This window comes from Danio rerio, chromosome 18 (genome assembly GCF_052040795.2).
Source record: "Danio rerio strain M-AB ecotype USA chromosome 18, GRCz13ab, whole genome shotgun sequence".
Classification (NCBI taxonomy): Eukaryota; Metazoa; Chordata; class Actinopteri; order Cypriniformes; family Danionidae; genus Danio; species Danio rerio.
Window position 1 is genome coordinate 25730672 of NC_141038.1, and position 72089 is coordinate 25802760.

Genomic DNA, 72089 nt, shown 5'->3' on the forward strand with positions numbered 1-72089 from the left:
CGCAGAAGTGTAAATGCACAGCTACGGGCGTTGCATGCGCCGTGGGTTACGCCGGTCACTTGACGCAGAAGTATAAACCAGGCTTTAGTGTGCTAAGCTCAGTGATATTCAAAGGGTACTTACTCCTGATGTAGTTTATTGCTGATTTATCATCTGGGTTTACTGACCTTTCACACTCTAACTCAAGCTGCTTCACTTGGATCCAGGTTTCTATCTCTTGTAACTACAAAAAAGTTTATTCCAATCTCATCATCGTATTGTTGGTCTTTGGGAGTGCTCTACGAAATCTGCTATTCTCTAGACTGTTGTTCCATAGACCTCCTCATCCTTTTTTTATCCTCATTATTACTTTTGCTCCATTTGAGTCCTGCAGACATGTGCCAGATGTATTTTAGCCACCTCCTTGCTTCTCTATTTCTTCATGTATTTACCTCGTTTTAATTAGCATCTAGGTGTGTATCTGGGTTCCATTGACACTTCCACATTGGCATTGGATTGTGTAGGTTTCTCTTTTCTTCATCCCTCAATGTTTCAGTAGCATAGTAGTAGGAATACATACTGTAATATCCTTGCACTAATCAACAATCCAAACTAATTCTATTTTTGTAGTTTTGATCAATGTGGCCATGTCTGGTGTCTGTAATAGACATGCCAAGTACTTACATATTAGTATTAGACTCTGATGTACTGAGCCTATTAGTTTCACACAATGACTGACCTGATGATTGACCCTTCTCACCCTGCAGGATGCAGCATGCCATGTACATTGTTCAAATTGTTGGAAAGCAGTCAGTATCTGCTGTGACCACTATTCCTCACACAGTGCAACACATCTCCTCCACATAGAGTTAATCAGGTTGTTGATTGCAGCCTGTGGAATGTTGATCTAATGGCTGTGTGAAGTTGCTAGATAATGTCAGGAACTTGAACATGCTGTTGTATACTCTGATCCAGAGCATCCCAAATATGCTCAATGAGTCACTTGTCCAATGAGTATGCTGGTCATGCAAGAATTAGGAGGTTTTCAGCGTCAGGTTTACAGAACCTTACAACATGGGGTGATGACTGTGGATGAATGCCACAACAATGGGCCTCGGGATCTCATCATGAGTGCACACAAACTGCCATTAATAGCATACAGTTGTGCATGTTGTCAATAACATACACCTGCCCATACCTTAATCTAAGCCACCTGAACCACTCAAATCACAATGTTGACTTCAGCAAACCATTACTCACATGACACCATACACTCTGTCAACTGCACTGTACAGTGAAACCAAGGATTCATCCATGAAGAGAACACCTCTCCAAAATGCCAAACACCATCAAATGTGAACATTTACCCACTCAATTCAGTTATGAAGACAAACTGCAGTCAGGTCGAGACCCTGGGTGAGGACAACAATCATCTTCCTTGAGGCAGTTTCTGACAGTTTGTTTAGAAATGTTTTAGTTATGCAAACGGATCATTGAGCAGCTGTCTGGGTGGCTGGTCTCAGATGATCTTGGAAGTGAAGATGCTGGATGGTCCTGGGTTGATGTGGTTACACGTGGTCTGCCGTTGTGAGGCTGGTTGGATGCACTACCACATTCTCACACTTGCAGACAGTTTATTGTAGAGAAATGAACATTCAATTCACGAGCAACAGCTCTGGTGGACATTTCTGCAGTCAGCATGCCAATTGCAATTGTACTTACAACATTTATGGCATTGTTTTGTTTGATAGAATGCACATTTTAAAGTGGGCTTTAATAGACCCTTTTCACACTTTTGCGTTCCTGAAGTCATCAAATTCATTAATGGCTGCTGCAGAGGTGCATGTGTTTTCGCACTACCTCAAAGACCTTTAAGTTTGGAAATGTCGACAGATTTTTAGAAATTAATTCATTGTCCTTTACATCAAAGCTTGAGAAAGATCTTTTTTTTTTTGAGGGTTATCTGTACGAACACAAAGAGAAGATGCTACAATTTTTTATTATTGCAATGGCTATCCGTAAGCTAACTCCTTTGGTTTTCATGGTCCAGTGTATTTCATGGTATACCAGTTAACATTGGGATGTAAACATACAGGCTCAGACTCAAAGTGTCCACTTTCGCTCCTCTTCAGTTAACATGTACAGAAGCTGGTTGGGAAACAATACAGCAGCACCCATGTAAACATCTTGTTCATCCAACTTTGACAACTTCCGCTTTGCAAAAAGGTCCATTGTGGCCAACCTAAGGCACACCTATGCAATAACCATGCTCTTCAGCATCTTGATCAGCATCTTGATTTGTGAGGTGGATGGGTTATCTTAGCAAAGGAAAAGTTTAAGAGATTATTTAAGAGAAATAGAACTTTTGTGTATGTAGAAATTTTTTTTTTACATCTTTAAATTCAGCTCATGAATAATGTGAGGGAAAACAAGTGTTTTTTGTTGAGTGTATTATCATTTGTTGTTGTTGTTTACTACTAGCACTACTACTCTGTAGGTTTAAAAAGCTTTTTAGAATTTAAACAGTAAACATTTGACCTGAAATCTTCATTACTAAATAGAACATAATTGCAACAATATTTTGTTCTTAGGAAAACTAGCAGTTTGGGACAATGACTGAATATCTACAGTCTGTCTCCTCTTCACAACACACTGACTGTGTTTAAAGCCATATTCCCCTCTGTCAATGAAAAAGGGAAGTTTTGCAAACATTAGCAACTTGGATGTTCAACACATGTCTGACCTTTCCAAATGCCATAAAAAAGTATAGATTCCAGTAGAAACGGGAAAGGGAAAAGAATAAAAGCTCACAAAAAAATACAGAAAAAAGAGAAGGAAAACGTGATAATATGATATCTCTGACTTCTGGGGGTGTCTGCCGTTTCAGAGGGATTTCTAAAGGTCACCATGAGGGGGAAAAGTATATTCCTCTGATGAAAGTGGCCTGGAATTTATAAGATCCCCAGGATCCAGTCACAAAAAAAATGAAGAAGAAAGAAAAACTTCACATCTAAATGATCCCTTCCATGTACGATCAATACCATGAAAGGTAAAATGTGCAGTGGTAATTTAAAGGGAATCTGAACATCATCTGATGTCCTCTATTCCGTACTCTCTAAACCACCTGCATTCCTCCTCACAAACACTTTTAGCAACACAGATGAAATTGTAGAATGAATATCTTTCATTTAAAGCTATATTTTCAAGACATTTAGTCGAAATGAATAATTTCTGGGGTGATGTGCACCCTGGGGATGAATAGAAAAGGAATGAATGGGCTATTAAGGGAATATAGAAATCCCTTAATTCATACTTAAGGAAAAGGTGGATTTTCTGTAAACAAAGAGCAGGTTAAGAGGAGACCAGGAGCTGTTAGGATTAATTTATTGACTGTAACTCCATGCTATTCTCTATTCATAACCCACAGTCCTAATTAAAGTTGTGAATAATAATCCATAATCGTCGGTCCTTCATCTTAGTTTAAACAAAGGTGCAATAACGATTTTTAAATTAGGATGTAAAACAATTTGCAAATGTCCCCAATGTGCCTTAAATTCAATGAATGGTTGAGAACAATACGGCTAGCATTACCAGAGGAAATGTTTCCTTGTCTCATTTTCTCTTTGCAAATAAGGTTATAATTTATATAAAAAAAAGTTTAATGTGGGAGTATAATAATAATATTTTTATTATTGTTATTATTACTATTAATAAAATGTCCAAAATTGTATGTAATTATCGTAAATATTGGAGATTTTATCAATAATAATAATAATAATAATAGTAATAATAATAATAATAATATTTCCCAGAGATGGGTTGTGGCTGTAAGGGCATCCGCTGCATAAAACGTGCTGGATAAGTTGGCGGTACATTCTGCTGTGGCGACGCCAGATTAATAAAGGGACTAAGCCGAAAAGAAAATGAAAGAATGAATAATAATAATAATAATAACTGTAATACTAATTTTTGTTATTATTATTTTTGCGCAAATATTGAAGGCTTTAAACTCATGTTTTGTTTGTGTTTGCCTGATGCTATAGTGTCATTATGGGACTACAATGCAGCAATGGCGCTGTAAGCTGTGGATTTTCCATTTCTCAGACCGCTTCAGTGCGCACGACAAGGGTTGCCTGATATTTAATGTGTTTTTTATTTGGGAAGATGAAAGGGCTGTGGGATTTCTCACACGCCTGTGGGTTGTCAGTGCTAATAGAAAAGATTGGTGAATTGGTCGCAATCCGGGAGCAGAGTCGTTTTGTTAATCCTGCTCCTCGGTGCTGTGCTGAGACTGCTTGTATTTACATATGCAGAGGATCCCGCTGTTTCGAGAGCTCCATTCAGCAGACAGCGCAATTAATCATCCCCAAATCCTCCTGCCGTGCAACAGACGACCCCGGCCCGACGTGCTGCCACAGAGAGAGAGTGCAGGTGTGAATCAAGTTGCTCGAAAAACTCCTCCCAAGTCAGTGCTTGCTTTCTTTTTTTCATGATTTCTTATCTCTCCTTTTACTCGTCTTCCAACAAAAGTTCAATCTGCGAATGACCTCTGCTAGCATTCACCTTGAAATGTAGTCATGCTCGGCTCTGGCAGACAGCACCGCTGATGCACTTTTAGGGTCTTTATTGCATGCTATTTTCATGCCAGCAACAGAATTACCAAGCTAGTGTACTGTACATGGCTGCATTATTGTTTTTTTATTAATGCATGGACTATTAAGCATACTAAAAGACTTCTTACAGTAATTCAGCACACAAGAAGTGATAAAAGTATACCAATTGAGGGGTAGATATTTGTGGAAACTGAGAAATTTTGTTCCTAAGGACTTCAGTGTAAAATAAAATAAAATAAAATAAAATAAAATCAGGCGACCTGATGGCGCAGTGGGTAGCTCTGTCGTCTCACAGCAAGAAGGTCGCTGGTTCAGGCCTCGGCTAGGTCAGTTGCCATTTCTGTGTGGAGTTTGCATGTTCTACCCTTGTTTGCGTGGGTCTTCTTCAGGTGCTCTGGTTTCCCCCACAGTCTAAAGACACGCGGTACAGGTGAATTGGGTAAGCTATTGTTGTTCATGTGTGAATGAGTGTGTAAGGTTGTTTCCCAATGATGGGTGGCATTTGGAAGGGCATCTGCTGCGTAAAACATATGCTGGATAAGTTGGCGGTTCATTCCTCTGTGGCAACCCCAGATTAATAAAGGGACTAATCCAAAGAAAATGAATAAAATAAAATAAAATAATAATAAAAATAAAATAAATAAATAAAATAAATGAAAACAAAATACAATTTAATTAAATTTAATAAAATAATAGATAAATAAATCTAAATAAATGAAATAAAATTAAAAATAGCTAAATAAAATAAAATAAAATTATAAATAAAATAAAATTATAAAATAAAAATATGGCCATTTTAACCCTACATATGAGACAATTTAGGATAAATCATTCATTAGAGTGAATCACTCTTTGCGAAAGAGAAACGTTTAGGAAGAACTGATTTAATAAAACAAATCATCCTTTCTAATGCTGTATTTGTAATGGAGAACTGTTTAGGATGAACCAGTTTATTACAATGAATAACACTATATGATTCGACATGAATGACTAGAGCAAGGTGGACATTGAATGTTGCATAAAGAGAGAATGAGAATCATTTATGATGACATGATTCCCTAAAATGATTCGCACATTCTAATGCTACTGAACTGATTCACTGGAATAAACAACATTGCTACAAATTAATTTTAATTTGTCCTTTAAGATTAGGACAAATTAATTCACTAGAATAAAACACAATTATACACTTCTACATGAAAAAACAAAACAAACAATAAAATAAGTCCATAAATGGAAGGTCCATATTACCTGCACTAAATTACAAGATACAAAATTAATAATTTTATATTAATAAAAAAAACATTTGAAGTCAAATATATGACTGAATCAAACATATATACAGGCCTATAGCCAGCTTGGTGAAACGAGTGGTTATTTTTTCTCAAAAACTGGACCTTTTTGCAGCTATTTGCCTCATTTTCCATTTAAGTATGAGACTTAAATACTGCATTTTAGTGACATTTTAAGCAAACTTTTTAGCTGAATTAGCTTGTAGGATGCTTATAAAAACACAATTTTTGATGTACCAAAAATATTTTCTTTATAAAGATTTATAATACAACATTTAAATAAATACAATTTTTTAACATACACATTTAAAAAAAAAAAAAGAAAAAGAAATCTAAGCTCATTCAACTTTCCTCACAAGGGTCACAATTTGGCTATTTAAATAAAATAATTATGAAAACACAATAATAATAATAATAATAATAATAATAATAATAACCACAATAATAATACTAATAATATAGAGCTTAATGATTTTATAGCTTTTCTTGTAAAAAAAGAAAGTATTTGAAAATTCCAGAATAACAACAATAGCCAAAATAGTACTTAAATTAATTTTATTATGGTCCGCTTTTGGTGCTTCATGGTCATTTTTTTTTCAAGAAAAAGGTCCAATATCTGGAATAAAAGTGACTTGTAAAATGTTTTCTCAATTAAAAAACAATACAGTAGCGAAAGTCAGATTGTAAAATGAAAATGTTTGTTAGCATTGGCCAAAACCGATTAGCTGAAGTCCCACCGAAGGAAAAATAAGTTTATGTATAGGACACATTCTGGACCTTTGTCAGTGAGGGGTGGGTCTTCTGAACCACCCGAACGCCTCTGGCTATGGGCCAGATATATATTTATTAAAGTATTACGTAGATATGTGTTCGTCCAGCTTTGCATGAACTCGTAACCTTTAAACTTAAACATTAGCCTTCTAGTGGTCTGCTAAATCTATATCCTTTGTTACTTTAGCTTCAACATAATGAGGCCGGGGCCAAACCATTAAAAGTAGTCAGCTCTAAAATTTCATTCACACCAATAAATCATCAAACGATTATTATCCTTCCATACATAAATATAGAATTTTTCTTCGAAATCTCTCAGAACAATTTGATAACTAGTTAATAACTCTGCACGAGATTAAAAAGAAGCAAGACAATATTCATTTACTGCAGCACTTTTCCACGATTGTCTCCAATCCAAACAGAGGTTTAGAATTCTTCTGACAAGTCGACCGCGGCCAGCGCTCAAATCTTTATGTTTATTCAGGTCCTCTCGTGTTATTGAACCCTCTAATTCACCTCTTAACTAAAAAGCTGATCCTCATCAACAATAGAAACAAACCCGCTTTCTCCAGCATCCAGACAAGAACCCTGAGGCTTGTTCAGCATGAGGAACGTCTGAAGAAAACAACCAGAGGAAGGAGAACAGAGCTGGGAGAAGAAACCCCCGATGGACTCTACAGCGTCTGATGTTTTTGCCGCTAAACTTCCTCCTGGTTCTTTCCCCCGCTGAGCCCTTGTGTCCAAACACACTTTAGGGCCAGCATGGGTAATTAATACACCTAATCACGTCCCTGCGCTGCTGCTATTGTGATGGCCTGACCACAGAACCAGCATCGTATTTATTTTTCCACACTTTCCTGCTCTCTCCCACACTCAGCTATTTCGGATTCCAGCTGTTATGTTTTTCCTCTCCTTCGGCAATCAATAATTACTTTGATATTTGTGTAGAAGCCGTTGCGTAATCGATACGGGGGTCAAGGAAAGTAAATTGCAGTCCCTTGCCTAATGATTTTGTTTTGCTTGGCTTGATGAGAAAGATGTTTATTATCTGATTATAGGGCAGCTTTATGTGTGTCAACTTTTAGCCTCGGCATATATCAGGGGAGGCATTTCACTGCCCACTTCATATCATTACACACACCCGATTGTGACATGTAGGAAGGTAGGATGTGAAATTCACACCTCAACGCTTGGTGAATTGTCTTCCAGCTGTCGTTGAGTGAAATTGTCCACCTACATTTATAAAAATAGAACTTTCAATGCGATAAAATAACAATTTTTGGTGTTTAACAAAGAAAGTGTCAGTGAATCATTTTTAATAGAACAATTTTTTCACACTATATTGTAAAAAAGGTGGGTGGTGTATCACGCCAAATGCATATGGTCACGAGACGCAACAAAATCAATCAGTATCCACAACCAATCAGAAGAGTGTAGACGGGATCTATCAACAAATGCACTGCAAATGCTTAAAAATACATACTGAGTTACTAAAATTATTTTCTTACTATTTATTATTAGATATGGGATATGTTTATTTTTCATAATTTAATTGTTCTGGTTTACTCTATTTTTGTGGTAAATTGATCATTGTAACTATAACATATATATTACAATTGTGTCCAAACATACATTCAGCTCGGTCACACTTTATTCTGATGGTCCATTTGTTTAATTAAAGTTACATTGCATCTGCATGCCAACTAATTCTCGTTAGATTATAAGTAGACGGTTAGGTTGGGGTTAGGGTTAAGGTTAGTGTGAGTTGACATGTCCTTGCAAAGTTTCTTATAGTCAGTTAAATGTCTGTTGAAGGACTGTTAAGTGTCAGTATCAAAAGATATTAAGCAGACAGTCTACTAATACTCACATGGACCATCAAAATAAAGTGTTACCTTCAGCTCTTTTAATATCCATTACAGCACATAACTGTTTTTAAAATAATTATGTCAAGGAAGAAATGTGGATGTTTGTTGCTAAACATAAAATACAATGTTTTAAAAGAACAAATAAACTAAAATAAATAGCTTTGTATTTTACTGTTGCTTTTAATTTTTAATCATATAATTTATAATGCCTCATAGATAGGTCCACATAGAATCTGTACGTGCAGAAATCTGCAGATTATTAGTCTATCATTGAGTCTGATTTATTTACTTGTGTAAATGTGTCAATTTATATTTGTTCAGTTTTTAAATCAATTTTAGTAATATTATTGACAAATATGAAAATGTTCATATGATTTATTTACAAAACAGTTTGTGAAGTAATATTTTCTGTCTTTTAATAGATATATTATATAAGAGACCTGCTTTGTTTACTAATTAAGTGAATCTAATTGGATTTTTATTAAAAATATAAAAAGTAAAAAAATAAATATTTTTTGTTTCAATATATAATGCTTTTAGTTACGATACTCTCACAATCATTCCACATAGATGTCACATAAATTCCACATCTTCAAAATTTTGCGCAGACCTTGCAAAAAATGTCTGCAGGTTCAGTCTGGCTCTACTCATGGGATTGGATATCTTTCCCTCACTAAAATCCTTAATATATAGTTTTGAACCATTTTGTATCATATTGTATTGTCTTGGTTTGGTTTGGTTTGTATTCATTCATTCATTCATGCTCTAAATTAAAGTATGTGAGGTTGAGTTTCAAATCATAGGTGTAAAAATGGGTTCACAAATTATACCAAATAAAATAATAGCCTTTGCAACCCTATACAGCTATTTAAGATAAATCAATTTCCTAGAATGAATCATACTTTGTGAAAGATAAACATTTACTGCACTGTTTAGGATAGACCAATTTACTACAATGAATGGCTCAGTAAGGCGCAAGACGTGTTTCGTGCAATTTGTTGCTATTTTTCGACCAGCGTAACAGTAATTTTCATGTTTTGTGCCAGGTTGTTTACATGAGGCCAAATGGTTGTGCTGGTCTAAAAAGCAGGTGTGTTAAGGCACATTATTGGTGTGTTGCTAATTTGAAGAACTATTGTAAAATAGATCATGCCATTGACCAACTAAAAGCTGATCTAAAGTCCAGTGTCAGGAAAGAGAATGAGAGGATTCAAGTGCAGGTCAAAAAAACAATTTTATTAATCTTGCTGACTGGGCAATAACAAAAAACCTCCAGCAGGTGGAGCTGGGGAACCCACAGAGGGATGAAAAATCCAGGCAAAAAATAAAGAAAAAATTAAGAAAACCAAGGATGGCCTCTAGAGGGCAGACGGCAGTCTCAAGCACCAGTAAAAAGGGGTAAAGCAAAAGAAAACTAAATGCAATACCAATCGTCCCAATAGGAGGCGCACGGCAAACCAAGCCGTCACTGGATAGTCAATGCAAAAGAAAAATGAAAGCAAAATAAAACTGCTTCAGCGAGAGGCGCACGGCAATCCAAGCCGTCAGTCAGCAAGGGGTTTATTCTGCGATGCTGGCAACCAGGACGAGAGGGAGCAGGAGGAGAGAAAGTCGGCTGGAGAGGAGATCGCTGGTGGGCGTTAATGCGGAACTGGAGCAGGAAGTGCCGAGAGGTGAGGAGAAACACAGCTGATCTACAGCAGGAACGGTCTGACTGGGGAGAAAGAAAAAGTAAAATCCAAAATCCAAAACAACAGTTAAAGACTGGCACTGGAGCCTAAACAGTAACGAGACGAGACGAGACGAGATCATGAAACAGGATCGTAAGGTAAGACACGCGAACGATAAGGTACAGGAAAGTGAGAACAAGAGGAATAAATAGGGAGACTAATGAAGGAAAACTACAGACAGGTGTGAATGAACTAATGATCTAATGCGTAGAATGACAAGTGGGTGGGGTGAGACAGCAGAGCGCATGGCGATCTGTCAAAATAACGCCATGTGCGCTGAGAAAACAAAACAAATGAATGTGACGACAACATGCAGGTGACAGACCATGACAGTACCCCCACCCCTAAGAGCGCCACCAGGCGCCTCAGGGGAGGGGCTTACCCCGTCGCCGGTGAAAGTCCATAATCAATGCCCGATCCAGGACATGCCGAGCCGGAATCCAACTCCTCTCCTCAGGACCATAACCCTCCCAGTCCACTAGATACTGAAAACCCCGGCCCCGGCGTCTGACATCCAGCAGTCTCCTGACACTGTATGCAGGAGAGCCATCCACTAGGCGAGGGGGGGGAGGGGCAGGGGAAGAGACAACAGGGTTAAGAATGGATCTAAACACAGGTTTGACCCTGGATACATGAAAAACAGGGTGTACCCGACCAAGAGTGGGAGGTAACTTGAGCCGAACTGCCACCGGACTCAAGACCTTGGTGATGAGGTATGGGCCAATGAACCTGGGAGCCAACTTGCGTGAGGCTACCCTAAGAGGCAGGTCCTTGGTGGATAACCATACCTTCTGACCACACACATATTCAGGTGGGAGGGTCCGATGACGGTCGGCTGCTGCTTTAGTCCGTCTAGAAGTCCGAGCCAAGACCTCCTTAGCCCTCATCCAGGTGCGACGGCACCGTTGGACAAAGGCCAAGGCAGACGGGACTGCAGCGTCAGGTTCCTGTGAGGGAAACAAAGGAGGTTGATAACCCATGGAACAGAGAAATGGGGACATACCAGTAGACGCAACCGGCAGGGAATTATGGGCGTACTCAACCCATGAGAGCTGTTGGCTCCAAGAACAAGGATTCTGGGAGGTCAGGCAGCGGAGAGTTCTTTCGAGATCCTGGTTGGCTCGCTCACATTGCCCGTTGGTCTGGGGGTGAAAACCTGAAGACAGACTCGTAGAGGCTCCGATCTGTCGACAGAACTCTCTCCAAAACCGGGAAACAAACTGTGGTCCCCTATCAGAGACTATATCAACCGGAAGGCCATGAATCCGGAAGACATGGTCAACCATAGCTTGAGCTGTTTCCTTGGCTGAGGGAAGTTTGGGCAAAGGAATAAAATGAGCTGCTTTAGAAAAACGGTCAACTACAGTCATGATGACAGTGTTTCCTCTTGAGGGGGGAAGGCCAGAAACAAAGTCAAGGGCCAGGTGTGACCATGGACGAGAGGGAATGGGCAAGGGCTTGAGCAGACCAACAGGCGCTTGGTTAGAGGTCTTATTCTGGGCACAAACCGAGCAAGCCAACACAAACTGCCTGACATCCTGCCTCAGAGAGGGCCACCAAAATCGCTGGCGGATGGCAGCCAGTGACCTCCAAATTCCTGGATGACAAACCAGCCTGGATGCATGCCCCCACCGGAGGACCTCGGAACGCAGCGCAACCGGCACAAACAGCCGACCATCCGGACACCCTTCTGGCACCTCAATCCCTCGACCGGCCTTAATTACCTGCTGCTCGATGCCCCAGGAGAGAGACCCAACCACTACTCCCTCAGGGAGGATGGGTCCAATTGAGGACTCCCCACTGGGGACCTCGAACAGCCGAGAGAGGGCATCAGGTTTAGTATTCTTGGACCCTGGCCGGTACGAGAGACTGAAGTTGAATCGACCAAAGAAGAGTGCCCAGCGGGCCTGGCGTGCGCTTAACCTCTTGGCCGAACGGACATATTCAAGGTTCTTATGGTCCGTCCAGACCAAGAAGGGATGCACTGCTCCCTCCAGCCAGTGACGCCACTCACCCAAAGCCAGCTTGACTGCCAACAGCTCTTTATTACCTATGTCGTAATTACGTTCTGCTGGGCTCAGGCGATGAGAGAAGAAGGCACAAGGATGCACCTTCCCATCCTTGGGGGACCGCTGAGATAGGACCGCGCCTACCCCAACATCAGAAGCATCAACCTCGACAATAAATTGTTGTTCAGGATCTGGAATAGAAAGGACAGGAGCAGAGATGAAACGGGACTTAAGAACATCAAAGGCCTCCTGAGCCTGTGTATTCCACCTGAACATAACTTTAGTGGAGGTGAGAGCCGTTAAGGGTGCAGCAATCTGACTAAAGTTCCTGATGAAGCGCCTATAGAAATTGGCGAAACCCAGGAAACGCTGCAGAGCCTTGCGGGTGTTGGGGACTGGCCACTTGGCAACGGCCCTTACCTTAGCAATATCAGGTTTTATTCCCTCAGCCGAGATGACATACCCCAGGAATGTAACCGACTTCGTGTGGAACTCGCACTTCTCCGCCTTAACAAAGAGTTGGTTTTCTAATAGTCGTTGGAGGACCTGACGTACATGATGAGTGTGTGCCTGTAAAGAGGATGAAAAAATGAGAATATCATCCAGGTACACAAAGACAAACTTGTTTACCATGTCTCTCAGCACGTCGTTGACCAGGGCCTGGAAGACAGCTGGGGCGTTGGTCAGACCAAAAGGTAAGACAAGATATTCGAAGTGTCCCGTAGGGGTATTAAAGGCTGTCTTCCACTCATCTCCCTCACGGATGCGCACCAAGTGGTAAGCGTTACGGAGGTCTAACTTGGTAAAGACCTGGGCTCCCTGCAACAACTCAAAGGCAGAAGACATAAGAGGTAAGGGGTACCTGTTTTTAATTGTGATGTCATTCAGCCCTCTGTAGTCGATACATGGACGCAGGGAGCCATCCTTCTTCTTAACAAAGAAGAACCCTGCACCCGCAGGTGATGATGAGGGACGGATGAGACCAGTACTAAGTGATTCCTGAATATACCTGTCCATAGCCTCTCTTTCTGGACCAGAAAGGGAATATAAGCGACCCTTGGGCGGAAAAGTGCCTGGGAGGAGGTCAATGGCACAGTCATATGGTCGATGAGGAGGAAGAGATCCGGCCCGAGCTCTGCTAAAGACCTGGCGAAGACCATGGTACTCAACCGGGACCCTTGTTACATCAACAGTCTCCTCCTGCAACACAGAACACAAAGAACCAGGAGACAAGGCAGAACCCAAACAAGAAGCAAGACAAGACTGACTCCTGGCCAACACAGAATTTCCGGACCAATCAACGTGAGGATTGTGCCGTACCAGCCAGGGATGCCCCAAGACAATAGGGGAACCTGGTGAATCAAGAAGGTACAGTTCAATGTCCTCACGGTGATTGCCGGAAACAACAAGACTTACACGAGGGGTGATGTGGGTAATGGTAGAGATGAGCTGACCCGCTAACGACCAGACAGAAATAGGAGAAGGGAGGGGGATGGCGGGGATACCCCACTGCTTGGCAGTGAGACCGTCCAGGAAATTGCCTTCGGCCCCGGAGTCGAGCAAGGCAGAGCAGGAGTTGAGGGATCCTTCATGTTGTATGGTGACAGGCAATAGGGTGCGAGACAGAGGGGAATTCAGACAGGGGGAGGCGCCCACCAGGATTCCCCGGTTTACTGATGGGCCCTGGCTTTTAAAGGACACTTGATGGCAAAGTGCCCTGGTTTGCCACAGTAGAGACACACGCCACGGGCTAGGCTGTCCCTCTTCTCCTGAGGCGTGAGGTGCATACGTCCCATCTGCATGGGCTCAGGATCGGAAGAGGAAGGAGTAGAGGAGGCTTGTTGGGGGAAGATGTCATCAGCCCTCCAGGAAGAATGGACAGACCGCCACTGGCGGCGGCGGCGAAGGCGCCCCTCAACACGTAGAGCTAAGTCAATAAGAGTCTCCAGGTGGCGAGGAAGCTCATGAGAGGCGATCTCATCCTGGATCTCCTCATTCAGACCCTCAAAAAATCTGGATCGGAGAGCCCCTTCATTCCAGTCACAGGTGGCCGCTAAAGTATTAAACATGATAGAATAGTCGGTGACAGAACGGCCCTCCTGGGTCAGTCGTGCCAACCTGGCAGCCGCCTCATCTCCCTGTGCGGACCGGTCAAAGAGCTTAATCATTTCGTCCTTAAAATCATCAAAAAAACGGCAGAAGGGTGCTCTAGCATCCCAGACTGCAGTGCCCCACTCACGTGCTCTCCCAGTGAGCAGGGTCAGGACATATGCCACTCTGGAGGCCTCAGTGGCATAACGGCGGGGTTGCAGGGCAAAAACAAGGCCACACTGCGATAAAAAGGCCCGACAGGAACTGGGATCTCCATCATACGGAGGTGGATTGTTGGCATGGGGCTCTGGATTGTGGTGGTGGGTGGCGATAGGTGGAGCAACCTGCCTGGGTCCTGCAGCTTCATGCTGGAGTGATTCAATTCGTGCGTTGAGCTCGACCACTTGGGCAGAGAGCATCTCCAACTCTCTGGAGGTGGTGGTGAGCTGGGTGGCATGTTGACCCAGGAGTGCACCCTGCTGGGCAAGGGCAGTTCGCACTTGATCCGTGCCTGCTGAATCCATTCTGACCTTATCGTTCTGTCAGGAAAGAGAATGAGAGGATTCAAGTGCAGGTCAAAAAAACAATTTTATTAATCTTGCTGACTGGGCAATAACAAAAAACCTCCAGCAGGTGGAGCTGGGGAACCCACAGAGGGATGAAAAATCCAGGCAAAAAATAAAGAAAAAATTAAGAAAACCAAGGATGGCCTCTAGAGGGCAGACGGCAGTCTCAAGCACCAGTAAAAAGGGGTAAAGCAAAAGAAAACTAAATGCAATACCAATCGTCCCAATAGGAGGCGCACGGCAAACCAAGCCGTCACTGGATAGTCAATGCAAAAGAAAAATGAAAGCAAAATAAAACTGCTTCAGCGAGAGGCGCACGGCAATCCAAGCCGTCAGTCAGCAAGGGGTTTATTCTGCGATGCTGGCAACCAGGACGAGAGGGAGCAGGAGGAGAGAAAGTCGGCTGGAGAGGAGATCGCTGGTGGGCGTTAATGCGGAACTGGAGCAGGAAGTGCCGAGAGGTGAGGAGAAACACAGCTGATCTACAGCAGGAACGGTCTGACTGGGGAGAAAGAAAAAGTAAAATCCAAAATCCAAAACAACAGTTAAAGACTGGCACTGGAGCCTAAACAGTAACGAGACGAGACGAGACGAGATCATGAAACAGGATCGTAAGGTAAGACACGCGAACGATAAGGTACAGGAAAGTGAGAACAAGAGGAATAAATAGGGAGACTAATGAAGGAAAACTACAGACAGGTGTGAATGAACTAATGATCTAATGCGTAGAATGACAAGTGGGTGGGGTGAGACAGCAGAGCGCATGGCGATCTGTCAAAATAACGCCATGTGCGCTGAGAAAACAAAACAAATGAATGTGACGACAACATGCAGGTGACAGACCATGACATCCAGTGCAGATCGTGTTAGTTATGCGCCTATGCAAGCGCTTATATATTGCTTAAAACACACACAGGATGTACAGCAATACACAAATATCTTTACATATGAAAAAAAGATTAAATTTTTACAAAAAAAATTTTTTTCTATATAAACATAAAAACCACTGCCTCCATGCCTTATCTTGAGAGGCTTATCAGTTTATTAAAGACAATTTGCATTTGTATAATGTTATTAGTTTTATTATTAGTAGTCATATTTATTATATGTGTATTTAAAGTTGTTTAGATTTATATTTGTTTAAAAACAAGTTTAGATTTGTTCACCTGCTGGGTTTTGAAGACATATGTATCACCAAATGGGGCAGAAGAATAGGACATGTGCTTGGAAATAACAAGGATAAGTTTTATAAGTGACAATAATTGGATAAGTTTTTTTTTTTTTTTTTTACCACACTTTGTTTTTATAGTTCATTGATTAATTTGCTGGAAATTAGAACTGAATTTATAAATGAAATTGAAACTAATCTTTGTGCTCAAACAAAAAAAAAATTATATGTAGGCTAATGGATGTCTTCAGTAGAATGAGTTTCCACTGGTTCCGCACTCTACGAAAGTAAAGGAGTAAAGTAAAGGGTAAAAGTAAAGTAAAGAGAAAGTAAAGCAGCTGAATGGAGGAGGCTCATTCTTTATCCTCATGCTGCAGATGGTCTGTTTAACTCTTTTCTCGCTAGTGAAGCGTTCAGGTTTTTCACTTACAAGTCTGCCATGCAAATAGCAAGTGTGCCATGCGGGGAAGCAACTGACTGTTAAAGAGAATGGGAGATAATATTCTGATTGGTTTAATGCATGTTATACTCAAAATATACCCATAACTCAATAAGAGAATAAGCACAACTCTGTCAGATTATGCGCAGGGGCGCAGAGCATATTTTTTCATCCTTAAAATAGCAAAAGTGGATTCAGACATGCCCCTAATGCTTTTGTACCATACGCTTTAGACTTTGCGCCAAGATCGTTAAAATAGAGCTTTATGATTCAAAATACTGTAAATGACTAGAATAAGACAGACATTGCCATGCTACATAATGAGTGAGTAAAACATGGTTCACACTTTATTAAAATGTTTTTATGCTAAAACAGAGCAAACACAAACAAAGAAAAAAAGAAGCAAAAAACCTGTTGATAACAATATAAAACTACTTTTTGAAACTATGTTGAAACTAATTTTAATTCCAAAGAAAGACATGTAAAACTGATTTAAACATGACATTCTGATGTATTTTTATGCATGAAATGCCACTAATCTTTAAACATGTGGACAGACACTCTGGAACCATTTATTTTTAAGAAAGTAAAAGCATTATTTTCAACTGAGGACTTCCCTTTCTCCTCCGTGGAAACTTGACTGTTTTAACAACGATTAAAATAGATGGATATATACATACTGTACTGAATATTCAAACTGAAGCAAAACAATAAAAGACTCAAATAATTCAACCTCTCCACTGGAATAAAATATTAAGACACAAAAAAACACCACACTACTCTAAAGCCTGTGATTCTAAGAATGTTTGATTGTAACTTGATTGCCGTGTCTGTCTCTCATGTACAGTCTGAGCCCTGAAGCCATACAACATGTAACGAAAAGGCCCACCTTCCTTTTGCCCAGCCCAAGGGCAACACAAAGCACAATAACAAACAGCTCAGGCAGCAGAAGCATCTGCTCTCCGGGCATGTGACTCTGCAGACAGATGTTGGAGCCCAGCTGTTAACACAAGATCATTTGTATGTTTGAGGAGCGGGATCCCATTTGGGCTTCCTCTGATGATTATTTCCCCCCTTCTTTTCACAATAATCTTCCTACAGCTCTGTTGCTGTGTGTTTTCCTCTTTCTCATCTTCTCGCATACACATGCACACAGAGAGACACTAACGCGAGCACACACATTCTGTGAAAACAACAATGGTTTCACTGTACTTGAGGCCCACCCTGCAGCAGTGAGCTCAGGATTTCCTATTATCTTCCATGTATGTACATGTTTGGGGTCTCGAAGGGTTTACACTGCTCAACTCTGCAAATTTTCACAATGCAGAAGTGCATCTTAAAAGGGCGATTTCGAACATCAATATGTTTTATTTAAGCTGTTTTGTAGTTGTGTGGCTGATCAGTACTTAAAGTGCACATATTAGTATCTAATAGGAAATACATGCCTCAGTCTTACTACAAATATGCTGCACCAGGTATTGTATGTTTCGGATTACAAATCCACTAGAAGGCGCTGTCTACATTTTTGCAAATCCAAAATACATTACTTGGGTTTTGTTCTATGATTCGGATACACATCCTTCTTGCACATGTTCATTTAGTGAGCCATTGAAAAAAATTAGGCTAAAGCATGTACCTCCGAAGCTGAATGAATTGTACTGGACAGGGCTATGACTAGCACTAGGACTAGCTGGTCCCACTAAACCTCACACTCATCCGGGTCACCACACAAATGGAACCACTCCAGTTCTACTCACCCCAACAAGGGCGTAATATTCACTCTCACAGACCCTACAAGCTGGCCTTACAAAACCCCACTCTCACCTGGGTGACAACACCATCGCTCTTTATAGGATTTCCAATGCAGTCTATAGTATCAGTTGCTCTCCCCAAGTTGGACTGAACTGTAAGGTGTTTGAACAATTATTTCAGAAGAAGTGGGTGCACTACAGCCTATAGCAGTGTTTGGGAAGCTACAGATGTGGCCAATGAGAATTGCGTGTGTGAATGAATGTGACCACACACAATGCTGCATTGTAATGCGGTACCGCACAAAATGGTCTAACAAAAGAAAGACATGACCAGAAGGAGGCAGTTATGTATTATAGTGAAAATACTGAACTGATATAGTTGCATACACACGGAAAGTAGCAAAGGAAATTTAATAGGCTGATCATGATTTTCTCATCAATAGTATCATGAGATTTTTTATGCTGGTATGTTCAAAATGGAATGGTATGTTGTTGAAAAACAAATCTTCAAAATATTGTGGATCAACTAAAAATCCCGATCTAAAAACATAGCTTTGACTAGCCGTCATCTTGAATGCTGCTAGGAGTTTGAATGCTATTTCATTAGAAGCATAAAATAAATACCTCTATAAAAATATAATAAAAAGAAAACTCCAACATTATTTAGCATAATTTTGTTTTAATTCAGTTGTTTTGCTTTTTTAAAACGTTGGTGTTCTCCTTCAAATTACTGTTATGTTTTTTTAAAAACTATTTAAAACATTAGCATTAGTTTCAGTGTATTTCAAGTGTTTTAGTTTCGCTTTAGTATATATATATATATATATATATATATATATATATATATATATTTTTTTTTTTTTTTTTTGCATGTGCGTGTGCAATATTATGCACACATAGCTGCAACAAAAATGAGAAAATGTAATATTAACATAAGCTATATTTAAAAAAGTGTTGCAGCAGATAATTTTTTAAGGTTATGCCTTTACAGCATGCTGCACTCTCTGTGTTCTGTGCATTTTGAGTCATGCAGCAGTGGGCGAACTCTCACTGTACCTGAAAAGCGGTGCGTGTGTATAGCAGTGTTGTGGATGCAGCTACTGTAACTACACTACAAGTTACTTTCTAAAAGTTGCTTAATGCTTTATTATATGTTTCAAATTTTTCAGAATGTCATGAGTTAAGGAACAAAAAGTGCAACAAATGTAACCTTGCAATCACAAAATAAATAACTTACATTAAATTTACGAGATCATTTCATTCATTTTCTTGTCGGGTTAGTCCATTTATTAATCTGGGGTCACCACAGCAGAATGAACCGCCAACTTATCTAGCACATTTTTACGCAGCGGATGCCCTTCCAGCTGCAACCCATCTCTGGGGGAGATCCACACACACATACACACACTCTCATACACTACGGACAATTTAGCCTACCCAATTCACCTGTACTGCATGTCTTTGGACTGCGGGGGAAACCAGAGCACCCGGAGAAAACCTATGCGAATGCAGGGAGAACATGCAAACTCCACACAGAAACGCCAACTGAGCCAAGCATCGAACCAGCGACCTTCTTGCTGTGAGGCGACAGCACTACCTACTGCGCCACTGCATCACTGTATACGAGATCAATATCTCCAAAAAAGTGACCATTCCTTTTTGATAAGACATTTTATTGAAGCTCTCGTACAACCTTCTTCAGGCCAATTGGAGACTGTTAAAATACTTTAGTAGCTAGTTACTTAAAATAAAAACTGCATTGTATCCTACCAGTGTGTTTATACCACAAGAGCTTAAAAGTAGCCAGAATTCGATTAAAATGAAAGCCAGTGATGAGCTCCAACAAAAGCAGCGTGTCACGTCTTGGACAATGTGGGCATTGTGAGAGTTAAAATCATGTCCAACTTTATGGCAAACGATTGTAATGTACTAGGTCCTTCACTTTAAAGGACTCCAGAGAAAGCAATCCTGTAAATTTCAACATTAGTTCCCAAGCAAAATGCAGGTTGATTGGTCCTATGGTAGGCTATTTAAGGGTGTGCTAAATTAACTTTAACACAAAAGGCTAGTGAACACCTTCTCCTGTATAAACAGTATGTTGAAATTAGGCTAGCAATGAAACATGAATTCCAAAGCCTCAAAACATAAACAGCTTTTAATTGGTTTATGTCATTAGAAAAAATGTAAACATGTTCAATAGTCACAATGCCAATGGCAAAGTAGACAAAGCTAATGACGTTCTTGCTGGCGGTGGTCTGGTTTTACTCGCCTCACTCTAGACGGGATTCAAACTGTAATTTTGCCATGGGAGACGGGCACACCTTAGCCTCTGTCAGCTGTTAGTGCACCTCTTGAGGCCAAGGGAGTAATGCTTACTCACACAGCTCCTACAGTACTAGCTGGTCTCCGTTACATAAGACTAAAATAGAATTGGCTTTGAGTGCAAGTGAATTGTCATTGAAGATTAGTACTTGACTTGTTACCTCGGTTACTTGCTTATAACTGTCTCTTGCACAATACATTCATTGTCTTGTAAGTAATATTGGTAAGAAAGAGTGTGTCTGGAGTGTCTTGTAAGTGGAGCAACCTCTCAACTGTCTTTTGAGTGAGCAAAGACCTAGATTAGCCACTTTGAATTCAGTCTGAACTCACATATATAAACATCTACAGTAGTAGTGTGATAATTCCAGTCTTTGGGCTCTCTGTAGCATGTTATACCTTCTAATCATCCTGATTTTACACGTATTGTGCTCATGTCAGGAGGACTTAACACACATCTATCCGAGACAGACCTCTGTTTAGACATGCCTGCTCAGTTTAATGAGAGACAGGGAACCTGGCAGGCAAGTCATACCGCATCTTTGAACTAAATCTCATGGGTTCAAGTTGGTGATAATCTGCGCTCCAGCCCAGTTGATCACTGCAATGATGTGTATGTGAATCTACTGGAAGATAATGAGGGATATCAGGTTTCAGCAGAATATGCAGTCAAAAAAAAAAAAAAGGTTTTCAAAGTAACAAGATAAGACTCACATACTGTACATGAAATGCAGCTTGCATCAGCTTGCAAGATCAGCTAGTCGTTTAAGAAAACTTCCTCTATCAACTTCTGTTCCTCATTCAACTTCTGTACACATATAGTACTGTTCATTATTCCAGAAGGGCCGGAAATTTCTGAAATAAAAGAACTAAAGCTTTTTCTACCTTGTTTTTTAGTTGAAATCTACATTTAGTGAGATAAAGTTCAAATTTTGAGAAATGTTACTTTTTTTATTTAGTACCAACAACGCACTAATTTTATTTCGTACACTAGTTATATATATATATATATATATTATTGCTGTCAAAATTAGTGCGTTAACGTATGCGATTAATTTTAAATAATTAACGCGTTAAAAAAATTTACGCAATTAACGCAGTTGCAGGTTTTTTTAACTTCCTGTTGTGGTGGACGTGTGTTTAACATGCAAGAAATGTGGAGAAGAACAAGGAAGCACTTTTTGAAGGCAAGTATCAGTATAAAACAATTAGTCGCATCACAGGTTATCCAAAGTTTCATGCAATTTCGGGTATTTTATTTTTAACTTTCGACTTCTGTTGTAAGTTGATACCGCATGGCGAACAGAAAGAAAATCCTCCGCATTTCGTGACTCTGTGTTCCTTTAAGGTAATAAAATCACTGCTTAGGCTACACAGTAGACTTTTAATAAGAGTATAATCTTAATCATATTAAAATCGGAGTATTGGTGTCTTATGTGAATGTACTCAGAAAGTCTCTGGTGAAGTCGCGAGCTGTCAAAGACAGGGCATTACTCTGCCTTTCAGCATGAGCCCTCCAAGTTTAGCGTGTTTCCTCATTAAACACAACGAAAGCATATGCTTAGCGTTGTTGTGTCAAAATACTTGTGAAATACAGTAATACTTTAGGACTCTTAGTTTAAGCAAATTTGATGAATGTGATCATGCGTGTTGAATCTGAGGGGAGTCGCTCCAGTATGGAAGGCCGTTGGGGCCAAAACTTCTTCAGCACGTTGTGTGTGTGTCTGTGTGTGTGTCTGTGTCAGGCCCGTTGAGGGGTGTCAGGGGTGGAGTGAGCGACGTATCTGAGTAGGGGCATGTGCACGCGAGACGTACCTGAAGGACGGTGGGGTTGAGTTGCGCGCGACATAGGCTACCTGAAGAGTTAGGAGGGATGCGGGGAAGAGGGGTGTGCAATGTATTTAACGACCGGTTTGTGAGAAATTATCATTCATTTGCGGGCATTTGGGAGTCTCTGTGCACTTGCGGGATACTCCTAGTCTAAGCAACTGGATGAATGTGAAGGAGGATTAAGCAAAATTGTTTCTACTCTATAATTAATGTTCTCTACTCACAGCAATAAAACTTTACAATGAGTGCAACAGTTTGTATTCTATAGTTTATTATTATAATTTTTCATTTTCCATATCTGCAATTCCTGTATTTTGGCATTTTTTGCCGTCCACTTAGAATCCAACATGGAAATCAATGTTTTCTTTATTGGCATTGATTGTTTTTAAATTTAATGGCATTAACATGCCTGTGTTTTAATTTCTTTAATAAATATGGCTATCAAGCCAAGATCTTGATGGTTTATTGTGGGTATGTTGTTTACATGAAGAAATCTGTGTTACAAGTTGAACAAAAATTCTATTAAACATTTATATTTTGAATTTTAATTCTAATAAACAATTATATTTTGAATTTAAATAGTTTTTGTCTTGCGTTTACATTAATTTTACATTTGAAAAGCCAAAATTACAAGTTTCAGTATTTTAAATGCGATTAATCGCGATTTGTTTTTAAAGGTGCGATTAATTAGTTAATTTTTTTAATCGATTGACAGCACTATTATAAATATATATAATATAATATAATATAATATAATATAATATAATATAATATAATATAATATAATATAATATAATATAATATAATATATCAGTAGGAACCCGCATGGACCCAAGATTCTCACCGAAATCAGTCAAGTTTGGTGAAGGAAAAAGCCTGGTTTGGGTTACATTCAGTATGGAGGTGTGCAAGAGATCCGCCAAGTAGAGGCCAACATCAACAGTCTGAAGCCTGGTTTATACTCGACGTGTCCACTAGTTAGCTTGAGTGTGCGCAACGAATATGACGTCATCGCTTGCAGAGGTTCACTTTGGGTGTGTGTGACATAATTTTGAATGGCGGAGTGCACTTTTTTTTTTTTTTTTTTTCAGAATCGAGCTAACAGTTTGCATGGTGCCGCTTTTGATTTGAGCTCACTATGAATCACTTAAAGAAATGTTGTATGAAACAGGTACACCTGTACAGACATCCTTATAATTTGTCTATGCATGATCATAGAGATAATCAAATGACCAATAATTCTTGGCTAAAAATTGTAACAGTAGAGAAAAAGGAGGAAAGTTTTTGTAAAAGTAAAAAAAAAAAACTTAAAGAATAAGTTTGTTAAAACCAAAAAAAAAGAGACCATGGCAAAAAAGTGGTTTTAATACACAACTACAGACTATGTTTTTCCACCATTCATAGGTTTTACACTGATGTATATATTACAATTTTGAATTTAAAACAATTTAATATTTATAAAAAATGAAGTCACAAATTATTTATTTGATAACTGGAAAACAATATTTGAACATATCGGTTTACAATATACTAATGCCCCATTTTTCTGGGATTTAATGGTGATAATGGTCAGTAATGTTTAACCATTATTGCCTTTTTAGCATATTAGTAGAGGACAAACTAGCCAGACAGTAATGTGTGAATTTTTTAGTGGGTTAAGTAAAAAAAAATAGTATTTAGTTTTTAGATTTTTATTAAGTATACTTTTTTTTTTGCTTTTATTCTTGACATAATAAAAAATATATATATATATTATTATTTTTTTTATATATAAACTTTAAAAAAGGTGGAACTGTCCGAGACATGAACAAAAGCAAGTAATGCATCAAAGTTTGAATGTAAAAAATCTTGAATAATTAAACCAATCTTTCTGATCATTAAAATAATTCATAAAAATAATTAGTTTCAAAATCTTGAATGATATTATTGATATGACATTGTTCCAGAAACTTCCTTTTTCTCTGTTTATCCATCTGATTTAACGGTGGGTTTCTTTTGACTGTCTCCTGTCATATTAAAGAATATCACATCAGTGCAAGTATAAAAGCCTCATCCATTTAATGACGTGTGTACGCAGTCAGCGAAGGTCCGTGACGCCGCGCCAGGTGAAAGTATAAATCAGGATTCAGGTATTAATACGTTTATGCTGCTCATTACATTACAAACAACATAAAAGGGCAAATTCTTCAGCAGGATAGCGCTCCTTCTCATACTTAAGCCTCCAGATCAAAGTTCCTGAAAGCAAAGAAGGTCAATGTGCTCCAGGATTGGCCAGCCCAGTCACCAGATGTGCATCGCTGAGCATTTCTGGGGTAAGATGGAGGAGACATTGAAACTGAATCCAAAGACTCTTGATGAACTATGGGAGTCCGGCAAGAACAGTTTCTTTGCCATTCAAAATGACTTTATTAATAGGTTATTTAAGTGATAGCAGAGATGTAGGGAGGCAGACGTCTAAGCTCATGGGAGTCATACACAATATTAATTCTTTTTCCACTGCATCATGACTTTATATTCTATAATGTACATTATTTCTGTTAAGTGACAAGACTTTTGTCCAAGCAAAGTCAGTTAAACAGTAAAAAAAATCAAGGCATGATCATATTTTTGATTTAGGCAAAATGAGTGTAATCTACAGGTATTTGCCTTTCATATAAGCCACTTCTGATGCCAAATGATTAATTAGAAGTCAAGCTGTTATTTGTTGTTTCGAAAATTGCTACAGCAGACTATTGAGCAGAAAAATGTAAGATTGTACAAAAATAAATAAATAAAATAATGCAACATTCTCAAACTGAAAAAAGGTCATGATCTTCTCCTTTTTGATTAAGAAGAATGCATAAATCACTGTGATATCAAGCAAAAAAGGGCGCCACGCACCATGTTTTGTTTTGTTTGAGATAAAGGCGGTGTCATTTTTAGCCTGACGCCCCTCAGGAGAGCTATATCTGCGGCAGACACTCCATTACACTGACCTGGAATCAGACTGTGCCAGCCGGGTCACAGCTTTCCCCATTCCCCCTTTTCCCTCCACAGGGGCTTCCCTTCTATCTATCCCATGTCGGAAGAAAGATAGCAACGGGCTCCTACAGTACCTGGTTAGGAAAGGGGGAGCTTTAAATTCTTCCCTCCCAAGTTCAGAGTCAATTTGTTATCAAATCAAGCGTCGGCCGCCTGATTCATTGCTATTCAGCACTCTTGCTGATTTATATGCAGAATGTAAAACAGATGCCTTATGCGATACATATTTATGGTGAGCCCTGCTCTCACAAGATTTATTATAGCTTCTTTCATCGGGGTGTGCATGAGCAGCACCATGATGACTTGTATTTCCTCTCAGCTCTCAATGCCAAACTCATTAAAAAGAGGTGTGACTATTAATATACATTGTAATACTGACACCTCCTAATTTATAACCCCTCTGTCGGGGTGGAGAGGTTTTTTTTTCTCCCTTCCTCGCCTGTCTGCGGGGATCCTTTTTTGAGGTTGAGAGCATGTGTACATTTGTGTATGGAAGAGAGACGTGGAGTTTGCATTCCACGGATATATGTATCAGCGTGTCTGGGAGTGTATGTGCTTCCATGTGTTTGTGTGCGTGTGTGTGTGTGTTTTTGGGGTCTGGGTCTCTCTGAAAAAGGAGTGGGGGGGTCCTGCTGTTCTCTTAGATTGATTTATGGGGTTTCTTTTCTCGTGTAGGCTCAGGGTTTTATAGGCCTCGGGCCCAAGCATCTGAATCCCTTCTCAAATGTTGCGAGATCAGTCGGACCTGCGCTTGAGCTGATCTCCAGATAATGCCACTGTGTGGAATGAAAGTGCCGCAGTTTGAAGTGCGTTGCTTTCAAAGAGTTAGTGGCAATATAATGATGCGGTGGCTTTTCATTAGGTGGTAGACCTCTTAAACAGGAATAAATATATATTTCTTAGAATACTGAGGATGCCTTACCTGAAAACTATTTTATGCAGTGTACAAATCATTATTTCTCAAATAATAAATGTGTTTTGGCATCATTTATGAATGCATACATGTATATTTAGTTGTGCAACTATCTTGAAATTTGAATAATGAATAATTATGAAACATTCATTATTTACTATTATGGTACATGTATTAATAGTATTGTATTATTATTATTATTTATTTATTTATTTTTTTATTACTGTCATTTCTTACTTCATCACATATCTATGTTAAAGACTTCTGTACAGAATGCATAACTACAATTTAACTATTGAATTAACCTTTAAAATTGTATGTCAAATGTAATAATTTATTAGTTGAGATTAAAATAAAGTAAAAAAAAATAAATATAAAGAAAAATAAATAATATAAAATAAAATAAAAATAAAATAAAAGCAAAGAAAAACTAAAACTTAATAAAATAAAACTAAATAAAATAAAAAATAAAATAACAATAAAACTAAATAAAATAAAATAAAATAAAATAAAATAAAATAAAATAAAATAAAATAATCAAGCAAGCCATTGATGATTCATGTGGTGGGGAAAAAATCATGTCACGCTCACCTAAAATATACCAATGGTGCATCAAATAAACCAAAAGGCCTTATTATAAGCTTACTCTTGTCTTAATTTCTAGTTTTTCAGCTAGAAATCAATAAAGAGCATCCCTTAAAAGATGATGTTTTTCGACTCCTCCATGAGCGCAAAGGTTTTATATAGTTGTGTCCTGATATAATGGGCTGCGGGTGCTTTGTGGCACCTTCCCCTGCTCAGTCCGCTAATTGAGCTCGGGCAATGCGTTTCTGAATCCTGATGTAGGCTAATGATATTTTAACCAGCGGCTCTCCTATTGAGCAGACAGGGTTTTCCCTCCACTAAGACTAATGAGAAAAGGTGGGCTGTTCTACTCTGCTGGCAAGCTATTCATGCACTGGGGGAGATGGACACACAAAAAAAGAGAAAGGGTGTTAAAAAAAGTTTCAGTCCCAAAGGCCTGTGATGGGTGTTTTAGGCCCTGCCATTGTGGCCTAAACCCTTCAAATGAGTGAATATTGGGGTGCTTAACTCAGCCCATCATGGGGGCCTTTATGTGACAGCTAACTGTGAGAGAAACCTCCTAAGTCCATTTCTTTTCTGTTTCTTTCTTTCCTCTTTTCTCGTTGGAGTAAAGCCGCCAATAGGGCGATTGGTAAAATCCCCTTCAAAATGAGCTGGTTCCCACCCAGTGCGATTAGATCCTTATAGAGGACTTTAATGTTGAGGCAAAAACATACATATGGATTTGCAGACACACTCATATGACCACAGTGTGGGTTTAAGTCACAAAACAATGCAATGGATAAACAAAGTTAACAATTTATAAATATATAAAGATTCATATTAAAATATTATTAAATGAGGAACAAAAATGTTCATAGATATTATGTTATTATTATACAATACTGCTACTACTACTACTGCTGCTACTATTACTACTACTAATAATAATTATTATTATTAATTTATTAATTCATTTTCTTTTTTAGCTTTTTCGTCTCTTTATTAATCTTGGGTCGCCACAGCGGGATGAATCGGCAACTTATTCCGATTTTTCATGTGTTTTACACAGCGGATGCCCTTCCTGCCGCAACCCATCACTGGTAAACATCCACACATTCCCACTCGTACACTATGGATAATTTAGCCTTTCCAATTTACAAGCCTATACCACATGTCTTTGGACTTGTGAGAGAAAAGCCAACTGACCCAGCCGAGGAATTCAACCCCGAATATTTCAACCCTTCATTTACCAAGCAAAATTAAGATTTTGAGTTGCTTAAATCCCACACACAGTGCTAATGATGGAAGAAACAGAGCTTGAAATATGCAAAGTCAAAATACAAAGCATCATGTAGGGGCCTGTTCTGTTTCTCACATTTCACATTTCTTCACGAGTCCTTTGCTCAACTTAAATTCTCTCTCTCTCTTTTTTAGAATACAACATAGTAACATAGTCTTAACTCCATTTGGATGTAATCATTCATAATTACATTTCCTAACTTTTTTTTATTCTTGGAAAATACATTCAATTTTTACAAAAGAAAAAGACAAAAAAAAAAGACGGGCGATTTTTGAAAAAGTATCCTTTCACTTGCTTTGTGAGCAGCCAAAGCTAAGCAAACAAATGCTTTTTCCTCTGAGAGCCCTTGAGCTGCTTTCTTGCTGCACATGAAGTTTCCTGCGATTGATAAGAAAGACCTGATTTTGCATTTTCATTTTTTGGACTTGACCCTCTTCACCCAGAGGGAAAAGTAATGCTGACAAATTGGGGTTTCATTTATAGTCGTATGTTTGCATAACTTAAGCCTTGTAAGCTCAAAGTATTTGACTTCATTAAAGCTGAAGCAAAACAAATAAAGCCGAGTAATAAAATATGATGGCCAGTCACAGTCTAAGAGATATTGAAGGCAGAGTTCACCCCAAAAGTCTTCTATTATTAACTCACTCACTTGAGTTAGACTTTATTTTGATGGCCCCCTTTAGAGATGCAATTTTTGGCACTACATGTCAGCTAGCTCTCATTAGAGTACTAGCGGATACAACGCAGACAGTCTAGGACTTTCATGAATGCAAATTTTACATGCACAGTAGTTGCCAAAATGATTGTAGACATTACTATCAAAGAGTAGAAGCAGATATTATGAACACAGTCTGCTAAAACTCTAAAGGCTAAGGCACACCAACCACGTTGGGCTTTGTTTAATCATCAGTCAGGCTACATGGTTTGGTTTGCTCCACATTTGGTTGACGTTGGTTGAATGAATTTATTTATTCATTCTTTCATTCGTTCATTCATTTTCATTTGGCTTAGTCTCCTTTTCAGAGGTCGCCAGGGTGGAATGAACCACCAACTATTCCAGCATATGTTTTATGTAGCGGATGCCCTTCCAGCAGCAACACAGTACTAGGAAACACCCATACACACTCATTTACACATACACTATGACCAATTTAATTAAATCAATTCACCTGTCTTTGGACTTGTGGGGGAAACCGGAGCACCCAGAGGAAACCTATGCGAACATGGTAAGAAGATGCAGACTCCACACAGAAATGCCTACTGGCCCAGCCAGGACTTGAACCAACAACCTTCTTGCTGTGAAGGAACAGTGCTGACTACTGAGCCACCATGCGACCCTTCATTGTCCAAAATCAGCAAGTCAAATTGGAGCTGGACCGTTGACTGAAGATAGCAATTCAACTGGTTATTTAGCAACAAATCAAAGTGTTAATGTGACACAGTGTAGTGATGTAGCAAGACAAAGTGGCTGGCTCTAATTTCGCTACAATATTTGCAAACGATACAGATCGTTACATTTTAGATTAGATTTTTTTTGTCAATAGCATGTTGTAAACCATTAAATATTTTAGGATAGATAGTAAGTGATTATCAGACATATACGCATAAGCAAATCCCCTTATGGTGAGTGACAATTACTGTAACAATGGTATTAAATGCTGCTTACTTTATGCTTTGCCTGTAAACGTTGGAAGTTTGGTTTCCCTTTGCAAGAAAACAGACTACTGTCCTCATCCATGTGATTTGTTTATGTGCAGCTTATTGGTCCAGATGTGACAACACAGTTGAGTTTTGTTGGTACCAGTTGTTTGGTGTCGGCTTGGTGTGTCCCAACCCTAATGTTGGTGGGCATGAAGTTGCAAGATGACTTGTAGTCCTCCATTTTCTGCTCATAAAAAATAATTTGTTATTCGACATTATTCATACTGTCTACTATTCTCAGCAAATTTTGATTCATTCGGACAATTTCAGTTAGTTTATGTACTTCCTACTGACACAGTATATCGAGGGCAAACTATATACCCAAACTATATACCCAATTTTAGTGTAATGAGTTCATAAATATGGTGACAGACATACAACACTTAATTCTAAAATTTAGGCTCAATTCTAAATTATAAGCGTTTAATACATAGGATTTAAGGGTCCTAATATAGAAAGGGTTAGAGTGACCTCTATGGTACTGTGCTTCCATTAAGCAGACACTTGACATTTAGTTTCAGGATTACTTGTACTAAGTAAAATGTCTAATAAAACACCTGTGTTACTTTTTTTTCCCCATGTAACTGAAAAGAATAATAACGAATGGACCTGTTTTTAAAACGAATTGAGGATGTGTTTCATGACACAAAAAGTGTATAAAATGTATAAAACCTCTCAAACCATAAAATATGAATGATGAAATCAAGGATCTTTTTAAGTGGGATTCTTTAGTCTGGTTCACAAAACCAGACTGAATCAAACTACATAACAACCCACAGTTCCATTCAAAGCTATCATATGGATTCGGAAGACTTCCATTAGTTGTACTTATAATTTAAAAGGTTCTTTTATGAAGCTTTAAAGCTTCAATAGTCATTTACAGCATTGAAAAACATCTACCAGCACATTATTTCAAATGTCACCCTTTTGTTTCCACCAAAGAACCAAAGTCAGGTTTGGAAGGACACGAGTGTGAGTAAATGAGATGAAGCGGCTGAATTCTGAATTCTCCCTTAAACCTCAAAATGCAGGCAGAAAAAGATGCACCATTTAAGAAAGAGACGCACATGAGAACTAGAGAGAGAAAACAAGTGAAGGAATGCTTTTAAGTTCTTTAGATATTTATTTTTTGTCAATAGCGTGTTGGAGACTAATGAAGTATTTTAGGATAGATGGTAAGCAAACAGTCTATTAATAATCTAATGAATGCCAATTGACAAAAAAATATGAAGAGTTCAGATGCAAAAGCATCTAAAATCCATTTGAAATTTTCTTCAAAAATGAGCATTATTATCAGGTTGCTGTCTGTAGGCTCAGTAACTTCAAGTTTAAGGCAAAGAATACACTCTTTTAAAGGCCTTTAAAATGAAATAACTCAACATAAACAGAAGTCTGAATAAAATACCATGAAAATTTCAGAAGGCACTTCATATGTAGTCACCAAAACCTCTAAATATTGCATATTGATATTGAACGCTGCAAAAGGCTACTTAGAGTCAGTAAACACATTTTCTTAAAAGCATCAAGTTGGCAGTAATAAAAAAAGTCTAACTTAGCAGTTAGCTTAATTTTTTTTAAGTAACGTCAACTTATCACTTTTTACAGTGTTACAAAACAACAACAACAACAACAACAATAATAATAACAATAATAATAATAATAATAATAATTACTTAGATATATATGCATATATATGTATGTATTTTTTTCTTCATGTTATTGTTTTTTGGACTACAACAAAAGTGTCATAAAAGTTCATTCATAAAACTTCTGAAACTACCAAATTTCATTAGATTTATGAAATAAATTTTTTGAGTGTATTTTTTCAGTTTTTACCAATAATTCCATTCAAATCTATTATACAGATTTCATTAAAACTTTAAAAGTTTTTTTTTGGAGAAGCATGAAAACTTCTATTCCAGAATATATTCCAGAACACATTCCAGAATAATTTACATTTCCCCCTTTTGTTTTCACCAAAGTCAAACAGGTTTGAAAAGACATGAGTAAATGAGTTTGAGAGGCTGATATATTATTTATTTTTTGTCATTTTACTCTCCACTTAACCTCGAAAAACACAAGAGAAGCACTGAGAGACACACAAGAACGAGACAGAGAAACAAGTGGCTGAGAATGCTTTTTAAAGTTTTGTACACATTCTCAGTCTAGCCCTGTTCGCTCTCGGCCCACACTTTACACTCTTTCATGTTACACGATCGCTTGAATCTGAGCTCAGGAGGAGGCAATAGGTCTCTGGGTGAGAAAGCCCCAAACAAGCTATACACCAGATGTATGATGTTATATGGTCAAGCTGACAAATACAAAAGGAGCAAAAACAAAAGGCGCGAATTAAGGGAGAGGATTTCAAAAGTGTGTTTTGAAAACAGCCCAGCTGAGAGCTCAGATGCTTCTCCTCCTTCAGTATTTTGCCTCTCGGTCCCTTATATTCTCTCTCTACCCCACCGAGACTAAACGTTCAAAAGGGGGAGGGAAAAAAGCACAGAATAGAGACCATTTTTGCTAATTAGTCGAGGACTTAGCAGGCGCAGGATATGCCGCTGTAGTTTTTCATGTGCTGTCCACGGGCCGTCGCCTGGCCTGTGTGCTTAAGAGCCAAAGAAAAGGGAAAAAGCCCCCTTTTTTACACACAAACGGCTCAGTGAACAGGGCTCTGGTTGGGGGTACCGGCACTGAGCAGAAAATGGAGACTAACTATTAGGGGAGAAAAAGGCTAAATAAGAAGCGTAAATGGCTCCTGCTCCCTCCCCAGCTCAAACCCAAGACAAACTCTCACCGGCAATGACGAGGAATGGGTTTAAGTCCAAAATAAACTGGGCCTTTTTTCAGCAGTCACAGTCAAATGATCACAGACATACCTCTGCTTAGGGCTTTATGGTGTGGGAATAGAGTATGAACAGAGGCATACGGCATCACCATCCCTAAGATTTGAGGGATTTGTAAGAAGAAAAGGAGAAGGAAATAAAGAGTGTTAACACAGTCATATATAATAAGTTTTATGAGTTTCTTTCTTTGCTTCTTAGGTTTTATACATTTTAGTTTAGATTTATTTCACCACTTGTACTCTGTGTAAATGCAACTATATTAGAGATAATCTTTTTTTAACATAATATAAATTCTCAAACACAATATCAAGCAAGTTTTAGCCTGTTTTTTATATTATTAAAGGCCATTAAAAAGTCTTTGATGCAAACAATAATACATTATTTTAGATTTTTTAACACAATTAAACTGAAAATGAATGAGACTCAATAGCTTAATGTGTAAATGTAAAGCAAACTTTGTGTGTAACAAGATCTTACTAACTTTAATAGTAAGACAAAATATTAAGATAAATGAAGATTAGTTACATACATTAAATAATTAAATCATATAAAATTATAATAATTAAAAATAAATAGTTAAAATTAAATATATGACTTGAATTTGTGTAAATAATTTGTACATTAAGTTTTAGTAACTTTTGTGTAAACCGTCACTTCAATATAATAAATAAAATGTGCATAATAATAATAATAATAATAATAATAATAATAATAATAATAATAATAACAATAATAATAATAATAAAGCATAATAAAATTATTAATACTACTAATAAAATAATAATAATAAAATATTAACAATAAAATAATAATAATAATAATAAAATACTAATGACAATAATAATAATAATAATAATAATAATAATATATTAATAATACTAATAAAGTTCAATAAATTAAATAATAGTAATAATAAAACAATAATAATGATGATAACAATATTAACAATAATAATATAATACCAATAATAATAATATTAATAATAGTAATAATGTAATAATAATAATGATGATGATAATAATAATAATAATAATAATAATATAACAACAATAACAATAATATTAATAATAATAATAATAATAATAATAATAATAATAATAAATAATAATAATAAGTATAATAATAATAATAATAATAATAATAATAATAACAATAATAACAAGTATAATATTAATAATAATAATAATAATAATAATAATAATAATAATACCAACAACAACAACAACAACAACAACAACAACAACAACAGTTTTTGAAAAAAAATTTTTTTTTTGCACATTTCTGTTTTTGTCCTAGTTTGAACAATTTTACAAATTTTTATATTTCTAATTTTTAATGATTATATTAATTTACAGCACGAGTAATATGCTTTAACATATGCAGTATATATAAAATTCAATATAATAAATGTACCTTTTATTTTTAATAAGGCAAGCAACTATATGCCCAATCAAGTGCAAAATACTGAAAATAAACACTAAATGTCAAAAAATAAGGTTTATTGGGTCTTCCTTGTTAAAAAAATAATAATAATATTTTCTATGTTCCTTTCATCACATTTACACTATTTCAGTAATTGTGAATGATGTTTAATAAAAGGCTGCATTTTAAGTAAATGGCAACAGAAAACCCCAGGATTTAGAGCTGAAATGAACCTACAGACAAAGAGCAAATGTTTTCTGGCAATAAATTATTCCTCCTGCACTTCCCCTCGACCAATCTGTTTATCAGTGAAACACTCTGTCATTAGCAAACATCAGAGATCACACTTTCTGGTTTGATTTCAGCGGTCAAAAGTTCAAACGAGCCTTTGGAAAAATAAAAGAAGCCTTTTATTGCGTGCTTCTAAATCTGTCAACTTTCAACATAATGCTGTTTGTAATAGAGTTTGCCATTTAGCCTCTGATGAAAGACCTCTTTTATTTGTTTAACATTTTGAAAACATTACATCTGAACTTTAAAAAAAAGGAAAGTCTAAAAGGATGAATTTCAGGCCACGAGTTTTGATATCTTGCTCAAACATTATCCATCTGCGACCGGTAAAAATGTGCAGTCATTTCGCAATCCTTTATTTTCAGAATGTTTCTGTTCAATTCAGACTGCAATTAAGTCTGCGTTCATTTACTGCTAATACAAACACATATTTATAACAATCTGACCTGATGAATGAGAACATTACAGAAAATATAAAAACATCTAATATTATCCATCTGTTTATACGGGTTCCAGCATAAATGAGTAAACTTCTTATAGATCTGCTTAATTATTCCTTCCTAAAAGTAAGATGCTGCACAATAAGGTATTTGTGTAAATACATAAAAATAGTAAGTATCATTCACTAATTTTCCTTCGGTTAGTCTGTATTTCAGAAGTCGCCACAGTGTAATGAATCACCAATTATTCCATTTGTTTTACGCAGCAAATGCCCTTTCAGCCACAACCCACTAGAAAACACCCATACACTCTTGCATTCACACAACAACACACACACACACGCACACACACACACACACACACACACACAAGGGCCATTTTAATTTATTCAATTCATCTTTACCGCATGTCTTTGGACTAGGGGGAACACACAAACTTCCAGCTGCAACCCAACACTGGGAAACACTCATACACTCTTGCATCTACTCACATACAATATGGCCAATTTAGTTTATTCAGTTCCCCTATACCAAATGTCTCCGGACTGGTGGGAAACTGAAGCACCAGGAGGAAACCCACATAATCACAGGGAGAACATGCAAACTCAACACAGAAATGCCAACTGAAATGCCCAGCCAGGACTTGAACCAGCAACCTTTTTGCTAAAAGGAGACAGCACTAACGGCTGAGCCACCATGCCACCCAAAAGTAAATAAGCTGAATTTGGAACTAACACAAAACCACTTAAGATCACAGTGCGAAAAAAAAGGAGACAATTTATACGTTAGGGATAATATTCAAGTCTAAAAATACATATTTTTTTAGATGAAAGCATTGTATTAGTATGTAAATTTTAAGAATACTACAAAACAGTCACAGAATTTGCTTTTAGAATATATAAAACCTGATATAAACATCCAAAACTCGCAGTTTGTCACTTTCACCTACATAAAATTTATATTAATATATTTTACATCACCTCATATTTCAGTTTCTTATCAAATTCATTCATTCATTCATTCATTCATTCATTCATTCATTCATTCATTCATTCATTCATTCATTCATTCATTTTCTTTTTCTTTTTAACTTAATTGTTAATTTTTACAATATTATGGTTGGAATGGGGGTATAGGCATTAATTAAATGCAATTTAATGGATCACTTAATAAACAATAGCAATAATACTCTGTATAATTATTGTTATGTGATGCTCCGTTTAAGGTTGGGGTAAATGTTAATAAAATACATTTAATGAGTAACATATTAAATAATATAAATCTTTTTTATCAATTTCTGGCCACATCTGTATTACTTTTGCACTGACAGAAAAAATATTTTTGCAAAATTGTTACAATTGTGTTGAATTGAAACAAAACAAAAATTTTTTTAGCAATGTTCAACTTAATTTGTTTGTTAAATTCAGCCCAAATAAATTGTTTACAACCACTTAACTTAAAAGAATTTAGAAAATACAAGGAACCATTTTTTTTTCAATGTAGCAACAACCCTCTCATTGGCAGAGCTGTTGAAAACCAAACACCATTGGCTGTTTTTTTAGAAACAGAGGAGCTACTTTACTCTCAAAAAAAAAAAAAAAAAAAAAAAAAGAAGACTTTAGCTGCTTGTTCAATCCACTTAAATTTGTAAAAAAAAAAAATGATTAGGTTAACTTAATCAATTTGAGTTGGGACAACATAAAGTAATTGTGTAAAACCCAGCATGTATGAGCCGTATTCATGTTTTAGTTGAAATTGTGTCACACATCGAATGAAAATGCACATTTCACAGGAACTTTAAATGAAATCTAAATAAAGAGGAAATATGAGAATCATTAACAATATCGAATTTTGTTGAAAAGTCTGTAACTGTTGTTTGCAACACTTTATTTCAATTGAATTGTTATGACATATTTTAGATGATCACTTTTTTAGTTTTTACGTTAATGAAAATAATGGTTTATTAAAACTATTTTGCTAACTGTCAACCCAAACTTTTGAACATTAAGTGAAAAAAAAGTTAAATAAACAAGTTGTATGCCTTTATTTTGATGAAAAGAAAAGTTTATACATTAATTGCATACATAAAACTTGTATTTTGCAAAACATGTTCTAGCCTAAAATTGACAGAAAGTCATAGCTAAATATCTATGATCTATGATATATTTAAAAAAAATATATTCCAAATTTTAAGTTGATATCTCAAAAAATTAGCTATCAATACGATTTTGTTTGGCTGCAGTTCCAAACATGACCACATTCAGTTTACATTTATGAACACAGAAGGACACTTTTTACAATATTTGTAACGTAAACATATTTTTTAATTAGTATGCACAGATTGGCGATATTTGATTGTAATTTAACCTCTAAAAAAACATATTTGATGTAGCAAATGCTTTATGAATGCTTTACGATATGTATTCTTTTAGCAAATTAATAAATTACTATTGCTCAGTTATATCTATCAGAAATCCCTTACCATATGTAAAATTCTAAATTTTAAGCTTTCAAATAATATACAGTTATATAATTATATATATTATATAACTAACTGTTAGGACTGTTTTAGGTTTAGACTACAATATTATGGTTTAAAATGTAACTTTAAAAGGTCCCACAGGTTGTAAAGTCTAGGGTGACACTAAATGTGTTTCAGTCTATTACTCTTACAACATGACAAAACGCAACATAATGAAAAAAATAACTGTGGTAAAATATGCATTTAGAAGTTCAATCCAAAAATATATATAGCTGGTATTGCTTAATCAGTGGTGGTGTGATGATGACAGTTAAGGGGTTAAAAACACCAAAATATATTGTCTATATTCACTGAAAAATAGATGAAAACATTCATTTTCAATAGGGGGTGTACTCGTTAATGCTGAGGACTGTATTTGTAATCCATTTTTAAAAACCCTGTTACAGAAAAAAAAAATTCCAAGAAAAAAAGAAGGAAAAAACTCCTCAAACTCCCACTCAAACTGAATTCATAAAAAGGGGGAAAGCAAAGTTCAGGGCATTAAATTGATTTATATTTTGGAAAGCGTCAGGTCAATTACAAGGCTGTCCTTAAAATATGTGTTAATAATCACAGTGTGTAATATATGCAGAGAGATGGCAGACGGCATTCCAGTCTAAAACCTCTTAATACTCCTACAGTATTTCATGTCATCTATCAGAGAGACTTTGAGAGGATGTTGAATAGCAGATCCTTAGAGGCCACAGTCTACATACAGACAGCAGAGCATGAAGCCTTAACAAGCAATCAGTCAAATGTGACACCACCGGCGAGAGCTTTTCCTGGCAGGAGAGAAAGAGAAAGAGAGAGAGAGACGGGGGTGAACGGACGTTCCCTTTCGTTTGGGAAAGTCAGGACAGGAAGTGATGGGGAGAGGAAAAAGAGGGATCGTGAAAGCCAAGGTTCAGCGATCATCAGTAAACAAGGGTCACAATCTCTGCAGCTGCTAATCACAACAACATGCTTATCTTTATCTTTATCTTTTGGAAGTGGTGTTATTATATGTGGTCCTGGTGTAGGAGACTACTAAACTAAAAAACTACAATTAATTAAATACAACTAAATTAAACTCTAAGAAATGTATAATATAGAAAAAAATGTATGATATAATATAAAATAATATAATAAAAACTGTTGCTTTGGTCAAAATGAAACAAAAAATAAGATAAAATAAAATAATAGGGGCATTTTAATAATGTGCACTTAATGTGTTTTTGTTTTTCCACATCATTTGAAGTTGCTTCGAATTAGTCTAAAAACAATAAAGAAAACAAAACATTTTACAATACAAAACAACAAGATTTAAGTTGTTAACATTCTTTTGTTTACACCATAAGCAGGCAACTTACAATACTCCTACATTAGTAATAAAATTAAATTAAATTAAATACATTCATAAATAAATACACTAAATAAAAAATAATTAAATTAAATTGAATTAAATTAAATTAAAACAAACAAAATTAAATAAAAAATACATTTCAATAAAATGTGTAGGCTGTGGTGTCCTAATAAATTAAAATAAAAAGAACAACTGTACAAAATAATAATTGTATTAATAAATGATGATCATTTGTAAGCTACCATATTGCACTACACTGTAGGTCAATTTGAATAAAGGAGCCTCCAAAACAAAACCTCAGAAATAGTATAACATAATTTGTGTGTCCTAGTATTTATAAAATATAATAAAATAAAATAAAATGTGTAGGCTGTGGTGTCCTAATAACTTTAAATAAAAGGAATAACTTTACTAAATAATAATTGTGATCATAATAATACGTTGATCATAAGTTAGCATATTTCAGTACTCTGAATTGGCTTTCAGCAACTATGCCCCTCGTTGCTGGAATCAGCTTTCAGAAATGATTAGATGTGCTCCAACATTAGACACCTTCGTTTCAAGACTGAAAACACATCTGTTTAGCTTTGCCTTTACTGAATGAGCACTGTGCTACGTCCGACAGATTGCACTATTATGTTTTTGTCTTGTTTTTCATTGTTTTTTAACCTGTTTAAACACATTTAATCTGTTTTATCCATTTTTGTTCATTTTTATTATTAGTTTTTATTTTTCTTATACTTGTCTCTTTTAATTCTGTTTATGTAAAGCAATTTGAATTGCCACTGTGTATGAAATGTGCTATATAAATAAACTTGCCTTGCCTTACACTGTAGGTCAATTTGAATGAAAGAGCCTCCACAACAAAACCACACAAATATTACAACATAATTTCTGCACCCTTGTATTTATCTAAAATACAATAATAAATAAATAAATAAATAAATAAATAAATAAATAAATAAATAAAAATATAAAAAAATGTTGCTTTGGTCAAAATAAAATAAAATTACATAAAATTACAAAAAAATAAAATAAAATAAAATAAAATAGTGCGCTCTAGTGTTTTTGCTTTCCACATAATTTTAAGTTGCTTTGAATAAGTTTAATATTATTAATATCAATATTAATATTATTTTACACACCATAAGCAGGCAACTTACAATACCCATATATTATCAAATAAAATAAAATAAAAAAATAAAATTTGTAGGCTGTTGTGTCCTAAATACCATATTTCACTGCACTGTAGGTCAATTTGAATAAAGGAGCCTGCACAATAAAACCTCATAAATATTTTTATTAATAAATAAAATAAAATAAAATAAAATAAGATAAGATAAGATAAGATAAGATAAAATAAAATAAAATAAAAGCCTGTGTACACTCTTGATCTACATTTCGACTGTGATTAGAAATGCTGCATGGAACACCCGTAGATAAATACACACTAAATATCCGCAGACTTCACAAGAGTTTAGATTTCTTTTTTTGTAGTCACTGTATATCAGAGAAGTATGACACCCTTTCTATTAAACCAAGGGCACCAGAGAGATTCCTCACGCTCACTACGGCCCCATAAATGTCCAGGATCAAAATGAAAGCAATGCCATATGTCAGTTATATGGCGCTATAACAGGTTTTAAGAAGTGAAGTAATAGAGCCATTCACCTGATCTTGACAAATGGCAAAGGCGAAAAATCCCACATTTTTATTTAGTAATGAAGCCTCCATTATTTTGTTGCGTACCCACCTAATTTATATACCTGACCACACAATTCAAAAAAAAAAGGGAAAAGAAAGGTGTGATGGAGAGAGAGACAGACGGAGAAAGACAGCGTGAGACGCAGACGGAGACACAAAATCTTGCCACGTTTCCTTGTTTTTTCGTGTTTCCCTTGAGATGAGACAAGACAGGAGGAAGCCAGAGAAGAAGTGCCAGGAAATATAGTGGTGCTAAGTCAGCCTCTGATTAAAATTCACACCACTAATGGGCTGCAGGACAAAGGATGCACGCGACTCCATTGATTCTTCTACGATTTCTGTTTGCGCTCAAAACATGGCCGACGGTCTCGTTTCACACTTGTAGATCATTTGCTTTGTTCCTAAACAGGCATAAAAAGGTTACAATGTTGCAGTTTCAACTAGTTTCACTTTCACAAAGCAATATTTCTAAATGGGCCAACATTTGTCAGGTGCTGGTAAAAGCTCATTTCATTGGTCAGAGTCAAAGCAGTTGTTTCATTAGCTGATCATTTTTTAGTAAGAATCAACACAGAGAAAAAATATTTGTTGTAACTTAACATGACATGCGTTCTAAACATTTGTATTATGCTATTTCAGCTTAACTTGTGTATTTCTGACTCAGTTAAGTCAAAAAGAACCCACAAGCAAAATTAATTCTGAACTAAAGACATCAAACCCCTTTTGTTTTAATTTCCACTCATTCAATCATTCATTCATTTATTCATTCATTAATTAATTTTCTTTTTGGCTTAATCCCTTTATTAATCTTTGGTTACCACAGCGAAATAAACCGCCAACTTATCCAGCATATTTTTTACGCAGCGGATGCCCTTCCAGCTGCAACCCATCACTGAGAAACACCCATACACACATACTGTACACTACGGACAATTTAGCTTATACCCAATTCACCTATACCTTGTAAGAAACCCTGAGCACCCAAAGGAAACCCATGCAAACACAGGGAGAACAGGCAAGCTCCACACAGAAATGCCAACTGACCCAGGTGAGGCTCGAACTAGCGACCTTCTTACTATAAGGCGTTTGTGCTACCCTATGCACCACTGTGCTGCCCTCGTTTCAATTTTCTTAAATTAAATTATTTATGATGAACTCTGTTTACTCATTTAACCAATCATCTTGAATCATGTTTTTGGCGATTTAAAAAATTTGGGTAAACAGAATGCAACAATTGCAACTACTTTAAAGAGCCCCTATTATGGGTTTTTGAAACACAGCACAAAGTGAATGAAAACATCCAGCTGAGGTTTAAATCTGAAAGTGCACCGTGTTAAAAACTATTGTTTCTTTATCAAAGTAGTCGACTCAGAGTTGAATAAATGAATCATGTTGGGTTACGATCTTTTGCCTGAACGTGTTGATGTTCATATGGTACATCACCAAACATGCAGTCCCGGATCCGGTAAAACGTAAACGTGCCTTTCCCTATAGACACTAACAGAGCACGGGACTGATCATGACACAAAAATGATGATCACTGACAGATGGAGATTCGGTTGCAGGTAATAAACGATTAAAGTTCTTTTTCACAACAACACCACAGTTTAGCCAACATAGAGTTAAAAACTTTTACACATAACTTAGGAACGGTATATCAGACATTTTATAAAACCTTGACTTTTTGGAAACTATGGAAAACCTTGAAATTGTTTATCATCTCATGCCTATTTCTAATTGTAGAGAATTTCAGAAACCAAAAAAATAAAATCAAATATGAGTAATTCATAACATGTTATCTGCTTTATGACAGGCTAAATAATCTGGTGATTTAAAATTAGAGGCAAATGCACTTTAATCGTGATCCACACAACACATTCAAGATACATCAGTGTATGCAGTGATTTAAAATATATTGTGTAATTTAAAAATATCATATTCAGTTTTGAAATTATGTTACACAAATCATACATGTACTAAACTAAAACAGTAGACATACAGAATAAAAAAGCTAAATCCCTCTCTTCCAGCACGTGGTGCCTAAAGAACAGCAGGAATAATAGTGTTTCATTGGTTACCAGCTTAATCAAATCTAGTTTGACTTTTATCAATTTCATAAACTACTCAACATCACAATGTTACGTAAAGGGCTCATATCATGCAAAATCCACTTTTGGAAGTGCTTTGGACTGAACTGTGTGTATAGGTATAGTGTGTTCACAATCATACTGGAGTGACACAAACAGCAGTCTCTGTTTAAACATTTTCTGATGTTAAAATAGTATTTAAATACTAGCAATAGAGGCCCACTACAACGTGATAGCATCCACCTAATTGATTCACTGGCATGTATTAACATGTCTCTGGAGTAATGCATATAATCATGTGCACAAGACAGGGTTTGCAAAGAAACTTAAAAGATGTTTTTTTTTTCAAATCAGTGCATGTTTGAAATAAAGACAGAAAAAATGCTATGCAATTCATAACCACTGGAATCAGTATAGACACATATGGCCCTATCATACACTTGGCGCAATGTGGCGCAAGGCGCAATGCCATTGTTGTTTGCTAGTTTCAGCTCGGCGCAAGAGTCGCTGTTTAAATAGCAAATGCATTTGCACTCACATGTGTGCCCATAGGCGTTCTGGTTTGAAAAAAAGAGTGTGTTAAGGTGCACTGCTGACGTGTTGCTATTTTGAGGAACTATAATAGACTGTTGCAATAGATCAAAGCTGGTCTAAAGTCCAGCGCAGATCGCGTTAGTTGTGCGACTCGCTCAAACATTGTTTAATACAAACAGTATGTTCAGCAATACACAAATATCTTTACAAATGAAAAATAATTAGAGAAATTAAATATTACCAAAAATATTATTTTCTAGCCTACATAAATATAAAAACCACCTTCTTCATCTCGGGGGGCTTTTGTAGATTATTCCTGACAATTTGCTTCTGTATAATGACATTATTAGTAGTAGTATTATTTATTATATGCATATTTATATTTCTTTTATTAAAAACAAGCTTAGATTTGCCCACCTGTCAGGTTTTAGACCATAGGAGGTATAGAATATGTATTTGGAAATAACTAGGTTTCTGAAAATTAGAACTGAATTTAGAAATAGTTTTAAAACAAATCTTTGCGCTTAACAAATAAAATTAATTATGTATCGGCAAATGGTTGTCTGTGAGTACAACACGTTTCCCTATCCACGAGAGTGAAAGTGAAAGTAAAGAATGAGGAGGCTTATTCTCTCATTCTCATGCTATAGATGCTCTGTTTAACTGTTTTCTTACTAGTGAAACACTCAGTTTTTCCACTTACAAAGTCCGCCATGTAAATAGCAAATGCGCTATGGTACAGCGCAACTGACTCTTAAAGGGAATGTGAGATGAGACTCTGATTGTTTTTTTTCTCAAAACACACCTATAACTCATTAAGAGAATAAGTTCAACCCTGTTAGACCATGTGCCACGGCACTTAGCGGAGTTTTCCCTCCTTAAAATAGCAAAAGTGGATTCTGACATGCCCTTAATGCTTTTGTGCCCTGTGCTTTGGACTTTGTACCTGGATCGTCAAAATAGAGCCCATAGTGTAAGTACAACTATAAGCAAGAACAATTCAATCACACAACAAGAGTTTTGGTTTGTGGACATTAAATCAGGCTTATATTGTAAAGTAGCATAATGGATATCCATAAAGCAGTATATATTAACTTGTATCCTGTCACACAAAACAGTGCAAACTTAAACGTGTCTGTCTGTGTGCTGTAAACTAACAACATTTATGTGCGACTCATCATTGCAGAAAAGCTTGAATACGCTCAACTACAAATACATCAAATAACCATTGGGAAACTTCCTGGTTCAGTATTACTGTGATGCTGTTAACTCAGAAACTGCATGACTGTTTCATTCATATCTGTCTCTGTCACTGACTGCTGTTTATATGATGTAACATAAAGCAGGAAAGCTGACACAAATGCTCATATGCAGTTTCATTCACAGGCTATGAAAAACAGTTACATTTTATTGTCATTTTAAGCAAGGTATAACAAATTATCTGATGGATATTTAAAAACTTTTTGGAAATATTTAGAAACTTTACAGGCACATTCTGAAGACACCAAAGGCTTATTTTACCTCTTGTAAAAGAGGTAAAATAAAAGCACTTTAATTGAATTCAGCCAAACTTTAACATACAGTGTAAAAACTGCTGTAAAATGTACAGTTTTACTGGCAATTTTAGTAGGTAATACTGTAAAATTTATAAGCCCACAATTTACAACCAAAATTGCCAGTAATGCTGTAACTTTTTACAGTGTACTTACAGTATGCATTGCACTAAGACTGTTAATACCTTGTAAATTAGCATTTAAGCCCTTTTAATACTTTTTATGGGTTTTAAATTCCTCTACATTCATGCCATCTTTAAATACTTTTTTTAAGATATTGTGGATATTATGAGTATTTCCAAATTAAACCAAACAGAAAAAAGCGTATTTTTCAAAAACAAGTAGGCCGATGTGAAAGCATCCTAACACGCCTAAAATCACGGAGCTCATGCAGCGACATCCCTGAGAACATTCCTCTCTCAGACTCATTTGCTAACAGAAGCCACGCTGCTGTCATCAGGCAGACCTGAGTAGATGAGCTCGCGCCCGTGAGCCAGTGAGTGAAGCGGCGGCTGTTGAAACAGGTAATCATGCTGGAGATGATGGTTGGAGAGCACAGTTCAGCTAAGCGACAGGGTGAAAGCGCTGAGTAATCCGGCTGCATTAAAAAGCAGACAGGCACCAATATCACACCACAATAGAACATGTACAAAAGAGAGGGAACATTCTAAACGGGCACTTATGTCATCTCTCTGCAGCTGCCACTCACTGCCAGAGCCAGCAGCCAATCAGATGGCAGACTCACGGAGAATAATACGGACTGATGATATTCACAAAGACTTTGCTTGTCGCAGGTTTGTTATTGATTGCGGATTTTTGTTGGGAAGGGAGCTGATTGTGTTAGTTTTTTGGGATTAAATTTTTTTTATGACATTTTATATGATTTATTAATTTAGTATGATTTTACTATTATTATTAGGTGAACAAAACAATAAAATAATACAAATTCAAGGATTTATGGAAACATGTAGTAGCACCAAAGTCATGTTTTAGCTTTGTATGGTAGATGTTTACTCTCAACAATAACCACATTAATAATAATAATAATAATAATAATAATAATAATAATAAAAGTTTTCAACTGACAAAATTGTATTTTTTGTAGTCCAAACTTCACAATATTTATGTACTGTATAAGTGACTCCAACATATATGAATGCTATTTCTACTATTAAACTTCAAATAATAAACAACCCTCCTGTCATGTTCACCTTCTGCCCCTTACTTTAGTTTTCCCGGTCAAAATTGAGCACTCTCTTTAAATGCTCTTAAATTGCACAAAAAACATTTTTCACCACCAAACATTTATTCAACATTTAGCTGTGAACAATGTCTCAAACTAGTATTTAACATGAATTTATAGAATTAGCTATAAAATAACTGCAGTGAATATACAAATAGGCACTGAAAATGTATTACAAAATGAACATGTAATGTAATGGGGGTAATCACATGGGAGGATCGGCACATAAGCACGGGAAAGAGATAAGTACCCACAAAAGATGTTGTTCAGTCTGAAATGTGTGCAAGTGAGTTGGAGTGCTGTGTCTGGGGTTGATGGTTGAATATAGTCTGGATACCCATTAATTTCCTATGGTGGTCACTTTTTACCGGGAACACCACAGGGGTAACACGGTTGATTAAAACACTCACAATTCAACGAAAGAGGTGGTCACAGAATTATTAGCCCTGCTGTCAATTTTTCTTTTTACCAATTTTTTCAACACATTTCTAAACATAATAGTTTTAATACATCATTTCTAACTGATTTATTTTAGCTTTGCCATGATGACAGTAAATAATATTTTACTAGATATTTTTAAGACACTTTTATAACCCTTAAAGTGACATTTAAAGTCTTAACTAGGTTAATTTGGTAAACTATGCAGGTTTGGGTAATTATGCAAGTTATTGCATAACAATGGTTTGTTTTGTATACTATCAAAAAATATATGTAGCTTAAAGGAGCTAATAATTTTGTCCTTAAAATGTTTTTTTTTTAAATTAAAAACTGCTTTTACTGTAGTCAAAATAAAACAAATAAGACTTTCTTCTTACTACTGTAAAAATTACCTTGGTCTGTAAAGCATCATTTGGGAAATATTAAAATAATAATTGTAATAATAAAAAAAATCAAATGGGGGCTAATAATACTTCAACTGTATGTGTTTATTTATATTTATAGATTTGCATTTATTTTAACAAACACAAATCTGCATAATATGCCACTCCCACCCCCCTCATAAATATGTTATTCTTTAATGAAAATAAAACATACATTTTGATATTTGAAGAGTTCAGAAGCAAAAACCTCTAAAAGTGCCATCTGAAATTCTCTTCTAAAATTAGCTTAGCATCCTATATGATTATATCCAGTAATTTACTTTAAAAGGTAATAAAAGTAAACTTTGCCATAAAAGTAAAATATACTGAACCTACACAGTCTCATAAAAAACAACAGGATAAAATAGATTAAAATTTCATGTAACTTTTTTTTCACAAAAGGTATTTGAAAGAATTAAAATGCTATTTGCATTTAATATGCTTTCCATGTAAATGAAAGACATTTTGTACATTTATTTTTAATGCAAACTCCACAGAAAGAAAAGTAATAAAGAAAAAAGGTAAAAAAAAAATCTAACACAAAAATAAAACCACAAAAAGCCTTCCTACAGTGCATTGTGTTTGAGCAAGCCAAAAGATGAACAATAATGGAGACACCAGGAAATCTCCGAACACACGGTGCATGTGTTCATCCAACATCTATACCTCCATTCATTCTCAAACTCTACATACTAGCCACAGAGGAGCAGTTTGATGCACATCTAGCGGTGTGCTATTTTTATTATTCAAACTGTCCACAGAATCAAGCCTTCGTGTCTTGCAAGCCGCTTTCACAGCAGGGAACAATGAGTGGTGAAAGTGGACGGAGGATCTACAGTATCACTGCTCCCCCTGGTGTGCAGGAGCGGGACGGTCGGACGGGTCACAGTTCGCAGAGGGGCGTTTGTGAACCCAGCTGGCTTTAAGATGGCTGGGTGAAAACTGGGAGACACTAATTCTGCTCAATGAATCCAATTAGACTGTCTCACCCATTTGGAGGAATATGTGTCTGCTCTTCCATTATCCTATCGTTTCACACTGGACATGCCTTGTTATTGTTCATGCACGGTTATTTGTGTGTGTGTGTGTGTGTGTGTGTGTGTGTGTGTGTGTGTGTGTGTGTGTGTGTGTGTGTGTGTGTGTGTGTGTGTGTGTGAAATGCAGTTTTTTATTATAAAAAAAAGCCAGCAGTGCAAATTATTGGTTGTTTTCAGAGGATTTTATATATATATATATATATATATATATATATATATATATATATATATATATATATATATATATATATATATATTTTTTTTTTTTTTTTTCATATTAATGCAATCGCACTTTGCATGTGCAGTTATATTTATTTTAATATTTACTAATTTCGCAAACACTAATAAATGCTACCTGGCAGAAATGGAAATATTTATGTTTGTTTGTTTGCTTATATATAATATAATAAATAAATATATTAATGTTTTATTGTCATTACTACTTAAAAAAAAAAGTTAAATAACAAATAAATAAAAAAAATAAAAAAAAACATTGTGCTGGAACAAAAGAAAGAAATATATATATAAAAGAACAGGAATAATAAAAATAATAATCAATAAAGTAAATTAATATTAAATAAACAAAAAATAAATATGAAATAAAGCATTTATTTTATTTCATTTTATGTATAGTCGGCAAAATAAAAAAGAATAAAAATAACTAAATAAAAAAGAAATAATAATAATAATATATCACCAGCAAAGATAACATTTTTGTTTTCTTTTCAATGATCAAATCCTAGATGAAAGCCATCAGTTTCTCTCACAGCATACATACATGAAAAGCAAAGGCTGTGAATCACATAAGACTGCCATTATGAGTCATTAGCAAGCCTTATGCTTTAAACCCCATTCAGGGACTGCAAGCAGGAGACTTAAACATGCCGGGCCGCTCCGTCCCTAAAGGGTTAAATGCACATGTGCGCTAACCCTCACACACATACACACACTGCCATCCTGAAAGCGCACTAGGCTGGCTGTGCATACAGATGCACTCATCATAATTCATTTAAGCCCATAATTCTCAGCAGGCTAATGCCCCACCAAAGACCCTCAACATCCTTAAAGAGTTAAATCATCACTTTGGGAAAGAACAGAGGAATGGAGAGGGAGAGAGAATATATGTGTGTGTGTGTGTGTGTGTGTGTGTGTGTGTGTTTGTGTGTGTAGTCCATAGTCCAAGATTTTATATATATATATATATATATATATATATATATATATATATATATATATATATATATATATATATATATATATATATATATATATATATATATATATATATATCAGTCAGAATTATTAGCCTCCTGTTTTATTAGCCCCCTGTATATTTTCCCTCAATTCCTTTTTAATGGAAGATTTTCTTTCATGAAAGTTTAAATAACTAATTTTTAAGAACTGAATCTCTCTTATCATTGCTATGATGACAGTACATAATAGTTTACTAAATTTTTCAGGATAGTATCCAGCTTAAACTGCAATTTAAAGGCTTAACTAGGTTAATTAGGTTGATTTGGCAAGTAAGGTTTATTAGGTAAGTCATTGTATATGTGGTTTGTTCTGTAGACAAGTGGAAAAAAAAAAAAAAAACGGCTTAAGAGGGCTAACATTATTAACCTAAAAATGTCTATTAAAAAAATAAAACTACTTTTATTCTAGCCAAAATAAAAACAAATATGATTTTTTTTTTACAGAAGAAAAAATATAGGAAATACTGTGGAAAAAAAAATTGCTCTGTTAAACATCATTTGGAAATTATTTGAAAAAGAAAAGAAAATTCACTGGAGGGCTAATAATTTTAACTTTGACTGTATAGACAGTTAAACAAACAATAAAGAAACAATTTAAAAAAATAAATAATTAAATACTTTTTTTGTCATTTGTAAATTATTATGAAAATACTCTCTGTTTGTGTGTGTGTATGTGACTTTTCAAGGATGACTGGAAGTGCTTGGACCAGTCCCTTCAGTCAAGTATGTTGCCATGCGAGGGATTAGCGTGTGTGAAGCTCCAGGTCTTGACCTGCAAGCCTGGAAGCCAGTCTGAAACCTGACCCCAGACCAGGTGTGTGCCTTCGGGTCGAGAGGTTGGGAAAGCACGCAACTAAAGACAGCTCGTCCATAAAAGACATACTGCTCCAATTAAATCTATTCCAACCATTTCAAAACACCAGGCGTGAGCTCTGTAAACTTAAGCTGGAGCGTAACTGCACATTAAACACTACTACTGCACATTTGAAACTAAACACTCCAGTTGGATAATACAGTTCCGCTTTTGGTGTTTGCATCAAATAAAGTTCATAAAATCTTTTATAAAGTAACTACAAAGAAGTGTGCTGCCTACTGTTATGTTTTGAATAAAGCACATACAAATCTAATGGTAAACTAGATGAGAGAATTATGTTCTAGTATAACATAAATTATACTATTACATCTTAATGTAATACCAAGTTGTTGGAGAATAGTAGAAAATAATACATATGCAATTGTTATATCCACTGCTATTATTTAAATATAAGCATCTTTTAATACAGTGGCTGCATTTTAAACCTACTACTCAGGTACAGACGACCACACGACCATTAGAAAAGTGTGTTCTATAAAATAATGTGAGTATTATGAATGGAATTGAGACATACTACTGCAGTTTACTGCAGTATAGCTGCAGTTGAAATCAGAATTATTGAACCCCCTTTGAATCTTTTTTCTTTTTTAAATATTCCCCAAATAATGTTGTAACAAGGTAATTTTCACAATAGAGAAAGTCTTATTTGTTTTATTTTGGCTAGAATAAAAGCAGTTCAAATTTTTTTAAAAAACATTTTAAGGTCAAAATTATTAGCCGCTTTAAGCTATATATTTTTTTCGATATGCTACATAACAAACCATTGTTATACAATAACTTGCCTAATTACCCTAACCTGCCCAGTTAACCTAATTAACCTAGTTAAACCTTTAAATGCCACTTTAAGCTGTATAGAAGTGTCTTGAAAAGTATCTAGTCAAATATTATTTACTGTCATCATGGCAAAGATAAAATAAATCAGTTATTAGAAATTAGTTATTAAAACTATTATGTTTAGAAATGTGCTGAAAAAAATATGATCTCTGTTAAACAGAAATTGAGGAAAAAAATAAACAGGGGGCTAATAATTTAGGGGGTTTATTAAACCATACTGAACTAAACTGAAATTCAACTGTGAATACTGGATTGACAGTTTTAATTTACTAGAACTTCTATGTTTAGCTGCTTTGACACAATCTACATTGTACATGAGCTATAGTAATAAAGATGAATTGAACCTAATTGAATAACATATACAAAAAATACAGTAAATATGCACATACAGTATGCAGTGTTTAAAGTACATTGCAAGGACCACATAATCCAATCCAATGTTAGCTGTAGAAATTAAAGCCAAATTTACAGCATAAATAATATTTAATCAAAAATGTTCAGTTAATTATTCCTGCTGACCAGATGTGAGCTCTGTAAACTTAAACTCCAGCATAACTGCGCATTAAATGCTTCTCTTGCACAAGTGCACCTAAAACCTCCAAAGGTCACAAATGTGCGGCCATAAAGGGGAACGGTGGATAAATTAAATGCCAACATCACACATTCTCCAAGAAAAAAAAAAAAAAAACAGCAAGACTTTGCTTTTAGTTTCAAAATAATTTACTGCGTCTTTAAAAAGCTCTGTCATCTGCAGCCGGAGACCCATAACTGTCGCCAGAGTCGATCATTTACCCAGAGATCTCTTAAGTGTGAGGTGCTAATGGGACGGAGCCGTGCGAAACAGAATGCGATGACTTACAGTACATCTAACACTACGTCTTATTTAGAAGTGGAGGTTCAGAGGGGAGCGAGGCCAGTATCATATCATAACACATTAAGTCGACTGCAGCAATTTAATTAAGCGTCCTGCTGTACATGAGCAGCGGTGGATGCTGACTGGAGGTCTCAAAACCCTCAAACACTGTGGGTCACAGATAGAAGGCAGCTACTGCATGCTTAAAATGAGGACAACTATTATCAGCATAAAAACAGCCTGCAGAAATGTATCGGTACTGACCATACTTTGTAAATAGAAGTACAATTGGAGTAAAGCTCAAAAAAATCTGAATAAAATTTTAAATGAAAACATTTTAATTGAATAAACAATAAAATAAATAAAATAAACTTTAAATACAAATAAAACTTTAAAAAAAAGATTTTTAAAGAAAATAAATAAATAAATGTAAATAATATAAAAACAAAAGAAAATATAACAACAACAACAACAACTATAATAATAATAATAATGTTATTATCATTATCATCATCACCATTATTATTATTATTATTATTATTATTATTATTATTATTATTAGTAGTAGTAGTAGTAGCAGTAGTAGTATTAGTATTAGTATTATTATTGTATGTGTAGGTTCAATAGGGTAAAGAGGTTAGGTCATTGTAATAACTGATAATAAAAGAAATTCACTATAGATGCAGTTAGGTATTTTTCACTAGTAAGTAGACACTGAAAAAAAAAAACTATAAAACAATAAAATAAATAAATAAAACGGTATGAGCTGCATGACTTAAGATTTGCCACTGTTTGGGAGCATATGGTCTACTGTCTGAAACTTTCTAAAGGATGCTCCATGACTATCCTGTTCCCATCTAATCTTGGTTTATAATATTCTTTTAGTTCTGTTTCTGCTCTTAATAGTGTGTATGTAATTGAATGTATAACAAGAACTTCTGTACACATTGTTACAAGATATCAGTTGTTTATTTGAGAATAAAATAATAATAATAATTATAATAATAATAATTAGGTACAAGTTCTTTATATCAAACGACTGATTTAAATGTTACAGCAAAGCAGCAAAACTTCACCCTCATGAAGGTAATACGGAAGTAACTGAAATTGCAGTTTATCAAAATTCCACCTGGATCCAAAATAGAGCACATTTCTATTGACTTCAGTGTTAAAATGGCCAACTTCACAGCAGAGGGGTTTACAGCCTCGAACAAAAAACAATTTTGGTGTATTTAACTATTATTAGACTTTATAATTACAGCTATTCATGACAATTGTGAGGTGCTGAATCTTTTTATAACTCAAAGCCCATCTAAGTAAAATGCTAGCAGGCATCCGTAGCTCTGCTCACGCTCCACCTTTCTCCCCTTTTTGGTTCCCCCGGTCAATGCCATGACGTGCAAACAAAATGGCGAGAGTTGGCCACGTCCACTTGTAGCTTAATTTGCACTCTTCAGAAACCTATGGGTGATGTCACAGATGATACATCCATATTTTTTACAGTCTTTGGTTACAGCCCAGGCTCATTGGAGATACATGCCACAGCTATTTTTTTGAAGCATGAAATGTTTCTCTGAGTGCATTTTATTTGCAAATCCCCTAGAGGGCATTGTACATAATTATCAAATTTGAAATACATTACTTAGGATACATTTGATGAACATTTCAAATCAGTGGCCTTACTAGAACACAATAACCAAAAGGCTAGGCTTGTGGTACAGTTTAACGAGACCAGTAAACCACTGAACTAATATCTTACACCTAAACCCAAGAATAGTGTAATAGTAAGAGAAAAGTGCATTGTGAACATGTAGTTTTACCTTAATTTTACATTGCTTCTCTGGAACCACACCTCACCAAACTCGAACTTGAGCACTCTGCATCACAATTACAACCCTATACAATATGAGCTACTGGGAAAACTGGTAACGCCAGAAAAGTTGTCCATATGGAGACAGATGAGGCAAAAGTATTTGATTTCAAATCATAGACACATTGGTGTTGTGCGAAGAAAATAACATCACTGTAAATCATTATCATGATGCCATATAATGAGATCGTTAAACCTTCAGGTTACACAAATAAACCCCATCCAGCATAGGAGCGTGGCCGGAGGCGCTGTAATATTAAAGCAGGGAAAGCTTAAACGCCGTCCAAAGATTGCTATTTCCACAAAGCTTGTTCTGTTTTTGTATTTGGGCTTCCAAAGGACATGACACAGAGAGAAGAGCTTACACTTAAATTTGAATTTAGATTTTTTAATTAAGAGAATTATGAAAATTTATACCTCTAGCATTTGACAAAGGACAGCTTCCAGAATCTCTCCTAGTTCAGTGCTGGATTCGGCTAAAACTCATTAAAGAAGGAGCAGCTCCAACCATAATGTAAGAAGCTGTGAATTGTAAGTCACAACCTGTAAGTATTTTTATTTGTTAAGATTGATCTAATACATGCTTCGTGTCTAGCGTTAATTGTATGTTGTAGCAAGAATTTAAACAAAGATGTAAACAACAGGAAATGCTGTTTGGCATAGTTAACAATTTTGCTACAAATTCATATTTATTCACCAAGCCGATGTAAACCCCCACAATCTTCACTAGCGTTGCAGTGATCCACGAATCACAGCACATTATTTTAGCTGACCAATCAGAGTCTCTTGAGGGCGGGCTTTTGGGCGAAGTAAGAAATATGATAGTCGTTTTCAGGTTAGCAGAGTAGCAGTATATAATCAATGTAAGATACATGAAAGATACAAATGAAGCATAAACATGCATTGCTTTGCATCTTATAAACACAACCAAGCCTTAAAAATACACTCTGGACCACCCCTTTAAAGTGGCTAAGTTAAGTTATGAGCTATTATCACTTTACCTTTTCAAATAGTGCATGTTGATATTTACAAGAATCACCCAAATGCTCCCTTTATAACAATTAAAAGATGCCAGGATTTTTTAGTCTGACTATATGAACTACAAGGACAAAACTCCAGCCACACACTTTGCTCTTCGCTCTGTGATACTGGCAGCTTTCACAGATGACTTACTGTATGACAGCACATGGAGAGCGGCGGTGTCACAATGCAACATAGCGCAAGCTAATCTGCCCAGCCCTTTCCAGCTACGGAGGGTTAATTGCAAAGGCTTGCCCCCTGTTCACTCTGTTTGGATAGGTGCTTCTCGTTGCAAACAGACAAGCCTTTGTGTCGCTTCACTTTAATCTGTGACTTCATTAGGGAAGGAAATGGGAGTAAATACAGAAAGCCATTGTCTTTCTTTAGGGAGGGAGCGCACAATGCTAGCTTGAGATGTTGTGTAACTATCTTGTCTGTAATATTCATTACACACCTGGGTCTCGGCCTATTGGTCTCAATTATGCCACGGAGAGGCGATGGGAGAGGAATGTGTGCGTGTATGCCAATAAAATACACAATGTTCCAACTTGAGTTGCACTCTCCGATTTCTGGAGGAATGTCTACTAATATTGTGTTGTTGGAAATGTACGTGTCAAAGCTCAGCCTAGTCTCAACAATAACCTCACACATGCAGGCTGGGAAGGCTAGTTTTAGAAAGAACCGGACAAGGGTTATAAACAAATATGATGCTTTTGTTTCTCACTTTGGAAAAACTGTGTAAACGCAGTCATAATAGTTATGCTAGCTCAATCTGTTATCGGCAAACACCGATGAATTTTTGTTTAGCCTGTCAAAGATCATGGCATATTTTGAATGCTTATTGAATGAAAAAGCAAACAATGAGGTACACATGAGGGCGATTTTGGCCTAATAATTATTACTGCACTGAAAATGAATGTCGGCAGAGTGCAAACATCTAAAAATGATGTTTACTGAGATAGTCCATCAAAAACATCAACAAAGAGATCATTTAATATGTGAACGTTGCTATACATATTGCATAAAACGATTAAGAAAGACTGTCAATAACTAACAACAGTTATTTATTTTCATCAACGACAAAGACATGCAACTCTGTAAAAATTGCTCGGTTCCACACAATTCCTTCATGTTGTCCCAACACATATCGATTAAGATAACTTTTCACAAATTTAAAAATTTTTTTATCAAGTCTAAAGTACAAAAATGTATGATTTTTAAATACACATTAACAGCCCTTATATTTGTGTAATAAATAAATATATTTATACAATAGTAATTACTTTTATAATGTAATACAATGCAAATTATATCATTCAACAGAATATAAAACGTGTAAAGTAAATATAAAGCATTATTAGCAAAATAATAAAGTTGAATTAAGGTCTGTTTTGGCCAAAGAATTATTACATGACTAAAAATGACTTCTGACAGCCTCAAATAGTGCCTAAAAGTATCAGACAAAATCCATAAGAAAAAGCTACAAAATGATCATTTAACAGCTGAATGCCAGCATTTGTATTGATCACAATGCTAAAAAGAGACATCAGGCTGTTGTAACCGAACAATTGTTTCTATTCAAATTTATCATTGCCTTCTTCCTCCATCAATGTCCCTCTCAGTCGCCTCCTATTTCCTCTCGTTCACTCTCCTTTCGCATTCTCTCCTTCTTAGTGAAATGAATTCTGTAGCGCGCTTGCCAAATGACCCGTGACCATGGGCGGACAAGGTTACCACTGCTGACTTTTACTGCCTCTCTGGTCTCCTCTCTGCACAAGCCCTCTTGCCTGCCTCAAATACAAAGGCGGATACCAATAATAATGAAAAACAGCAAGATGGGGAAAGATGGGAGGGGGCGAAAATACGAATTGCACAGGACAAACCTGCTGCTCTGCTACTCTCAAGGCCAGACCTGACAAAAACATCAACATGATGACAGCAAAAGATGTGCTGAGAATTATGTATATATATATATATATGGGGAAATTTATATATATATACCGCATATATATATGCGGTATATATATATATATATATATATATATATATATAATAACACTAAAAAAGAGGAAAGAAATACCATTAATTATTAATATTAAATATAAAATATATGTAATATTAATGAGTAATATATATATCATTACAGTACTAACCCTCCTGCTGACCTTCAGGTTTTTAACAACAGTGTTATTATTATTACTATTATTATTATTACTATTATTATTATTATCACACCACTGTAAAACCCATCAGTCAACTTTATCAAATGAAATGAGTGTAGTTTACTCAATTTACTAACATTTTATTTAACTCATTTGAAAAGAGTTTTGAACTCAGTGTTGAACGTAATACGTTCATTAAATACCTCATTACTACAACTTAAATGGAGTTAGTTCACAGTACTCAGATTAGTTTTTTTTTTTTTAACTCAAATGGTTTGTAACAATCATTCATTCATTCATTCATTCTCTTGTCGGCTTAGTCCCTTTATTTATCCGGGGTCGCCACAGTGGAATGAACCGGCAACTTATCCAACTTATATTATATAAGTTTTTACGCAGTGGATGCCCTTCCAGCCGCAACCCATCTCTGGGAAACATACACACACACACACACACATTCATACACTACGGACAATTTAGCTTACCGAATTCACCTGTACCGCATGTCTTTAGACTGTGGGGGAAACCAGAGCACCCGGAGGAAGGCAGGGAGAACATGCAAACTCCACATAGAAACACCAACTGAGCCGAGGTTCGAACCAGCGACCCAGCGATCTTCTTGCTGTGGGGCGACAGCACTACCTACTGCGCCACTGCCTCAACTTGTAGCAATCAGTTTCCTCAAATAGTTTGAGTTGCCTTAACTTATTGATTTAGTTCTCTTCCTTCATTGGGTTTTACTGTGCTCAAATTGCTTCATTTACATTATAAATGTATTAAGTTCACAGTACTCATTAGGATTAGTTTTTGAACTTAAATGGTTTGCAAGTAGTTTACTCAAATGGTTTGTGTTACCTTAACTTTTTTAGAGTGTATTAATATTTTAATTACTATTTATTTATTTATTTATTTATTTATATTTATTGTTTTTTAATATATCTCGAAGTTTGGTGGCCTTATGTTGTTATACTCTTTGTTTTTTTCTTTAGTCAAAAACAAGTAAACAAGTGTTGACCACTGATTAAACATTGAGGAAATACTCCTCACTGATGAGGGAAAGTCATTCACCAGCATTCAGTTTGTGATAAAGATGAGGTTGTTTCTTCATGCAAAATAACTTTCAGAATTGAAAATAACTTTAGCTGCTTCATTTTAAAGGTTTAGTGAAGGCTGGTTCACCTTTGGCCCAGGGGATGAATGGTGTATACAGAATTTTAAGACAACAGGGGAAGTCAGTGTTGCCAGATATAACTGACTTTTTCAGCTTAAAAGCTGTCCAAAACCTACCCAAATGAACAAAAAAGTGCAAAATATTAGATTCATATTTAATTTTATTAAAATTTATTTAAATTGAAATTAACCTTATTACTTTACCTGTCACAATTCTAAACCATACAGCAACCAACACCAGCAGTCGCAGAACCACAACATACTGTAACTGGATCACATCGAAACACTGTTCGCTCCCACCCACACACTGCACTTAATGCTGTGTAGATTACTCTATTAGAATATGTTTTACTTTTAAAAAAGGAGAATAAATATGTCCTATTTGGCATTTTTAATTATTTTGAACATAATTAGGTCCTGCTTGTCAATCAGACAATGTTTAACAGAAATTAACTGCAGGTGCTGCTTGATGCACGTGCAAGGAAAGGGAGTCAGATTTGTCTGGGGAGTCAGATTTTGATACAACTTTCCTTCACCTCCTCTTGCAGGTGGGCCCACTCGGCTTGCAATATGCACTGGACACTACTAACTAAATCAAGTAGGAAGCATGCCTGCCAACACTCCCGTTTTTCTCGTGGAGTCTCCCATATTTCAGAACCATCTCCTGCCACCCTTTCATTTAGCTATTTCTCCCGTAATTTCAACCCCCCAACCGGTCCTCAGCATTTTGGTACAGTCTGTGAAACTCCCGGGTCGCCAACTTTGATATAGTGCCTGAAACACGCTTCATAGTACAGTTACTAACATCACAGTACATAGTACCCGGATCTCAAAAGTGTTAATCAGACACCTCACCACCAAACCTAATCCCCCCCAGGTCTCCTGGATTTTCAGAGACAAATGTTGCCAGGTATGGTGGGGGGACACAGTTACGTTTGGTTAAATAAGTTGCATATAACATTTACATTTCAAAACCACCCAAATTTGTCAACCTGCCATGTCAGGTTTTACCAGCACAATCAAATGCAAATCTCACATTTCCAACATTAGAAATTACCAGTAGTAAAATAAATGTACAACAAGAGTCAGAGTCATGAAAAGGTTACTATGAGATCAAAATCATAATGGTACATTATCCATATGGTTGCAGAAATGGTTAAAAAATAACTGTCACATTAGTCACATTTCACATGTTCAGGGTTGGTAGATGTACCAGGGATCCAACTGTAGCACATAAACACTGGAGAAGTCTGATTTTTATGTTACCTGTAAGTAATATATATATATATATATATATTATATATAAATGAAAAACAACATATACTCTAGGTGTATAATGGTAACATTTACAGTCAACACAAACACTGCACTTTATCTTGTTCATTATTCTGACTCAAATAACTAAAAACTGCTGCTGACCAGAAAGATGTGTGTGTGTGTGTGTGTTTTTTTATTTTATTTTTTTTTTTATAATCTTTAATAGGACACTATATAGTCCTGACCCAGAGTGTGACATCTATACATCAAACAGCTAATGAGAGAAGAGGCTCACAGATGTCTTCTCTCTGAAAGACATATAATAAGGTTACCAGCTCGGTAACAGAGGTGGTATTATCACCCTGATCCCTAATGGTTAGATATGTCTTTAGCAGATGGAACATAACCATCTGAAAAGATGCATTTCAGGCCGAAAAACAGGAACATAAGGTGCAGGATTATACACAAAAAATGTATTTGAAAAGGTTTTCTATGAATTTGGATTTTTGTGAGAGCTTAAGTGATTATAACAGCATTATATATATATATATATATATATATATATATATATATATATATATATATATATATATATATATATAATGCTCTTATGATTTTATATATATATATATATATATATATATATATATATATATATATATATATATATATAAAATCATAAGAGCATTATATATATATATATATATATATATATATATATATATATATATATATATATATATATATATATATATATATATATATATATATATATATATATATCACACAAGTAGCAGTGTGCTATGGCTGTATATCAGCACTGGTGGGAGCTACATGCTACAAGTGTGATATTGCGTTTATACAACAGTTTGACGGCACAATCTAAAAACATAAAAAAGAAAATCAAACACAGAGCATCTAAAACCCTTTTGTATTAGGAACTACTTTCTTCCGCCCTTCATTCACATTTGTAGTTGACAGCAGAAGCTGTTACTAATTCACCAACGTCACTTCAGAGATAGTATTTGAATGATTCTCTGCAGCATAATGTGAAGCGGCGCTTCTGGTGTGTGACCCCCTTAAGGTGATGACAAAACAGCAAATTTTAGTCACATTTTACGATTATAAGACTGAAGTGACATGAAATGTCATCCGTCTACAGAGATTTATCACCAGACTGCTGTTGTCTTTGCAATAAGGAGGGACAATGCTGAATCCAGCTTCTTATTCGCAGCTTCTTATTCACTCTATCCGGTCCACTTTAAAAACCACGAGGCTTCCGTTTTTCAGCTTTTTATTCACGCTCAAGAGAACACACTTAGAAAGGGCTTAATATGCGGTTCTGGCACCATCTTGTAGATAGACAACGCCAACCGTCTTTTCCGCCTGACGAGCTCTCAGAAATTGTAAATATTTAAAAATAGGCACTATTCTTACAAATAAACTGCATAGTTGCAATCTAAACAACTACATTCTCGACTAAAAAAGCCTCAAAAGTACATTTTGTTGTCTAACAGCAGTAATATTTGTCAAACTGTTTGTTGCTTGCTGTATGTGGGTGGAGTAATACACAGAGTTGAAGGGTGAAGAGATCTTTTAATCCCAGTTGCATTGCACACCTCCTGTCTTGTAGATATGATTATATGTGTTGCTAGGAAGACATGTAACACATGGCTGTCAATCAATTCGGTGGGTGGGGAAACCTTAATTCTACGTCACATTGAAGTAGGCCTCAAAATGGAAAAATTTGAATCCTATTTTAACATCAGGAAATAAAAAAAAAAGAGACTTATTGTGTATATATCAATCCAGTATGACTGTGGACATAGCTCTGTCCAAACAGCTTACAAAAGATGATTTTCATCATAGGTGCCCTTTAAGTTCTAATCATAAAACCTAAAAAAAAAATGCAGCTGTACGTTTTTATGGTGAAGATCTGGCAACCACAGCTGCTGGTTTTACACTGGACAAAAAAGAAGTGAAATTTAGTAAATAAATAATGAAACGATGAGGTAACTGTAGATCAGAGCATGTCTAGAATTCCAGCTGTGAATTGCTCAGCAAATAGGGTGCATTGCTACAATCCTCTATTTTGTAACACACAAAAAGAGAGAGAGAGAAAAAAAAAATGAAATGTGAAAGTATTTGTATGTGTGAGTGTATGTGTGAGTGTGTGTGTGAAGCAGCTCTGCAGTCAGTCCGCTCTCTTAGCCTGGTGCTTTATGTAAACACGAAGCAGAGAAGTACTGGAGCTGAGCCTCTTTCATGTCTGTGCCTGCGGCGCAGCACTCTCAGCCGACCGCTTACATTAAAACACTGATAAGACTTTAGAGGCCCTCATCAGGCCATAAGAGGTGTGTGCGGATAATACGCTCCACCGCAAGCTAATTATTATACCTGCGTCCAGCCTTTGGTCAACACGCCTCAGGCTATCCACTCTTAAGAAGAAACTGTGAACTCCAGAAACACCCCAGTGCTGCTTTCTCCTTTAACTTTCCTCAGCGAAATACTTGACCAGTATAGACATCCATGAGTGACGGCGCTGGAAGAGGACATGACTGTTAAATGTTTGTGAGTTCTAAAGCGATCGGCTTGTTTCTCCTCGTATTATGTTCTATCTCTCTCAACTCGATTTCGCAGCGCCGATCTGATGGCTGAGTAGCCAACAATCACCGCTGTCAGATATCTCTGTCAAATCAGCTTTCACCGCCGACTCAAACGCCAGTCCTCTGTGGTTTGGCTGGAAACTAAACCGCAGCCTTAAAATCGAATGTACAGTGCATTACTAAAAATACAGCGACGGCACATTTGCTCGCTGTCCCAACTGTTTTTGTTAGGTCTCACTCAAGAAGACGGAAGTCCATTTAGAAGTAATAGATTGTGACAGTACGGACAGAGTATGACATTATACGCCTGACGCCAGCTTCAATCATTCCATGCATGCTAGTTCCACAAAAAAAGAAAAAAAAAGAAATCACTTTTGTAGTCTCCAATGGATAATCAGGTTTCGGAGGGGAGAAGGGTGCCTACACCCATGAGATCATCATCAAGTTTCTTTAGGATGGTCTGCTTTGACAAAGGCATTTGTGAAGTCATTTTCGATTAGCTCTAGTGCCTGATGGACGATATGGCGTTTCGTATTTGCAAGCCAACAGAGACGGTAGATTTCTGATAGATCTTTTGAATTAACTTTTAAAGCTCCTGTGCTATCTAGAGTGCTACAGCTTTATATATGCTGTTTTAAAGGTGGTGTACAATTTTTTCATTGTTTAAATACCTTTGCTTGTTTACCGAAAAAGGACTTTATGCAGAATTCAGAAAAACCTCTTATTAGCAACATCAGTGGATGTTTAGTGAACTGCAGCCAATGTATTGCTCCTGTTCGCACTTGTGCAAATGTAAATACTAGGAATTGAATGTGATTTAATGCTCTAACATACATGAAAGTTGTGTGTTTTTTTTTTTTTTTTTGATTTTATAAAAAGATGTGAAATACTTTTGCAGGGATTAATTTGCGCAGATATTCAAAACAAACATCTCAATGTTGTTTGGAAGTTTGAGTAACAATAAAACTATAAAATAGTTTGAGTACATCTTAGATTTCATTTAGGTCTGATCATGTAAAACTACAATTTGAATTGTTTATTTATTTGCCAGACACGCTGACATCACAGTACTGAAGAGTACAGCTCTTCTGACATTGTTTTACATTTAGATAAACCTTTGTTTGAGCAGCACGGTGGCGCAGTGAATACCAGTATTGGCTCACAGCAAGAAGGTCGCTGGTTCGAGCCTCGCCTGGGTCAGTTGGCATTTCTGTGTGGAGTTTGCATGTTCTCGAAGTGTTCGCGTGGGTTTCCTCCAGGTGCTCCAGTTTCCCCCACAAGCCCAAAGATGTGGTAAAGGTGAATTGGGTAGGCTAAAAATTGTCCATAGAGTGTGTATGGATGTTTCCCAGTGATAGGTTGCAGCTGGAAGTGCATCCTCTGCATAAAACATATGCTGGATGGGTTGGTGGTTCATTCCACTGTGGCGACCCCTGATTAATAAAGGGACTAAGCCAAAAAGAAAATAAACGAATGAATGAATAAACCTTTATTTCATGTGTCCAATGGAAGAAAGGCTTCCTGGATGGCACACGACCATCTTATTCATTTGAGATTTCAGCAAAAGCTTTAGGACATTTATTATATTACAAAAGATTTATATTTGAAACTTGTTTTATTTATAACAGGGACAATGCTCATTAATCAGCAGTAAAACAATCTGTTGCCTCATTCCAGATTTTATAAATGCAACATAAAATAAAAAAAAACACATTATTACACATAAAATAACAGTAAAGTAACACACTGTAAGTTAAGGCAACTCAAACCGTTTGAGGAAACCGATTGCAACAAACCATTTAAGTTCAAAAACGTATCCTAATAAGTACTGTGAACTTAATCCATTTAAGTAAATGAAGCAATATGAGCACAGTAAAACCCAAATAATGAAGAAAAGTCAATTCAACTGAGTACTGTAAAAGCCAATAAGTTCAGGCAACTCAAACCGCTTGAGGAAACCAATTGCTACAAACCAGTTGAGTTAAAAAAAAACTATATGAGTACTGTACTCCATTTACATAGAGTACTCCAGTACTCCATTTAAGTTGAATTAACAAGGTATTTAATTAACTCAATACCTTCAACACTGATTTCAAAACTCTTTTCAATGAGTAGATTAAACTTTCAGTAAATTGAGTGAACTACACTCATATCATTTGATAAAGTTGACTGATGGGTTTTATAGTGCATACATCAAAAAAACATATAGTAAGTATTTCATAAAAAGTTAAAGAAAAGAATTACACGATTATGAACTTGATTTGCTTTTAGCCACACCTTTAACTTGTATTTCAATGTTGAATAATTTGTTATACCCCTTAAATCAATAGCAAGTGTGTTCTAGAAATGGCTGTCCCTAACTGAGAAAACTTCACTGTGTAACAGTTGTACGTCTAAACTGTACAGCACAGATTCTTCTAGTAATAGATTGTGTAGCTCTCCCATTATTATTCTTGTGTCACAAAATCACATAATATAGTTGGAGCAAATGTACAATATAAAAAATCATACAAGCATCAGCCAAATTTTTCATTTTATCAAAGCTTAATAAATAATGCTGTTGTACTATATTACAATGATGATACCTAATAGTCTTCTGAACAAATTCTTTAAGTGTCTGTTCATAGATTAGTTCAGCTGACTTTACAGCTGTTTTATTGGTCTGTGACCAACTAGTAAGACAATATGTAATATGAGAAAAAATCATGGAATGCATAAAAAGTTTTGCTGCTTCTTTAGTCAAGTAAGATTGTATTTGCCTGAAGTTGGCCAGATTAAATGTAACAATTTTAACAACCTTCTTGGCATGCTTTTGGAATGTCAAATGTGAATCTAAAATTAGACCTAAATATTTAAAACCAAAGACAACCCCAAGCTTTAACAAATACATCAGGATGATGGATAACTGTGAATGATTGTGAGAAAAAATACAAACAGTTTACTTCTATTCAAATTTTGAAAATGAGGCTTAAACTGAAAGTGCACCATGTTTAAAAGAATTGATTAATCTATAAAAGAGTCGACTCATAGTGGTTTGAATGAATAGCCACTGCATTAAGTCTTTAGCCGTGTGAGTGTGACGTCGATAAGGAACTCGATACGTTGATACGGAATTGAATTGAATTACATTAAACTCAAGCCATGCTTATTTGTTGTGCATACAACATTTTTGCAAAAATACCTCAGCATTATAGCCCCAACCTTGTGCTGTGTTCTTGTTATTTTTCTCATGAGTGCTTCAGCAATGTACACACTTACAATGGGGATTTATCAGCCATTTGTTTAAGGATCAGAAAAGACTATTGATGTATGGGACTTTGTCAGAGCTTGACAGGAACTACACAGTACACAGTTCATGGATCAGTTTCTTCCTCTATTTCACAAGTGTAAGTGTGTACGATTAAAATGGTTACCTCCTTGTTTTCTTTAGCTCACAAATTATGTATTTAATTGTGTTTTGTTACTTGTAACCACTTGTACTTTATCTGGTCACCTCTTTATATTCTCAAATTGCATCTAAAGCCATGTTGAAAACACTGCGTGTGCCACTTTAAGTTTACGGATTTAAACGCATTTGTGAGCTCGAGATCCACTGCCGTTTGACATTGCTATGGCCACCATCAGCTGTTCCTACACACATATGGCTGTCAAGTTTCAAAACAGTTAAGCTTTTTCCACTGTGGATTAATACTGAATGTGTGTCGCTGTTTTTACTTATGATTAAGAATAGAGCAATATGCTGGTGTTCATTGCTTTAATGTACTCCTGCATTGGGCTTACACATACTCTCTGCACTCTTGTTGATAAGCCGTGCTGGCATTTCTCTTTGTCTCTCATGAATTAATGCCTCAGTTAAATAACTTGCTCAGTTAAATATGTTTATTAGAATAAATGCAACAATATTTTATGCAATATATCTGTTTTACAGAATTTTAATTCAATAAACTGAGCATTGGTCGAATATAAAAGCTTCTTATGTACTACACAGAAACCTTCTAAATGGCTGTCTATTCAGGCAATTACAGGGAAGACAGATCTTAAAGATACTCGATACAATGCCATTGTTTCAATTGGCTTTGCTACTGCTTATGCAGGGTTCTTTCTTATGCCAGCACTACACACATCACACATCCAAACATGCAAATATTAAACAGAACTGGCACCAGAACTTAATCTTACAATTTTAAAGCTTGTGAACTGGAGCCAAACTGAATTATGCAAATAAATCAATTTAAAATTGACTATACTGAATTAACACCAGAACTGAATCAAATGGCAACTTGTGAAGCGAAGTTGAATGGTCAAATTTGCATCAACCCTCTGCACTATACAAATCAAAGTAAATCCATGCTGAATATAATTCAATCAACATCAGAACCGCATCAAACGACAAGCTTTTCAAATTGAATTGTTGAATGTGAATTAAAGGGAAAACTCACAAATGTGAAATTTGTATGAAAATCTAACCAAATGAATTAATATTGAACCTGATGAAAACAGGATTATTATTATTATTATTATTATTAATAATAATAATAATAATAATAATAATAATAATAATAATAATACAATTATTATTATTATTATTATTATTATTATTATTATATTGATAATATTGAATAGCAACTTGTGAACCAAAGGTCGGCATTTAACACAAAATTGAATCATAAAGTTTACAGTCAATCAATACATATTCAAATAAGACCAGTAAAACTGAAACAGCACCATAATTAAATCGAAAAACAAGCATATGAACAAACAACAAATCATGTCAACTTTTTTTTCCCAAATTACAAGCAATATCCAGCTATACCCAACATAATATCAATCAAATTGAATCAACAGCGATACTGAATCAAATTACAAGTTTGAGTCGTGATTGAATGGATAGATGGATGAATGGATGGATGGATAAATGGATGGATAGATAGACTAAAGTATGGATGATTGGATGGATGGATAGATATAGTAAAGTATAGATGGGTGGATGGATGGACAGATGAAATCAACAAAATTCAAACTTAAACAAAAAATAAGCTTGTAAATTGTACTTAAATAAAACTGTAAGATTTTAATCAATTCCCACCCATACTGTATTCAGTACAAATTAAATAAAGAATAAAAAATAGAACTGAATCGAATCACAAGCTTGTGAATACCCAGCCCTACCAACTAACTAAAACACCATTGACTGCAAATAAACAATCACTGACCATTAGAAACTGTCTAAATCGGAGATACCCAAACTAGGGCTCACAGGCTAAATTTGGCTGATGGTAACCTTTGATTTGTCCCACCATTTCATCTGGGAGAAGAGGGAAAATGATAGGAATGGTTTAGAGATTAGTTTAAAATTTATTATTACTTTTAATTTGTTTGTTTGTTAAACTGCAAAAAAAAAAAAAAAAAAAAGCTAGCTGAAATAAATGTTTCAATTAAAAATGCTGTAATTTAGTTTAAAACGTACTTACTGTCACCGAAAGGTTAGAGGACAATGCAGAGACTTTGGTGAGTAAATTAAGGCAAAAACAGATTTAGCTTGACTCGTGTATTCAGCATTGAACTCCACTGTGTTATAAATGTGATTATGCTTTTATTGCAATAAGTTATAATTAAAAATATTACACTGCATAAGTTAATATGATTGAAAGTGATGTTTACTATTTATTTTAATTTTAAATATTATTAAATAAATAAGGAAATTACACATGGCAACTTTTATGTAAAATAGTTTGCTATATTTATCTTCGGCCCATCGCTTTCAATGATACTTGGTTTTTGACCCATCATACAAAAAAGTTTGGGCACCCCTGGTCTAGATAACTAACAATATCGCTCATTTTTACTGCACAGCAAAAAAATCAGCCCAAAGCTGCATTTGCCCAAACGCAACCTCCTTTTTTATTACTACTTGCTCAAAATGTCCTCAGTAGCCTCTCTCTGAGTGTTTGTCTATATGCCACGTACGGCTGAGACCTGTTTCCTGAGCAGCTCGCTATAGTTAAGGTTATTTTATTTTCTTGGTCAGCATTAGATCAGAGTGTAATCTAGCAGCCGTGAGCACCATGAGACCATGAGCATAATACAAAGATATCACTCCAGAGCCCCATCGGTCCTCCTCTTGTGTCAGCACTTGAGATCTCAATCTGCAACTTAAAGGGCCCTTCTCTCGCTTTCTTTGTGTCTAGCCAGAGAGGTTACATCAAGAGGGAGAAGGAGGGGGGGGGGTGTTGTATTCGAGAGGGAGATGGAGAGAGAGAGAACAAGGGAGGTGGAAGGTGGAGGAAGGAGAGAAAGATTGGGGGTCGGTGTATGTGTGTGTATGTGCACATATGTGTGTCACTGTGTGTGTGTTCTTCTACAGACACCCCGGGGAGAAGATCTTGTCATAGAGATCACAACAGACTGTCATGCACACAGCCAGAAGCCAGCGAGAAGAACTTAGGCCGGTTTCGCTCTACGAAATAAAGAACAGCAACAACAGAGGATTAAGCGTAAGCCCTTTACGGCTGGAACACCACCACTCGGTCTGTCCAAAAGCCATCGTACTACATTATCATCACACTGAAACCCGTCGATGATTCGTATTCCTACATACGAACATGGCAAGCTTTCGTATGTGAGAGTAATCTGCCGCAGGACACATTTTTTGACGCAGGATATCTGATGTCCTTGTCTCTCCATATGTTTGATGTGAGCAGGGGAGGGGTTGTTTTCTATTGGTGCAAGCTAAACAGGATGCCTGGATGTTGACAGGAAAAAATAATGATGGTCACTCCTTTGATCTCCCACATATGTTCAAACTCTCTGGCAGTCTGGCTCTCATATCCCCCCATTCAGACAAAGGGAGAGAGTTGGCCGTTGAAAGTGATTGTGTCAACTTATAAGTCGCTTTCTTCTTCTGCTTCTTCACCAGTTTAGCGTCTGGAGAAAACATTCCCTGAAGGCAAAGCCGGAGGGTTCTTCTGAGGAGCGAAGCCACCTAGTCTGTTTGTCTATTCAATGGTTGGTTCCCTTATTTTGCTTTCTACCTGTCTTCTATGGATGACAGCAAATTGGGTTTACATTACTCAATATGCAGAGCTGTCATTAAGGCTTCCATCACTGCTACTTAATAAATACAAATATATGATCTTATTATACATCCCTTATCCTTCCAAATGCATCTATAGTGTGGCCATTGTTAAATACTGGATTTAACAAAGACAATTAGATCAATCCAGGTTGATTAATAAATTAGTTAAAACACTCAACAGCTAATTTCATCATTTTTAAAATAAATGATTAAAATCACAAGTTGGCAGTCTGGCTCTCATATCACCTCATTCAGACAAAGGGAGAGAGTCCCTTTGGGGCTGTTGATAGTGATTGTGTAATGTACACCTTACTATTACTGGGTTGGACCCTATTTATCCTTCAGAAGTGCCTTTATCCTTCGTGGCATAGATTCAATAAGATACTGGAAATATTCCTCAAATATTTTGGTCCATATTGACATAAAAGCGTCACACAGTTGCTGCAGATTTGTCGGCTGCACATCCATGATGTGAATTTCCTGTTCCACCACATCCAAAAGGTGCTCTATTTGATTGATATCTGGTGATTATGGAGGCCATTTGAGTTCAGTGAACTTATTGTCATGTTCAAAAAACCAGATAACTTGCACTTTATGACAGCGTTATTCTGCTGGAAGTAGCCATTAGAAGATAGATACACTGTGGCCATAAAGGGATGCACATGGTGAGCAACAATACTCAGGTAGGCTGTAGCATTGACAGGATGCACAGTTGGTACTAATGGACCCAAAGTGTGCCAAGACAATATCCCCCACACCATTAAACCACCACCACCACCACTAGCCTGAACTGTAAATATAAGGCAGGATGGATCCATGCTTTCAGGTTGTTGACCCCAAATTCTGACCCTACCATCCAAATGTCGCAGCAGAAATCGAGACTCATTAGGCTAAGTAATATTTTTCCAATCCTTCTATTGTCCAATTTTGGTGAGCCTGTGCAAATTTTAGCCTGTTTCCTGTTCTTCACTGACAGGAGAGGTACATGGTGTGGTCTTCTGTTGCTGTAGCCCATCCGCCTCAAGGTTAGATATGTTGTGCATTCAGAGATGCTCTTTTGCATACCTTGGTTGTAATAAGTGGTTATTTGAGTTACTGTTGTCTTTCTATCAGCAAGAACCAGTCTGGCCATTGTCCTCTGACATTAACAAGGCATTTGCGCCCACAGAACTGCCACTTACTGGATATTTCCTCTTCTTCTGACTATTCTCTGTAAACCCTAGAAATGGTTGTGCATGTAAATCCCTGTAGATCAGCAGTTTCTGTATTACTCAGACCAGCCCGTCTGGCACCAACAAGCATGCCATTCAAAGTCACTTGAATCACCTTTACTTCCCCATTCTGAGGCTCAGTTTGAACTGCAGCAGGTCGTCTTGACCTATACGCCTAAATGCTTTGAGTTGCTGTCATGTGATTGGCTGATTAGAAATTTTGCGTTAAAAAGCAGTTGGACCTAATAAAGTGGCGAGTGATTATAAGTAATTTCTTCTGCTGCTTCTTCACCAGTTTAGACGCCAGGAGAATACATTCCCCGAAGGCAAAGCCGCAGGGATCCTCAAAGAAGCAAAGCCACCTAGTCTGTTAGCCAATTCATTGGTTGATTCCCGCTTTTTACTTCTGCTAGAGATGACAGCAAATTGCCACGGGTTTACATTACTCAATATGCAGAGCTGTCATCAATGCTTCCACCACTGCTACTTAATAAATAAAAATGCATGATCTTATTATACATCCCTAATCATATCGACTGCCTAAACCAAGCTACTACCGAATACACAGCAAACTAGTAATTTATTGATCTAAAAGTGTCAAAGCTTTGTTAATAGTGAAAATTGTTCATTAAACTACAGTATAACGTGATGATTGCATTTACCAAAGTCATTTAAATAAATCTATGATAATTGATAATTTTAGTTAACATAAAACATTTAACTGTTAATTTCATCATTTTCTAAAAAAATATTAAAATCAAAAGTGGGCAGTCTGGCTCTCATATCTCCCCATTCAGACAAAGGGAGAGAGTTGGCGATTGAAAGTGATTGTGTCAATGTATAAATCATTTCTTCTGCTGCTTCTTCACCAGTTAAGACGCCAGGAGGAAATGTTCCCTGAAGGCAAAGCCGGAGGGTTCCTCTGAGGAGCGAAGCCACCTAGTCTGTTAGTCTATTCAACGGTCGGTTCCCCTTTTACTTTCTACCTGTCTGCTTATCTAGGGATGACAGCAAATTGCCATGGGTTTACATCACTCAATATGCAGAGCTGTCATCAAGGCTTCCATCTCTGCTACTTAGCATATCGTCTAACAAAAGACCCTCCACACAGTGGGGATAGGTTTTACACTTTTACTGGCCGACCATGTTATTATCATCTAATTTACAAAGACAAGATGATAATTACATGCAATTAGAATTATAAACCTGCCATAGTGTGTGCGGTAAGCCTCAGGTAATACCATCAAGAGGACTCTCATTGGTGCATATTGTGCCCCAAGTTCCTCCTAAAGCTTTAAATTATCATATTACATAACACTTTGCAACTTTACTATATTATTAGCTACATATAAAATAAGGGGCTTGGACGTATCTGTAGGTTGAGAGTAGCAGTTAGTTTTAAAATGACTGTAAATGATTTGAACAAGTTATGTTAAAATGAAAGAATTTTCAACAATGGAAAAAAGGAGGATCTTGCGCTTAGTTCCATTCATGTTTAACACCATCTCGAGTTAATCATATGCTGTAAAAAAAATTGCTTCCTTTTTTGTTGTTGAATCAAATATACGTTAATAGTCTTCTAAACTTACATCGGTTTCACGGACTAAATAAACAGTAAAGTTATATATATATATATATATATATATATATATATATATATATATATATATATATATATATATATATATAAAACCAAAATTACTTAAGTGAAGTTTATTTATAAACCAATTTCGAGAGGATCATGTGCTTATGATTTACCACAGCCGGTCTCACATTGTAAATAACCAAAGTCTTCATTCAACATATATCATTATCTGGTAGAAACCCTCTTTTCCTCCTTTTTTTCTCATAAATTGGGCGGCACGGCGGCCCAGTGGTTAGCACTGTTAGCCCCACAGCATGAACACTGCTGGTCCTGGTCCTCGTCAGGCCGGTGGGTGTTTCTGTGTGAAGTTTGTATGTTTTCCCCATGTCCATGTGGCGACCCCCGGGTTCTCTGATTTCTTCCCACCATCCAAACATATGCATAATACATAACAGAATTACCAAAAAAGGCACTTTGTCTAGCTCCCTTTCTTCCCAAAGTAATTTACCTTAGC